At 44.3% G+C, this 72089-nt stretch overlaps 1 protein-coding gene across 1 annotated transcript; it reads right to left on the bottom strand.

Moving 5' to 3' along the window:
- Positions 1–38963: 38963 nt before the first annotated feature.
- Positions 38964–42381, bottom strand: LOC144813001 (potassium voltage-gated channel subfamily A member 3-like). The gene has a single exon (XM_078673982.1). The coding sequence runs from the start codon at positions 42068–42070 to the stop codon at positions 40580–40582; it is 1491 nt and encodes a 496-aa protein (XP_078530108.1). The 5' UTR covers positions 42071–42381; the 3' UTR covers positions 38964–40579.
- Positions 42382–72089: the final 29708 nt, after the last annotated feature.

Genomic DNA, 72089 nt, shown 5'->3' with positions numbered 1-72089 from the left:
GTGCTCTCAACAGCCAGACAACAGTTTGGAACACCACTGGGTGTTTGAAGATGCCGATCACTGCATCTGCATTGTCGCAGATGAGGACACGGAAACTCCAGCATGGACCGTCACAGGATTGAGTGAGGCAGAAACCGAGGAGGTTGGGCTAGTGCGATGCTCCAAACAGTGAGGAGCGATTTTAACTGCATTTAATGAACCTCCAGGTGGAACAACACTAAAGTGAAGCGGGCACTGAAGAAAGCTGCAAGGCTGAAACGTGTCTGCCCATGCGTTTCGCTATTTCAGCAGTATGGCAGCCGCCAAATGCAATGAAGTTTCCTTTGGCCACTGAGCATGTGTCGGACCCGTTCCTGTGGAGTGGGATTGGTTTAAATGTTTAACGGCATGCAAACGCCGGTATTCCGAGACGCCTCTCGGTTTGGAGTGACACGCAAGGTTTGGGAAGAGTGGTGTGGTGTTTCGAAGACACAACGCATCACCTCCCCTGATGGTTTGATGGACTCACCTGACCTTGTAACTATTGGGGGAGATAGCAGGCAGCTGTCAACACTGGGTAGCTGCCTGGAAGTGGCCGGAGGCGAAACCAACATCTTTTGCCTCCTGAACGGACCGCCGGAGTACAAGTGCTCTCAAAAGCCAGAAAACTGTTTGGAACACCACTGGGTGTTTGAAGATGCCAATCACTGCATCTGCATTTTCGCAGATGAGGACACGGAAACTCCAGCATGGACCGTCACAGGATTGAGTGAGGCAGAAACCGAGGAGGTTGGGCTAGTGCAATGCTCCAATCAGTGAGGAGTGATTTTAACTGCATTTAATGAACCTCCAGGTGGAACAACACTAAAGTGAAGCGGGCACCGAGGAAAGCCGCAAGGCTGAAATGCGTCTGCCCATGCGTTCGCTATTCCAGCAGTATGGGAGCCCCTAAATGCAATAAAGTTTCCTTTGGCCACCGAGCATGTGTTGGACCTGTTCCTGTGGAATGGGATTGGTTTTAATATATATATATGTTCCATTTTCTTTCTTTTTTTATATATTTTTATTGAAACAAACAGCAGACCCTATGCCATTGTGCAATTAATCCCAGATTACAAGGCTTATTCAGCAGTACATTGATCAATAGTTACAAGCAATATACACATTTACACATTCGGCGCATTTCCTCTGTTCCTCCGCAATTCCAATTCTACTATCGGGGATACACATATCTCCCCCCTGTACTGGTTCCATTTGAACCACTTCCTGTCCCATTTCTTTGTACAACGTCGTGCAATAAACACCTCTTTCGCTGCTATCATACATTTATCAAGCTCCTTCCCCCATACTGCTACTGCAGGGGGCCGCACTCCCCCCATCCCCTAGCAATTTCTCTCATAAATAATGTGAAGCCCAGCGTTGCAAACTGTCTTTCTGTCTCCCTAAGGTCCGTTGCCTCCCATATATTTAATAGACTGAGTCGGGGCGTCAGGGCAATTGTCTTTTCAAGGGCAGAATGCATGTGTGTTGTAATTCTGTCCCACCCACTTTGTACCATCAGGCATGCCCAAATCATATGATAAAAACTAGCCGACTGCGTACAGCCTTTGAAACACAAATCATCTGGCCGAGACCCAATCTTTGCTAGGGTAATCCCAGTCAGATAGGAGCGGTGTAGAATTCAGAGTTGAATGAGTCGATATCGTAGTGTGATGGCAGCCTCTCTAGGGGACGTTAACGCTTGTATCCAATCCTCCTCATCAACCTCTCCAAGATCTCTTTCCCATTTCTCCTTAAGCGGTGCAAAGGAGTCTGGCATGTTATTGCTAAGCTTCCTAAATGTGAGGGAGATCGCCTTGGTGCACAGCTGTCCATCCAGCAGTCGGTCCTCCAGAGGGGAGGATTCCGGTATATCTGCACAGTTGGGGAACGCTGCCATCAGAGCATGTCTAATTTGCAAATATCTGAAGGCTTCACAGGGTGCCAGCTGATAAGCGTTCTGTAGCTGTTCAAACCGAAGGATTCTACCTCTCTTAATCAGATCCCCCACTACCGATATACCAATCATATCCCATTTGTCGAACCCCGGGTGGTGACAGAGCATACCGAGCTTTTGGGAATGCCACAGTGGCGTCACAGTGGTAAGCTTGTTTTGCCAACCCAGGCGGGAGTTAGCGAGTTTCCATATCTGCAACGTGTGCTGAGTAGGACCTTCATACTCTTTCCTCCACGTGCCCGAGTATAGCGCCCCACGATAGCCAGCCCTGTCCATCTGATATCTATCTAGGGCACATGACGGATCATCCGGTAGAGCATATTTCCATCTATTCACCATCACCAATTGCGAAGCCCAATAATACAGCCGTATGTCGGGCAGTGCTATGCCCACATCATACCATCCCTTCATTAACTTTTGTAGCGCTATTCTCGGAACCCCTCCATTCCATAACAGTATACGCACCTCCCTCTCCACCACAGTAAAATATGCATCTGGGACCCTATTTGGACAATTCTGAAGAACATATAAAAAGCGCAGAAGAGCAAGCATCTTAAAGAGGGCAGCACGGCCAATCAGGGACAAAGGAAGGGATCTCCAGTGTTGGACATCCGCCCGCAGTCGCGTCAGCAATGGCGCCAGATTACATCTGTAGAAAAGAGCCGAGTGAGTCGTAACAAAAATTCCCAAATATTTCAAACCTTCCTCCGCAGTCACCAGGGCAAAGTCTTTTGGGAGGCGCGGGGTCTGTCCGTGAAGCATGTACAATACCGACTTGCCCCAGTTAATGGCATAGCCAGAATACTTCCCAAAGTTAGTAAAAATGTCTAGGACTACGCTGATGGATCTGTATGGGTACGCTAGATATAGCACTATGTCATCAGCATAGAGCGATATTCTGTCTTCATATTCAGTGGACCATCTCAGAACCCTGGTCATCACGTCCTTCCTTACCCACGCCGCCAGGGGCTCTAACATTAGTGCAAATAAGAGCAGAGACAGAGGACAACCCAGTCTAGTGCCTCTGCGTATAGAGAACTGTCGGGACGTGAAGTTATTCACTCTCACTTGGCCAGATATGTCGGTATAAAGCAAACGTATCCACCTCTGAAATTTTGGGCCTATTCCTGCTCTCCCTAAGACCTCGAACATATAGGACCATTCGATTGAGTCAAAGGCCATAGAGGCGTCTAGGGATAATATAGCGGAGTCCTCTTCCAGGTACTTCTGTCTAGCCAATACATTATGAAGGCCCTGGATATTAGGAGCTGTATTCCGTCCTGGCATAAAACCGGACTGGTCCGGGTGTACCATGGATGTTATCACTGTTCCTAAGCACATTGCAAGTACTTTTGCCAGGACCTTCGCCTCCACATTAATGAAAGAAATCGGCCTGTATGAACTGCAATTTTCCACCGGCGTGCCCGTCTTATATATAACAACAATACTTGCTAGCCTTTGATCCGGGGGCAAGGATCCCTTTTCCCAGCTCTCTTGAAACATGCCCCTCATATGTGGGACCACTTGGGCGGCCATTGCTTTTAAAAACTCCACCGGGGTACCATTTGGCCCCATCGCCTTTCCTGATTTAATGTGGCCAATTGCCTTACAGATTTCCTCATCAGAGAGATCTGCCTCTAGGAACTCCTTATCCGTGTCTGAAAGAGTAGGTAACACACACTCCGCCAACAGCTGACGCGACTCCTCTGCTGTATATCTGGCAGAGGGCGAGTACAACCCCTCGAAGTGAGCGGCAAATGCCTCTGCTATTTCATCCGGACAGAATACAGTTTCTCCGCTAGCTGTCCGTAATCTGGGTTCCCACTTCATACCCTGCTCCTTCCTTTCCAACCATGCAAGTGTTTTACCCGCCCTGTCCCCCAGCTCATACAGTCTATGGTGAGCCCCTTCTTGAGTGTCAGGGCGTGGAGTGTCTCATCCGAAGGGTGACGTACATGCATCGCCTCAAGCTCCACGAGCGCCTCTTCTAGCTGTGTCAATATCTCTTGCCGCTTTGCAACATACTGCATTTTTAACGAGAGAGCATACCCCTTCATATCCACTTTGTAAGCTTCCCAGATTGTTTGCGCTGACTCCACGGACCCTACTTTCTCTTCCAGGAAGTAACCAGTTTGCGCATGGAGCTCCTCTTTGATATCTGGGATTTTGAGCAACCATGGATTGATAACGATAGTGTGTCTCTGCTGCCGGGTGCCATGCGTAAAACAAGGCTTTTTAGGCAAGAACTTCAGAATCCTGTAGTTAGGAATCTGAAGTTCTTGCCTAAAAAGCCTTGTTTTGTTTGTTTGTGATTCTTTTCACCATGCCAATTTGTATGTGTTGGGATACAGGCTTGTGCCCCACTACGAAGAATTGCTGAAGGAAATTCTTGTTGATTCCTTTCAAAGAAGTAAAAGATTGAGACCTCTGTCCGGCTGGACATGTCATAACTAATATAGTATCCATTGTGTCTATATTGATTGTTGTCAGAATTTTGTTTATGCATGGGACCACTGTTGCTTTCATAAATATGTTCCCCGAGGTCCTTTGCTGACTCGTATGGGTGCCCTTGTTGACCTTTAAATATGCGTAAAATCTATGCCTACAGGGGAGTGATCTGAGAGGCCCCTAGGATACGTCTTGGGCCGTCGAAAATTACCAACCGAGGCTGCATACGTTAGAAAATAGTCAACCCGGGAGAGACTGCCATGTACACTGGAGAAATAGGTAAAATCTATAGGGTCGCCCTGCAACTCTCTCTCCACATCCAAAAGCCCCAGCGCCGTGGTGAAGTCCCCCATTAATTCAGTCGGTCTTCCACTTTGTCTGATGGGGTGTCTGTCCGTTAAATTGTTTATTGTCATATTATAATCTCCCCCCATTAGTAAAACCCCATCTGGTAGGTCCGTCAATACCCGGCCTAGTTCCACAAGGGCTCCTTTACCTAGTGCTGGCGGAACATAGACTGAGACTATATTTGGGGCTCTACCCTCCTATTGAGCCTCGACTACTGCGAATCTCCCCGCCGAGTCCGCCCAGGTATTAAGAACAATCAAAGGGACATTTTTCCTAACTAGGCTACATGTACCCCTGGAACCAGTCGTGTAGTCTGCGTGTACCAGGACCTTATACCTTATGAGGTTAAACAGGGACCCCCTGAATGGAATAAGTTTCCTGGGTCAGGGCAAAACAGTTTATGACGAAGGTAAATACCCAGGCAAAAACAATGTAAATATCTGGCAAAAATTACAATATAATACAATAAAACATACACAAGAAAGGGAATAAAACAAAAAATGTATTATGATGACATAAAAAATGTAATTATATTGATAAAAGTTGATATTGACATGTTCAATCATATGAAAGAGTTGTGTTTAAAATGCATTAAAAACAAAGTAAGTATTCAATCACAGTTAATGATAAGGGGAAAATTATTTTTTGAACAGCATTGATTACTCCCAGAAATGATTGAAGAATCTGATGTCAACGCGTTTCGACACATACAGTGTGTCTTCATCAGGACAAATTCAGCATAGTTCTGCTGTCACCTTTGGTATGCTTCACAAGTATTTATTTTTTCAAAGGGTGGAGTAGTTGAGCACGATAACCACAGATATAGACCACCTGCTGTCTAACCACCTTTAATTCGGCGAGGACGTATACGTGGTTTTCAAATACAAAGTGCTTTACTGGTGGTAGGCAGCTGTCTCACTTAAAATAATCTTTAAAAAAATATATGTGGTTTGTACATTCAAAGAAGGTTCAACACAACTTTCAAATACAACGGTCACAAGGACGTGGAACGGGCGGCAGTATTCGCTGATTTGTTGTTCTGATAGTAGAGACAAGATTAAATGCGCTGTCCCTTCACGTGTATATATCCAATTAATCCGGAAGAACAGGAAAATTCCATTCGCATCAACGTGCGCTTTTTCAAAATGCACAGAAACTTTATCCAGAGTTCTAAACCGGCGTCGTCAATGGAGTCTCAAGCGTCGTCCGAAAAACAGAAAAGGAGCTTATACCCCCATCTATTTAAAGCCTTACTTTTATTGCCCACCAGGTGGGTTTCCTGCAGGAGAACCAGATCCGGAGACTTTCTTTTAAGGTATTGTTGAACTATCCCTCTCTTAATGTTATGCCCTAGCCCATTAACGTTCCAGGTGAGGACAGAGAGCACCGACTCGCAATCAGCTACCATCGGTTAACAATAGAGACATCTCACTGGAGGTCGTAAACAAGGTCGGTAATATCGGAAGCATTGCACAACTAAAACTGGATCTGCACTGGCTATGAGGCCGTAAACCAAACATGTACCATAAAGTGGAGGCCTATACATCTCTGCGTGTTCACTCCAAAATCTGTACATCAGTATTGTAGCAGCAGGCCATGTATCTTGATCAATAGTGTAACAACAACAACAATTCCACCCCCCCCATTGCCCTCTCAATCCCCCTTAACTTCCCCCACCCTGCTACCCTGCATGTGGATTCAGAACTACCCACCCCCAAACATGGCAGAGTGCCTCTCACCCCTTGAAACAAGCTAAATATGCAGAGGGTACCACCCCCCACCCCATCCACGGCTACCGTAAACTTATCGCAAATCTTCCACAACCGTCCCTGCAATGATTGAAAGCAAGCAACATCATATCACATCAGTCTATTCAACAGATCCTTCATGTCATTTACCCCGAGCATCACTGTAAACAAAAACATTATCTGGTCAACCTGAGTTGGTTCCTCACACTGCGATGGTCGTCTCCGCAGTTTGTCACAGAATGTATGTAGGCCCAGATGCCAGCCACACCTAGGTTTAGCCAGTTACCGACAGTGCCCCCTCAGCTTGTCGCCCTGTACCACGTTGCAAACTCTTTACACCTGCGGCTGTCTTTTGTCCAAACACCACTCCATAGGGGAAGCCAACCCTCCTCGATCCGCTTCACATCACCACAGCTATTGCACCGGTCACCTCAGGCTTTGTCAGAGGGTCCAGAGACCTAGAATTCAATTTTCGCGCCCATCGGCGCCTCCACAATCCCAGCGACCCACCTGTGCAATTGCCGATGCTGTTTTCCGGCCTTCTCCCCTCTCACTGGAGCCCTAGACAGGTCACTACTTCTTCTGGGAGGGGATCAAGATAGGGCTCCCCCCAGATGCCCCGACTAGGCCCCGCAAACCCGGGCCTCAATTGCGGCAGCCTCACATGGCACTGCACCGCTGACTGCCTTGATAGATGGTCCGCCTGAATTCACCTTCGCCGGCCCCTCATCACTTCAGCACCAAGTTGCCGGCCGGCTTTTATTATTGCCAGGGGGGGGATGGGCGGGGCTCCTCAGAGTTACTGCTCCGCACCGCAGCCTCCTCTCATGGCCGGGTGCGGGTGTAGTGTAGTTCCTATATTCCCAATAGGCTCTGCGCATTGGAATAACATAAACGATAGTTTAGACGTAGGACTGAGGTCGACTAGGTCTCTATTGAATATGTTAGACTTAATTGTGAATGCCAGCTAGCTCAGAGGTCACTAGAAACTTTCTCGAGTAAACAAGAAGGTGTTAACTTCCCTGAATAGACAAGAAGGGATTAGTTTCTTACAACCGCATAAACATGACAACTTTGCACCCTCCAGAATAAGGAGTATATCTCCAGAGTCGCGGAAACAATAGATAACTATTTCACTCAGTCAATCGTGCATGCTTAGTTTCACCAGAAACGCAGAGAAATAGAGAGACGGGCGTTTTCAATAAAAGTGGTTATTTATTGAACAGTCTTCTTTCTCATGCAAGAGAAGTGAGTTGCCACAATTGCAATACTTGTCATAAAGTAAAGTGCGTACAGTAAAAGGAGTTTATTTATTTTTATTTATTTTACAGATTTATAGAGCGCATGGCTGCCCATGGGCGTCCCAGCGCTAATAGACAGGAACCTAGTGAGAACCTAGTGATAGCCCAGTGAGAAATGTTTTATGGGAAAAGCCATGTTTTAAGTGCTCTGAAATAATACTGTAAAAGCATGGTACGGTTTCTAAGCCATACCGTGTTTAAAATAGATAAAATATATACATATATAAAATCATTTACTAAACGTACTCAACTGGTGCTTCTAAGATACGCCTACCCCGGTGTACCTAACCTAAGCCTAGTACGTGGGAAGGAGTAAGTGAGCTGCAGTTTAAGTTAAGATAGTTTTTGCCAAGAATCTGAATCAAGAATTCTCTAAGGATCTAGTCAGCTCCGAACCTTGTTTATAGAATGAAGGAAGTCTTGTATCTGGTTCTCAGGACTCGATCTCCCAGCAACCCGCAAGGGTGACTGGAAACAGTGGAGCTGGATTTCTCGGCAGGAGAAAAGACAGCGTCTCTCTCAGTGCGTCAATGGGAGGGTCGGCTTCCTTCGGCACTTGCCATAGCAGGGCGTCGGGCAAGTAGATAGCTGATCTGCTCCAAACCACCGTGTGTTTGCTAGGGCAGCTGTTGGTATATTTATACCTGGAAGGTGCCGAGTTTGACGTAAGGTTGGACATAAGACGTCACTAAGAACTTACAGTTCTTTCAGGACTCCAGGAGTTCTTGGACAAATCAAAACAGAAGCAGGGGGAATTCCCGGGCTGCTGGAGGCTTGGTTTGTTAAAGAACACGTTGTGCTTTCTAGGAGTCTATGGGAGTAGCCTTGCCGTATTTGGACTGCATTGGCTATGACTAAATATGGATATGATTCTTATGCCTTTATAAGGATATGATTTGTTATAACCACATAAGGGCATAAATCGGGAATATTTAAATAGAGTCCTAAATACGTTCACAACACGGGATTATTCACAGGCCCAGAAGCCGGGGCCTCAATTTCGGTGCTCCCCACGCCGCGGCAGAAAGATCTCGTCTCCACGGAGGGGGGGAGGCTCCACGACACATGGCGCTACCACCGCCGACTCCCCCCTCCGTAATTGCTCCAGGGCACCACTGCTCTCCGCGGCCTTCTCACAGGGCCGGGCACGCGAATGCGCACAGGCCCAGAAGCTGGGGCCTCAATTTTGGCGCTCCCTGCGCCGCGGCAAAAGGATCCCGCCTCTATCGAAGGGGGGGGGCACCACACCCGGCACAGCCTCCGCCGGCTCCCCCCTCCTTACTTGTGTCCCGCGCCGGACTCCGCCACACCTCACTGGGAACACAAGGGAGAAGAGCCCAGGCCATGATCTCCAGCGGGCCGGGCTGACGCCATCACTCGACCCCCTTCGCAGGTAGGACTCAGAGCCGCCGCTCAGCTCCGGCTCGATTAACGAATACGCTGAGCCCCAGGTCTATCAGGTGGGGGCACCAGGACAAGGTCCCCAGCAAGTATTTTCGCCCCACTCGGGTCTGGACAGCTGTAAATCAATTATGTGGACGGGCGAGAGCTTCTTTAGGCAGCAGCCACGCCCCCCCATGTCGCAATTTTTGACTTGACAATATCTTTGGCGCCATTCAATGAATCTTCATGACTTTTTTTTAAAAAAATGCCCTCTATGGTCTTGCTGTACATGGAAACTTTCAAGGCGATCTGTCCGGGTGACAATAAAAAGGGGGGGCAAAAGAAGTGTTTTTTCAAGAAGTGTAAATGTTAATTTACAAAGGTATTGACTACTGCCCAAACCGCTGGACGGAATTACACCAACTGTTGGCAGAAAGGTAGCTCTTGGTCCAGAAAGAATGCTTTTTGTTCTTTGGTTTAAATCTGTTCGGTAGTTTTGGACATATTAAAGAAAAGCCAAATGTGTATATCTAGGGTTGCAATTTATCCGTGAATACTCCAGATCTCGTGCATAGATCTGATTGGCTGCCAACACTTCAACCAGGAAGTGTTGGCAACCATTTTGGGACTTGGCCTCAGCTGAGTCCCATAACAAAAGTACAAATAAAAAAAGGGGGCAGGGTAGTTATACCCTGAAGCCCTAGCCCCTAGGTACCCCACCAAGGCAAAAAAAGTATTTTTATTTGTGCCGCAAAAATTGCATATATTTTTGAACTTGCACCAATTTTTTTTTAGACAACAAGCATGGTCTCCCCGCTTGTTTTAATTAAGCTCCCTAGTGAGCCAAGTCTGGGGCATGCATTAAAATAGGGAGGTGCGCATGTACCCTTGTTGGTTCTTTTGAGCTCCAGGGACCAACACCTACCCAAGACTTTATTAATATATTGAGGACAGCCAACCTCCAGTGGCTCATTGGCAGATAAGTCCCCTTGTATGCTGAGGGTCCTTGCGGGCCAAGAACCCCTCATGTTACCACCAGTAAGTCCCACACAGTGAGTTTGCTGAGAGCTCATTGGAGGCCTTGTCCCTTTGCTCAACCGCTCTGCAAACATGCCTCCTGGTGCACTACTTGTTGTGAGATGAACTCACCTTGGATGTTGAGGGTCTTTGGGGTTCAAGAACCCCTCCTGTAACCTCACCAGTAAGTCCCACACAGAGGAATTGCTGAGTGCTCATCGAGGCCCCAAATCCTTTGTCCACCACTATGCAAATGCACTTCCTGATGCACTACTCAGTGGGGTTTGAAGTTGTCCTTGGACGCTGAGAGTACTTGGGAGCAAATAACCCCTCTTGTTATCAACAGTAAGTCCCAAACAGCGGGATTGCTGAGAGCTAGTCAAAGGCCTCACCCTCTATCTCAACCATTATGCAAATAAGCCTCCTGTCACACTAGTCATTGGGGGATGAAGTTCCGATGGATGTTGAGAGTCCTTGAGTGCCAAGAACCCCTCCTATTACTACCAATAGGTGCCATGCAGCAGGATTGCTGAGAGCTCATCAGGGGGCCCTCCCCCTTTGTCCAGCACTCTGAAAACATGGCTGTTGTCGCACTATTTGTTTTGGGATGAAGTCCCTTTGGATGCTTAGGATCCTAGGGGGCCAAGAACCCCTCCTATTAACATCAGTAAGTCGCACACAATGGGACTGCTGAGAGCTCGTTGGAGGCTCAATATTGCTCCAACCAATGTACAGACCCATACAGCCACTCATAAACCCACCCACACAACTACTCACACATCCACTCACACACCAACATAACCTCTCACACACCCAGTCACAGACTTAAATAGCCACTCGAAATTCACTGCAATAAAACAAAGGTTACATGAACATTATAGTTAGGAAATAGAATTAAATTAAACAATCAATCACAGGGTTTAAAGCACGCTACTCACCCGTGAGGGTTTCAAGTTAAAAAAACCTTAGCAATCCACTGAAAAAAAACAAAGGTTACAGGGACGTTAGGCTCACATTTCACTTGTACAAAACCAAAGGAATGCAGCAGTTATATTTTCCTGAGCTAACTATAACTTACACCCCTGCAATGCACTGCTTATCAACTCACAATCACATCACTCATGTCATGGTCAGTGACAAAACTGATGACATCACTGATGGCATCTCAAATGACATCACCGATGACATCATCCACAGAATCAGTCACACATCCACACACCCACTCATATACACACTCACACACCCACACAACCTCTCACAGACCCACACACACACTCACACACCCACTCACAAATCCATACAACCACTGATACAGTGACTCACTCACCCATACAGCTAGTAACAGAGCTTCCCAGTCACCCAAACAGACGCTCACACACCAATTCCCTTACTCACACAATCATTTACATACCCATTCACACATCTATACAAGCACTCAAATGTCCACTCACTCACCTATACAGCCACTCACACAGACACTTAGGGTGAAATGCAAACTCTTACACACCCACTCATAACCCATGCACTCACTCAAACAAGTACTAACTCACCCATACACCCAGTTACACACCGAGTCACTCACCCATAGAGCATTTCACACAGCCACTGTGAGTCATACAGCCACTTGCACACCTAGTCTAACCCTGGGCGGGCGGCTACGTTCCATGCACGGAGTGTGCGTAGTGCCGGCTTCTACGCATTTTGCGTAGCAGGCGTAGAATCCGGCACTATGCACGCTCCGCAGACGGAGCGTAGCTGGCCGCCACCCGCCTCCCTCCCGCCCTCCCTAAATACTTTAAATTGATGGTGTAGAAGAATTAAAAGGCACTTACCTTGCCCGCCGCTGCCCGCCGCGTCCCCGGGGCTCGCTATCTTCATGGCTGCCGTCTTGTGTACTAATGCGCATGCGCGAGCGGCCGCGCATGCGCATTTCTCACGAGAAATGCGCATGCGCGGTCGCCCGCGCATGCGCATTAGTACACAAGACGGCAGCCATGAAGATAGCGAGCCCCGGGGACGCGGCGGGCAGCGGCGGGCAAGGTAAGTGCCTTTTAATTCTTTTACACCATTAATTTAAAGTATTTAGGGAGGGCGGGAGGGAGGCCTGCGGTGCGTAGTGGGGCTACGCGGAGTGCGGAAGTGGGCGGAGTTTCTCGCCCACTTCACGTAGCTCCACGAAGCCCCACTACGCCCAGGGTTAACCTAGTCACCCACTCCTGAATCCACTCACATAGGTCCTCAGTCACCGATACAGCCACTGACAACACACTCACACAGCTACTCACAGAGCCACTCACCCACCCATCCAGCAACTCACACACCCACTCACCCACCTATACAGGCCCTCAGACAGACACTCACCTATCTATACAGTCAATCACACACACATTTAGTCACTCATACACACACCACAAGCTCACCCACGCATAGAGACATTCACATAGTAACTCACTCACCCATACAACTACTCACACAACCACATATTCACCCATACAGCGACTCACAGACAGATTCAGACAGTCTCACAGCCACTCAGATGACATACACTGGAAATAGTATCACCCTACACTTACTGGATGATGTCATAAGTCATGCCATCAGTGATGTCATTTGAGATGTCACCAGTGATGTCACTGACCATGTCATGAGTGATGTAATATGTGAGGTCATATGCAGTACACTGCGGGCGTAAGTTACAGTTAGCTCCGGTAACTATAACTGCTGAATTTCTATGGTTTTGTGCGAGTGAAATGTGAGCCTAACAATAAAGCCCTTGTAACTTTGTTTTTTCAGTGAATTCCTAAGGTTTTGTTAAGTTCTATTTTCTAACTATAACATCCCTGGAAACATCCCAAAGAACCTATCGCTGCCAGATCTAAAACTCTACTATTGCCTATACTAGAATGAGCGTTAATCCCACTTTCTCCTTTGATGTTTTTTTCAGGTTCTGTATTTGGAGAATGGGAGAGGCAGGGAATAAGGAGGATAGGCGACGTTATGGGTCCACAAGGGATAATGCAATTCTCGGAGCTCCAGGCAAGGTTTGGCTTAGAGTCGAGACAATTTTTTAAATATCTACAAGTAAGAAGTTATATTGCCACAAAGAGGGGGGGCCCGGCGGGGTTTGAAAAAAACCAATTATGGAGATTATTCAAGCTGGTCTAGACTGCACAATTAAGAGGTTTTACTCTGAGTTGATAAAGTTAAAGCAGGATGATATGGAAAGGAGTGCGGATAAATGGGCAACTAAGCTAGACATAGGGGGAGAGTGTTTCTATCTGTCATTAGACGTGGGGCAGAGTCTTTTGTGCTCAGCGTCTCTCCAGGCACAACACTACAAAACTTTGTATCATCTATATTATACGCCTGCGAGAATTGCTCAATGGGGAGAGACATCGGGTATTAACTGCCCTAGGTGTGGAGGTGCAGAGGCTGATTTAGTACATATCTTTGTAACATGCACTCACTTGCAACAAACACAAAAAGATATTGAGATGTTTATGCACAGAGTATTAGGAACGGAGATTATTCTGACCCCCTCGATAATACTCCTAGGGGTCAATAATGAGGATAGACAGATGAAAGGTGGCTACTTTATTTTTGTTGCCATGGCAGTCTTGAGGCTATGTATAGCCTCAGCGTGGCTTGATCCTTTACCTCCATCATATCATCAATGGTTAGCCAAAATATTGCCAATTTACAACTTAGAGATTGCAATTTATGCAAGAAAGGGGAAAAAGGGAAGAAAGTTGGGCGAGCAAATCTGGGAACCTATTAAACGATGGAAAGGGAAGCATTGTCTAGTCGGAGATCTTGATCTATTCGTTCTTTGTTTTATTGGTTCTGTTTTCTGTTCTTTCTGTTTTAAAAAAAAAAAAATTCTCCTTTTAATATAAGAGCATTTTAGAATGTAATGAATGTAATCATATTGTGTGAAATTGTAGTATTTGTTTAATATCTTGTGCATCTTTATGTGCCCTGTACATGTAAAAAAAGAGGGAAAAATATTCAATAAAAATATATTTTTTTTAAAAGAACCTATCTCAGTGACTCATAAATGAATAGCAGATGGTTAATAATAATTCTGTGACAACATACCATATCTTACTCATATTTTAAACATTGCTCTATGTTTTTGTTAGACATTTTGTCTTTATGTATCAACTTGGTTGGTTATGTTTACCAATCATATGTACAGCACTCCCTTGGGTCATGTTCGCGCTTTTCAAATCACAAAAAATAAGTAAGTAAAATAACTTTTATAAATTTGTGCCAAAAATCCAAGGGAAACAATAGAGAGTACTTGTGTAGTTTCACATGATTATGTATCCTTTACTTCAGACACATCTTATAGCACATTTTAAAGCGTTTGCAAACTGTCATTGAACTTTTGGGTGTCGCACCACCAGGCATCTCCTCAGCTCTACAACAACTAGCGCTCTTTGAATCTACAACACAGCACTTAATTTTTATCCTGCAAGCACAGGATACTTTCGGAGATCCAGGCTACCCTCTCACAAGTCCATTCTTGTACTGTGGAGGAAAGTGAGGCAGTGGAGACTCAAAGGAGACTTTAAAAGCCCTACTGGCATCACAGCAACACAAAAAACCTGAGCACTGTGTTTTGACTTTTACCTTGCAAATACACACTCCTTTCAGTGCTCCAGGCGCAGAGATGTTTCCTCTACCAGCCACTTTGCAGCTCTCCAGCAGAACTTTAAATTAGTGCCTTATAAAAAAATTCATGGAGGCCTACAATACCTTTATAAAAGCTTGTCTCTAATTTTCTAATTACAGGTGATTTCTGACAACTCTACCCTCCTGTAATAACGAAATGGGGGTAGGAAAACTCGAACTGGCGTTTCCTTCTTCTGATATTATTTTCTTTAAAGAAAAAGTGATCAGCAGAAAGGAGATATTTATGGCAACATATTTTTTTGTTTCTACGCTCTAGGTCATTGCAGCAAAGATACAATCTATGCATGTTTCTACACAATCTGACCCAGAGCAATTTTAACCTGATTTACAGTAAACTCCTTATAACAGGTTTTTTTATAATACGTACTGCTTTCAAGTGTGTTTTATTTCACACTACAAATTCTACTTGTATTCTTCATGTCTTCCACCATGCTCTCTCTTTCAGATAGCAGAGGCAGATACCAAAGTTCCAAGCTGGTTGTGGAAAGTGTGACAGTATGACAATGAATTATAAGCACTGTAATACCCCAGCTGTACCCCATAAAGGCATTGCAAGTCACCCCAGAATTCCATGACCTCATAAATGTCAGCCTTCGGCCTCATTCCTCTATAGGGTCATGGAAATCCCAGAAAACCTCACTAGTCCTGTAATGTTGGGCATGGGGTACTTTATTCCATATATAATCTGCTACATTTTGCATGGATATATACAAACCCTGACAATGATGGATATTACAAAGCATCGTTTTATTTTTTGTTTTCTGGCTCTGCACCAGGCAGTGGGGAGACGCCCCTCTGCCATTGCAGAGAAACCACCACTGAGCACAGGTGCAAAATCAACCTCACAAACGTTCCCCTTCCCAAACTCGAAATGAGCCCATGTCTCTCACCATCCAAACATTGTCACATATAATGCATTTTTAGCACACAGCATTATTACTTCACAGAGTTAACCCTTCCTCGTGATTAGGTGGCATTCTTATCAGTCTCTGTTGCATTTACAGCAGAGAGAAACGTATTAAATAACTGTAATGATTTGGTCTGTAAGGCTAAATGTATCTGAATATGTCACACCTTTATTTAACAAAAATGCAAATCACAATTACATGGGAATGCAATCCATCACGTTAACGGATTGTTGCTGAAAGGTGGTCTGATTTGCAGATGGCAGCTTGGTAGGATCATTAGGTCTTTCATTTTTATGAGGTTGTAACACTGACTACCACTAAATTCGTTAATCATAACACTTGTGATTGAAAAGGCTTTGAAAAGACTATTTGTGCGACCCTAAAAACCAAGCTAATGTTTTACTTGTGTTGCCTATTGTGATGTGTCCTGTATTTGTGAATGTTGTAAATGTCTGTGTGATGCAACGTTGTCAGGCACAGCATTGTATACAGTACTCCATGGAGTCAACTCTTGATCATGATTATTAAATGGCTTTCCTGTAAAGCTATGTTCCCTTCTATTTAATGTTGGATGTCCTCCCTATCCTATTCTGTGTTTGTCCCTCCACTGAAGAATAGCTCTTTGACCCTTGCTTTTGATTATTGATTAACTATAGTGTAGTCTTCTAATGTTGAAGTCATGAAATTACTTTTTTGTGATTTTTTTGTCACTACCTGTTTTGATTTATTCATTATTAAAAGTGCACAGTTAATTAAAACCATTGCACCAGCAAACATCAAAGAATTAGCAATAAAATCACAATCCCGTAAACTATCCATGTCTAAATGAAAGATAGTTTAAATTTGCTCAGATTAAAAAAAAACTAAAAAAGAAATAAAAAGTGTTTTTTTTTATATACTTCGAAAGTCTGACTTGAGCATTAAGTATGTGTCTAAGTTCATAATGTCTGGACCTGACCTAAAAAGGCATTTCAAGAATATGTCCCAGTATATTCTTGTGCTTTATTTTACTGGAAGATTCAAAGTGTCAGTGCATGGTCAAGTGCTTGTCTGGTTGATCAGTATTATAGCAGCCACGACCAATAAAGCATTACAATTTGGGGCATTGCGTACCTGTGCGTTATTCCGGCAATGATCTCTGATGTCATTTGTCATGCTCATCAACTACTAACCCACCTCAGTCTCCATTATGGGTATGGTCTAGCCTCTGTTAATAGGCAGCCTTAATGCTTATGTTTCTCTGTGTCTGGACTACTTACCGCTACTGTGTAAGACTCCTGCTTTTCCCCATAACCTATGTTCTGGCTTGGAAATTTCAATAAACCTTACCGCCATGGTGTTAAGTTGTTTAAATTTTGGGTTGAGTGCCACGATTAGGGCTTGCTTGAATGTACGAACAGCTGTCTGATTGAAGGATCCCTGTAGCATACTTCTGCAGTCTAATAGTGTAGCCAGGCAGAGGCAGAGGATGAGCGTTAAGGTATCTTTTTCCACACCACAATCTGTCTTGGCTGGTTTTAGCTAGTAGGGTAATTGATCCAGTGCTGACCGGACACCTAGGTGCAGGTTCCCAAATTTAAGTTTAAGGGGGTGTGAAAACTCGGTCGAAATATGCTTGTGGCTTTATAGAATCATAAGACTTAATACTTTGCTAGATGTGAGCACGCTTTGCTAAGTTCTTTTTGTCTTCTTGCATAGAAAGACCCAGGACCATCTCACCTTCAGGAAACACCTCAAGACCTGGCTATTCGAGCAGTAGCGGCACCCCCTCCCCCCCTCCCTTCAGTGCCTTGAGACCCTCATGGGTGAGTCGCGCGCTTACAAATTGATTGATTGATTGAAAGAAGTCTGGTGGATCTGTTAAGGATAGTTTTTAACTGAGAAGATGAAGTCCTTATATTCAATAGGTCAGAGTCTTCAGCAACTGCAAAGCTTCACAAAAACTGCTTCTAGAGACTGATTTTGAGTAACCCTCAGTGGGTAACTCTGCTCTGCCAGCGGAGTTTGCAGAGGTTTGCCTACTCCATGCTCCGTTGTGAAGGTGGAGGTAGGCAAAACTCCGACTCTATGTTGGAGCGGAGTTAGCCAGCCCCTCCCAAATTATTTAAATCTTTTAAAAGAGGGCACTTTCCTGCCTGGCCGCTCTCCTTCCTGCTCCTGGTGTCCTTCATCAATGAAAAAATTCTTAAGTTGTAGGTCTTGCATGTGCAAGACGTACAATGTAGGAGTTTTTTCATTAAAGAAGGACGTGAGTAGCAGGAAGGAGAGTGGTCAGGCAGGTGGGGCGGCTGCCACACAGGTAAGTGCCTTCTTTTTTTTAAATTTTAAATAATTAGTGAGGGAGCGGAGCAAAGTGGATCTCCACCGAGTTTTTTTCAAACTCTGTGGAGCTCCGCGTAGAGGCACCACGCTAGCTCTGCCCACCGTTAATTTTTAGTTTCTCAGGTTTATTTAAAGCCAGACGCAGTTACCTACTGGGTTGTCCTCTGCCAATCTAAATCCATGGCACATTTTTAAAAAACAGCACTTTGAGGCGAATGATTATTTTATTAAGTCTAACACTAGTCGTAGTTGGGCCTATGATGTATAAAACATTTAGCAATCAGCAGGTCCAGCAGCCTTGCCACCTTCTTTTCTATTATTATTTCGCAGCCATACGAGACAGATGGGAGCGGCTTTGCGGCCATGGCCTTTTGAAGAGGACCAATAATTGGGCCTTGTAAAGATATCGACAAGGTGTAAAAAACAGATGTTAGGGAGGCAGCTTTGGATTTCATTATATCCATATGCACAGAAAAGGTGTCTCTTGAGTCAAATAGCATCCCTAGTTATTTGTATTTTGGTTCAACTGATAATCTGGCCCATTCTACCAGCCAAGATCCAGGTGTTTTTATTTTCTTGATGAATTACACCACTTTCGTTTTTTTTAGTAAATTTCTAGTTTATGGCACTCAGTGAAGCTTGGAGGAGCATCAAGAAGCCATTGCACATCTACAGAGGTCATGCTCATTGAGAGCAGTGCCTATGTATAGCATGTGAGTGAGGCAACGTCCCCCAAATTTTGGTGGGTGTGCATTTATGGAGTTCAATTTTGTGGACAAGCTTGAAAGATAGTTGTTAAAAGTAAGGGGGCAAGCACACACTGATGTTTCAATCCAGTGGGTGTATACATTTTCTGGGAAAGTTTGTGCCATCGCCCAATTTAACGCGCAACCAGGTTTCAGTATAAAGAAGTTGGATAGCTCTCATGATTTTCACGGGTCGCCAAGGCGGAATGCCTCTGTCACCCCTTTTAAAGATCGGATGGATTACTGATCCATGCCGTCACTTGTTTAGCACTCAATGGAAGTGTTTATTTGTTTTCAGCGTGTGCCAACATGTGGAGTGGTGTGGCTCACTGGTTAGAGGCGGCAGACCCGGAGGCAGAGGTCGGCCCGGGACCAGGGTTTGATTCCCGACGCGGCAGGGTCTTGGGCCATGGTCAGCGGACTCAATAATTCTCGCCTTGGTGCCTACTCCAACCATGGGTCCCACTCAGCAACTCTGGGCAATAGCTTGCTTAATCTCTACTAACGGCCCCATCAGCGCCGGGGATGCTTGTCTTCACATTGTAGATGCCCAGGAGGGATCATCTCACAGGGAAAGCCAGGATGGGTTCCCAGCGGTATACAGCGCCGGGACGCCCCTTTGCTGGGGCAGCTGTGCACTTTACAAGTATACGACATTTTAAGCCCACCCACTCCAATGGCATCGCCCCTCCTTCTTCTTAATGCTCCTGAGCGGAGTTCTTCAGAAAAAAATCTTAAAACTTGAATCATCACCACATCCACGGTTATTATGTAACATTAGGTGGTTTTGTGTGTTAAATATGCCTCTATGCACATCATAAAATTGCCACAATTTCCTATTTGATAGTAAGAAACAAAATATCATGTTAACATTCTGAACGGCCCCCTGCGAGACCCCTTTAAATAATCAAAATGCATCGTTATTGTGAGCAGCTAGCAAATGCATGCCTTTAACTGCAACAGGTAAATGAGCACCACCTTGTGCATGTCTTCAGATCATTATTGCACAATGTATGTTAGCCGCGCAAATGTGTTTTCTTTAATGACTGCAACACATTAAGACCGGTGCATGCGAAGTGATCTTCCCAGAAGAAGGATGACATAATATCTCAATGCTATGCCTTTCAAGAGCCACTGGTGTTTACCGATCCACAGAATAAATACATAATAAATGAAAGGAATGATAAGGTTATAATTAACGGTCCTTAGAATCAAAGTGTTTGACAAGCAGCAGATGAAGTAATGATGCCAACAGAGCAGGAGTCAAACTGGGTTCAAGAAAAAACTCGGTCGACGCGATTTGTCTCCAATACCCAGGGGGGTCTAAATGATTAGTTAACAGTAATATTAGCAGGGGAAAGGTGGTTTTCTGTATTAGAAACGGATGCGTGGAAGATTATTTATTCTACAATATTCATGTGTACCTAAGTTTAAAATGTACATATATATTTCAGCCTTTAGCACAATTAGCAGACATGTTCTAGTCAGCAGCACTGCGGCATCTTCCATGACCTGCTGGGTGAGGGTGTATGAATTTACTGCTGTGTACAGTCGTTTGCAACAATTATTTTTTATACACACCTAATATGATTTATTGGTTTCCTACAAGGTCACCTTTATGAGTACCATCTGTTTTTAGAAAGCAATATTTTCCAGAATTCCACTTAAAGGCATGGTCTGTGGATATAATTTAGAAGGCTATGAAAATATATGATGTACAGGAATGTTTATGTCAAGATAACTTTTAGAAAGTTTTAAGGAAGATCTTCAAAATGAGAAACATCTTCATTTCATGGCATGACATCTAAACTTCCCTTACGCGCAACTTTAAATAGAAAATAGGCTAAATCTATCAGTTTTCCTCAACTCCTATGAGACCCAGGTTTATATGCACACCTTCATGTATTAATTTACAAAGGTATAAATAAGGAACAAATATGACCTGCTGTCTATTGCAAACATGTTTTACACCAAGGTTTAATTACACTTTCAATCTGAACCGATGTCTAAATAGGCCTGCAATGATGATTAGAAAGATATTTATAAACATTTATCCTGCATTACATGCACTTCTAACCTCAACTCCACTCCTAATGCAGGTAATGGATTCACTCTGGCAAGCAGACAGTTACACCAATTAGCAGGCAGCTACTAAATTAGTACGCTCTGGCACTTGCCTTGCACCAGCATTGTGTTCGCATGTCACTAAAGGTTCTTGGCTCATCTATAAATTTCCTATTCTCCCACTATTGGAGCGATGACTCTGTGAGTAAAGCAAATGACGATGAGATATGGGGTGAGCTGCAGGCCGCATGTTTAGGTTCCAGCAAGGTTTTCTCAACATTCCATCCTTCTGAAGTGAGGGAAAGAAATACTATTAAACGGCCTAAAAATAACCCCTGTTATGTAAAGATCAGGTGAAGTGATGAGCTACATGAGAAACAAATAATTATTATTTAAATTCTCACTTGTCACTTTAAATCCCCCTCTTGTTTGATCTCTATCTGTTCTTATCACCTCTACCTTTTCTCCCTTCTCCATCCATACTTGTCTTATGCTTTCTTCTCTCTCTCTCTCCCAGTTACCCTATTACTCCACCTCACCTAATTTCTGCCTCCTGCTCTCTCTTCACCATCTATATTGTTCATTTCACTCATCGCTATTTCCCTCTAGATCTCATGATAAAACGTCATCTCACCCTTTCACTCTTTTGTCAGTTACTATCTTTCCTCCTCTCACCTCTAGAGCTACCAGTCATCTCATCTCTGAGTTTCATTTTCTCAAACCCATCTTTAACTGTCCTTCTATCCCTTTCATTTTTAACTTAGTCCTTTACTCAATTTATCTTTTAAATTCTAGTTATAATTACATTTATGCCTGTACTACGGTTGCCCCATCTCTCATGCCCTTTTTAAACCTTCAATGTATGTCTCACAATGTCAGCCTGATTGTCACCTATCCTCTTTCTTCCATCTATTCTAGTTTCCTTCACTGTCCTATCAACTACTAATTTTTCCACTGCAACTAACACCTTTCATTCTTTTGCCTCAATCTCAATACATCCGCCTCTACCCCTTCGCTCCCAGTTCTCTTTCTCCCGTATCTCAATCTCTTCATTCTACCTTAAACCTCTCAATGTGTCTTCAGCTTCCCCTATCATCATGATGGTCAAATCTCCACCTCTATCCCAATTTCTCTACGTCTGTCTTCCTTTAAACAACCACTCATTAAAACTTCAATTTCTGGTCATTCTCTTTCCTACATATCTTTTATTGTCACACCTACATGGTTTCTCTATTATCGCCAGGTGACCCAGGCTCCTTCTTGTGCATCACTCACATTGTTTTATCTCAATTTCTATCCTTTCCATGATCTCACGTAATATTTGCCCTTTGCAAGTTCAAGTTCAGGAGTTCAAGTTCAGGAATTTATATAGCGCACTACTCACCCAGAGGGTCTCATGGTGCTTGGGGAGGGGTTCATTATTTATCGAATAGCCAGGTTTTAAGTTCTTTTCTGAAGGAGATGTGGTTCTGTGTAAGGCGGAGGTGAGTGGGGAGTGAGTTCCAGGTCTTGGCCGCCAAGTAGGAGAAGGATCTACCTCCCATGGTGGATCTTTGGATGCGCGGAACTGCGGCGAGGCCTTGATTGGAGGATCTTAGTTGGCGGCTGGGTGTGTAGAAGGATAGTCGAGTGTTGAGGCATTCGAGCCCTAGTTTGTAGAGGGCCTTGTGTGCGTGGGTGAGGAGACGGAATGTTATTCTCTTGTTGACGGGAAGCCAGTGGAGGTCTTTCAGGTGGCCGGTGATGTGATCTTGGCGAGGGATGTCCAAAATGAGTCTCGCTGATGCGTTTTGGATGCGTTGGAGTTTTTTCTGTAATTTGGCTGTAATTCCGGCGTAGAGGGTGTTTCCGTAGTCTAGTCGACTCGTAACCAGTGAGTGGGTAACAGTCTTTCTTGTTTCGGCGGGGATCCAATGGAAGATTTTTTTGAGCATACGAAGTACGTTGAAGAAGGAGGATGAGACGGCGTTGACTTGTTTGGTCATCGAGAGTGAGGAGTCTAGGATGAAGCCAAGGTTACGTGTGTGGTCTGTGGGTATGGGTGCTGAGCCCAGATCCGAAGGCCACCAAGACTCGTCCCAGGCAGAGGGGGATGATCCTAGGATGAGCACTTCCGTTTTGTCTGAGTTAAGTTTAAGGCGGCTGTTTTTCATCCATACGGCTACTTCTTTCATGCCTTCGTGAAGATTGGTTTTGGCGGTGTTGGGGTCTTTGGTGAGGGAGAAGATCAGCTGGGTGTCGTCAGCGTAGGAGATGATGTTAAGGTTGTGTTGACGCACGATGGAAGCGAGGGGACTCATGTAAACGTTGAAGAGGGTGGGACTGAGTGATGATCCTTGTGGTACACCGCAGATGACTTCGGTGGCCTCTGATTTGAATGGGGGAAGTCGGACTCTCTGAGTTCTTCCAGCTAGGAACGAGATGATCCAGTCCAAGGCTTTTCCTTTGATGCCGATGTTGCTGAGGCGTTGTATGAGGGTGCTGTTACAGACCGTGTCGAAGGCGGCGGAGAGGTCGAGTAAAATGAGGGCCACTGTTTCTCCGTTGTCCAGTAGTGTTCGGATGTCGTCTGTTGCTGCAATGAGGGCGGTCTCGGTGCTGTGTTTGGCTCGAAAGCCGGACTGTGAGGGATCGAGGGAGTTGTTGGATTCGTGGAAGGCGGCGAGTTGGCTATTGACGGCTTTCTCAATGACTTTGGCCGGGAATGGGAGGAGGGATATGGGGCGGTAGTTTTTAAGTTCAGAGGGGTCTGCTGTGGGTTTCTTCAGGAAGGCGCTGACTTCGGCATGTTTCCAGCTTTCTGGGAAGGTAGCAGAGATGAAGGAGCAGTTGATGACATCACGGAGATGGGGTGCGATGATGGAGTCTGCTTTGTTGAAGATGTGGTGGGGACATGGGTCGGTTGGCGAGCCAGAGTGGATGGAATTCATTAGGCGGATGGTGTCTTCAGTGGTGATTGGGTTCCAGGTGCTGAGGTTGTTAGAGGGCGGTTTAGGTTCTGAGGGGGGTGGAGAGGATTGTTCGTTGGGACTGTTTTCGAAGCTGTTATGTATGTCGGCAATTTTGTTGTAGAAGAAGGAGGATAACAAATCGCAGAGGTCTTGGGAGGGAGTGATGTCGTTTGAGGCTGCGGTGGGGTTGGTGAATACTTTGACGATGTTGAATAGTTCCTTGCTGTTATGGGCGTTGTTGTCGAGTCGATCCTTGAATGCTGATTTCTTGGTGGATCGAATCAGCTGGTGGTGTTTGCGGGTGGCTGCCTTGAAAGTGGTCATGTTGTCGGTGGTTGGGTTTTTTCTCCATTTTTTCTCGAGAGTACGGCATAGCTTTTTGGATTTCTTAAGGTCATCGTTGAACCAGGGGGCCTTTTTGCTGTCTTGTTTGGTGTGATGGTTTTTCAAGGGTGCTAATTCGTTAGCGCTGTGAGTGATCCATTGTATGAATTTGATGGCAGCTTTGTTTGGGTCCGATGGGAGGGCGGGTGGGTTTTGGTTGAGCGATGTGAGGAGTTGGTCGGTGGTGATTTGTTCCATTTTCTTCGGGGGATAGGTGTGGGGATAGGTGTGGGGGGTTGTGGGTCGAGGTGGTTTTGTAGCTGAAGTGAACACAACTGTGGTCCGTCCAATGGAGTGCTGTGGTGCGATCAAAGGAGATGTGTTTGCTGGAGGTGAAGATTGGGTCAAGCGTATGTCCGGCTGCATGGGTGGGGGTGTCAACGAGTTGTTTGAGACCGAGATTGGCCAGGTTGTCAAGAAGGGTGGTGGTTTTGCAGTCGTTTTTCTTTTCCAGGTGGAAGTTGAGGTCTCCTAGTAGAATGTAGTTCTCGGAGGCGAGGGCATGTGGACTGATGAAGTCAGTGATGTCTTCGCTGAATTATTTACGGGTTCCTGGAGGCCTATAGATGAGGGTGCCTCTGAGTGTGGTCCTAGGGTCGGTGTGGATCTGGAAGTGGAGGTGTTCGGCGGTTGTAAGGTTATCGTCGGAGCTGGTCGTGATTTTGATGGTGTTCTTATGGACGATGGCGATGCCTCCTCCTGTTTGGACGGTGCGGTCTTTTTGGATGATCTTGTAATTGTCCGGGATGGCTATGGCGATGTCGGGTGTTGATGATGCGTTCATCCATGTTTCAGTAAGGAAGGCGACGTCCGGTGAAGTAGTGTCAAGTAGATCCCAGAGTTCGGTGGCGTGTCTGTGGACCGAGCGGGTGTTCAGCAGGATGCACTTCAGGTGGTTGGAGTCGGAGCTGTGTTTGGGGTTAATGGAAGTGGTATGGGTCTTGATGCTGGTAAATTTGCAGGAGTGGCAGGCGAAAGGACCGTGGGTACGTCCCAGGGCAGCTTCGTAGCATAGAGGTGTGCGTCTGGGGTTAAGGGCTAGGAGGGTGGCGGCATCATACGTTATGCAGGTGGAGGGGAATTTGCGAGGACCAGGGGGTCTGGCGCTGGGCGCGGTCCAGGCGCGGACGGGCGTAGACGGGCTTGCCTTTGACGCACCTTCGGCGCGACCGCTGCGCGTGGACGCTGCGCGTAGGTCCATCTGTCTAACATGGAGAGTGGAGGGGGGCGGAGCGTGGGAGGGGCAGCTGGGAGGCGGGAGCGAGGTGCAGGGAGGGTCTGGGACGGCCCAACAACAAAACAAAATTGCCGTAATGAAAACAAATACTGCGAAGGGTCCCCGAGAACAAGAGCTATATCAATAATGGAGCGCTTTGGGAGAAATAATATTTCAGGCCAGCAGTGGTAAAGCGCTACACCAAGCAAATACACCAAGTGCTACACCAAGCAAATCTCGAAGCGCACCACGATAAAAGCACAAGCGTAATTAATTGCAAGGCACAGAAGCGTTACAGAGCGCGGCACAGCTTAATATTAAAATATTAACAATTGCGAGGCACAAATCAGCAGTATTGCACGATATCAGGAGAGGAGGTAAGGGGAGCGACCGCTTCTGAAGGGAACAGGACGGTCAAAGCTCTCCACGAGGGCGAGCGCAGCCTGTATCTCTGTGGGTGGGAGGGGCAGCTGGGAGGCGGGAGCGAGGTGCAGGGAGGGTCTGGGACGGCCCAACAACAAAACAAAATGGCCGTAATGAAAACAAATACTGCGAAGATCTCAGCTGCTTCTTAACTCCAAAACTTTCAAAGATCAAGTCAGCCCCCTTATGTAAGTGGTATTTAAAACTGACATCATGTGTGTCCGTGTTGTTATATTAATCATGCAGCTATTAACCTCTTCCATGCTCATGACGAGCCCAGCTCCTCATGAGTCACAGAAGAGCTGTGCTCATGACGAGCTGGGCTCGTCATAACTGCCGCGGTCCGCCCTGGCGCAATTGATTCCCCGCCTATCGGGGTGAATTAATCAGTGGGCGGAGTTATGAAGAGTTCAGCTCATCATGAGCACAGCTCTACTGTGACTCATGACGAGCTGGGCTCATCACGAGCACTGCGCCGCCGCGTCCCTCCCTTCCCCCCTGCACCGTGGGGGAATTACCCCCGCAGCAAAGGGGTTAAGGAATTTTAATTATGTCACTTATAGTGATGTCATCAGGGTTAAGGTCATGTGACATGACCCAGGGTTCTACGTATAATTATGTAAGCACAGTTTAGCAAAAAACATATATGTAAACACAAGCATACTATATCATCAAGAAAAACTAACATTTCATTGTGTCAGCCAACATTTGAATAATACACGTGAATCCAGAGATTTGATATATCAAAAATACATTTATGTTATATATTTATACAAACAATTTTAAAACCATTTTGTTATTAAAAACATAAAAATTATAAACAATTAATATACATTTCATTACAGAACACAGAAGTTGACGCAGCGTTTCGGTGATATTCGATTGATATTTCACCTTCTTCAGGACAGTTTTCTCACTGTGTTCATGGGGATTCTACAGTGTTTCTGTGGAGTACTCCTTTGTAATGGCGGAAACACTCGCATTGAATATCAATTGTAATGTTTTCACTTTCTGAGGACTTTGGATGTAGCCACCGTGTCTTTATCTTTAAAAATGCACCGGGCATATGCTAAAAAGCGATACTATTCAAGAAGCCTCATAGGGTCTGCTTGTCAGTCGCGGCTAGATATCGCCAATCCTCGGGGCGCCTCAAGGATATTTTAAATCTCAGCTTGATTATCTTATATATTTCACCTAGATGAAAACGGGACTTTGGAGGCCGTAAATTCTTTCAAAGGCTTACTCAAGAAAAGAAACTAAAAGGTACAAAGAAGACGAAATATATATCTACACACTGTGGCTGGCTATACAAAACGACCAGATAATCAAGCTGAGATTTAAAAACATTACAATGGATATTCAATGCGAGTGATTCCGCCATTACAAAGGAGTACTCCACAGAAACACTGTAGAATCCCCATGAACACAGTGAGAAAACTGTCCTGAAGAAGGTGAAATATCAATCGAATATCACCGAAACGCTGCGTCGACTTCTGTTTTCTGTAAAGAAATGTATATTAATTGTTTATAATTTTTATGTTTTTAACAACAAAATGGTTTTTAAATTGTTTGTATAAATATATAACATAAATGTATTTTTGATATATCAAATCTCTGGATTCACGTGTATTATTCAAGTGTCGGCTGACACAATGAAATTTTAGTTTTTCTTGATGATATATTATGCTTGTGTTTACATATATGTTTTTTGCTAAACTGTGATTACATAATTATACGTAGAACCCTGGGACATTCTGTTGTTTCTTTAGATCCTACCCAGTCCCTATTGTATTTAGTAGGGTACCTCCCTTCCTTTGTAATCATGTGACATGACCTCCTGGGAAATTTCAGTATCACAAATCATATGCTGTCACTACCAGTGATGTCATTAAGGTCAAAGGGCAGGTGATGTCACTTTCGTTACCCCTGGCATTTTGGCGAATCAATGTCCATGTATGTCCTACTTGTATGCGTGGCTATTCTTCCCAATCACCTGCTTAACTTAATCAGTACCTTTCATTCTCTCCCAGTTTGGATTGTATCTCCATAGATACTTTCCTTTCTCAGGTCACTCATGATGCTTTTTCTTCAACCACTTTTTCCCTTGTTTATGCTTCTCAGCTATCCCACGTTTCTCCCTTAACTTATCATCACTATTAATTCACCCATCCACAATGTTAATGTTGAATAAAAGTATTTAGTTGTATCATTTTCCTTCCCTACCTCTCTCTCCTTCTCTTTCACTAACTGTCATGAACACTCACAGTAACCTTAAATTGTTCTTTCTTGTATTATCTTTCATTTTTAAGTATCCATATATGTTTGTATTGGTATGTATTTGAATAGGGCGAATGAGGTTTGCTGGGAAGCAATGGAGTGATGTGCATTGATGTACATTATACGGATTTTGTGAGAGGATAGAAATCATAAACATCAAGTGCATATTTACATCTTTGAATTACAAAATGATATTCCAGTCGATACATTTACAATTTTGCAAATGTATTGAGAATATTTACAATTTAGGACACAGGGAAATCAAATGATTTGGCATAATTATATGATTTCCAAGCAACAATGGATTTTTTCAACCCAGGATTTACAAATACCAAAGTCAGTTTAACCACTAAACAATAATACTTTCTCACGCTTATTCTGTTAAGATAGTTTACACCTCTTTTCTTCCTTGCTTGTTACATCCCTTGCTCCTTGTCGCTCGCCCTTCTCCCTTTCTGGCATAATTCCTTCCTTATTTACCTCTTTCCTTTCTTCCTTCCTTTTTATTACTCCACTTTCTTTTTACGGTTTTACATTCCATCCATTAATCTTTCTTTCACTTGCTCTCTCATTTTCTTTCATTTCTTCCCTATTCCTTTATCTTCTTTCATGTTAAACCTGAAGGGAAATATCTATCATACCAAACACACCTAGGACCAAATTAAGAATTAGAATGATATATCTGCTAAGGACCCTGGTGGCCGGAGCTAATGAGTATTACTGCTATCTCTGCACGTATATCTTCCTATTACGAGTTAAACTCCACAGAATGGGGAATAACAGTGCAGACAAGATTTTTCCTGCTTTGATTCCTCATGGAATTCCCTGGGAATTAATACACACATGTACCATATGGTCTGAGAAGGTGCTAACCGTTCCACGGGGCATATAGGGCGAAGGGTGACATAAAAAAGGTTGGGAGGGTGGGATAAGATGTTGCCTAGGGTGCATTACATGCTCACCCATACATTAGAAGTTGGTCAGCTGGGATCAAGGGACCAGGGCTGGGCTACCCTGCAGCCCATTACCAAGGCAATTTTACTGGCCTGATTTTACAGTCAGTACAATAGTCTCTCAGTCTATCAGGGAACCCAAATTGCTCTTGTCAGATCCAAAAACCCTGCAACATTTCAGCTGGTCAATGAACCAAACTGTAGTGAGTCCCAATCCAATCATACCCTCTAGAAAGAGCCAATCATTAATATATAAACTTGTTACTTAGGAGTTTATTTAGGAATGGTCAGCACCAATGACAGTGAAAGAACATCCATCCATGCTGCAAAGGGAGGAGCCTACAAGCCCCTGAACAATTTAAGAAGACCTGGAAAAGTCATTTAGAGACCCTTCTGTAAACACTAGCACTAGATGACCTAACCACAGAAGAGTATACAGGAGACCGCAACGTACCAAATCTGACATAAATTCAGAAATTGTACTACTAAACCAATTCAGGAAGGAGCCATCCCCAATCTTGAATGAAAACCTTGAATGTTTTAGACTATGATGTGAATGGGAATACTGAGGTAGGCCACAGAAGCTCGTAGAATCGAGCAGATCCTACAGGATCCTGTACAATCAAGGAGCTCAACCAAAATTAATGAACATTTATTTGCCAGTGTTTTCACATGTATAATCCAAATTGAATGTAGAATAAATCCATGTGAGAAATACTGTACAGAAGTATAATGGTGAGTAACCGTAATCCATCAAGGGACTGGCTACAGACATTCCCAGATTCCAACATTACTGCATGTCCTTTATTGACAATATGTCATATAACATATCAGAACAAGTCCTGTTCAGTGAAAATTGAAACCAGCACTACGTAACAGGAGCACTCGCATTGCCTATCCTTCAAACTGAACGCCAAGAAAACAAGTAAATCCTTTGAAAGCACTACAGACCTTAAAGTAAGTAGGTTCACGCTAAACTTAAACATACTATGCACACTTGGATACAGATATTCGTCATAGTGCCTTTGGCACCATTGCCTGGGTTCATAATTTCAAAAACAGTGAGCACAAACCAAGTACATGGTGTGCTCTTGAAAGTGTGCTTAGAGTTATTCAATTCCATTGAACTAGTAAAATGTAAATATGCCGGCAAAATTCCGGAGGTTGACTTCCAAGCATTTAAATATTATAAACACAGTGTTGATCAGTACCTTTGGGAAGTGGTTGCCTATGCGTATTTTAACCTTATGTTGGCTATTTCACACCTAACTTGCTCAGATTCTTTTAAAATTAGACTTCCAACATTTGCTTCAGATGTACTTTAAATGTACCCTTCTGAAGTCTATCGATCATGTTCAGGTAGTGAACAAATAAAGAACAACATAAGTAGCTGAGCTCCATACACATAAAAACAAATCCATAAAAATGGAAAATTAGTTTCGTCACACAGAACCAGGCAAATAAGACACCACAAAGATATTCCATGATCAAACTCATTTTAACTTCACTCCAATTGACACAAACCACTTCTAAACTAAACTTTGAAATTATTCTCCACTAAACTCACATATACACCACCAGAGAAAATTGTTTGATGCTGTTGCCAGACTGATGCTCTATGATCCAGTTGAAATAGTGGTAAGTAATAGAAAATGTCCACAACAAAAGATAACATGTAAAGTGTTTGCTGGCTGGTCCATTACAGAGGAATAACGTTGGGGATATAGAGGGTAGAAGGAGGAGAAGAAGAAGAAGATTTGCATGGAGAATCCTTAAATAAACTCAGGGACGTAATCAAATCAGTGATGGAAAATCCAGATGTGGACCTCTGACAAATACAAAGAAAAAATCGGTACAAGGATGAGGGGAATGATAGTCTGGGGAAAGGATGTAGCCTAACAGCTAGGGTAGTCGACCTCAAATCTGGGGAACCGGGTTCGAGTCTCAGCAACAACGCTCAACATCCTGTGATTCTGAGCAAATTACTTAATCTCCCTGTGCCTAACAAAAATGTATATGTTCATCTGTGGCAAATCTCGTGCTCGTGTAAAGAGCTCTTATACCTGATACCTTCGGGTCAAGTTCCCAATATATAAAACTACAAAAAAAAGGAGAACTGGGAAATTGGGACATGGTGCCAGGTAGAACCCCTGTCATAATTTGGGATCCAAAATAAACCAGACAAAGCAGTTAGTCCCATATCTTAGTAAATGATTACAGTATTCTACTAATATTTCAGGTCAAGGCTGAGCTACAGAGTTAGTCCGCAAGGGCAAACAGCAACATGCACCAGCACGATCAGCCGCCAACACATAGAATAGGCAGTAATAAGCCCAAACACTATAGAGTCTAGTGGGAGCCGAGGGAATGGATTACACATCCACAGCTCAAACAAGTTAGGACGACAGTCAGAAGGCAGGCAACCCCACTACTATGCACCCCACAAAGATAATCCTAATGTATACCAAATCGTTATAGGTTGGGTACCATGTCATGAGGTTCATCCCCATAAATATCCGTCTGCAGGAAAACCATGCACTTAGTTTACACTCAAAGGGCCAGTTCATGCCTGCAGACATACCCACATTACGCCGATGCATTATAGGCAAACAAACAACTGTAGACAAGCACAGCATCAAAGCGCCAGTAGCCAAGTAATTAGTGAACATGTGCTGTACAAAAATTGTGAAACATAAAAAATGCACCAGGATTTCTACTGAGAGAAGAACATGAACATCACTGTAAAGGTGAGCTCCCACTGTTGTGGAAACACCTGACGCTGTCAATGTACCGTATGATGAGGCAGGAACGCATGAAAATGTCCTCATTCTTTCAGCCCTTACAGACAATTATATTGAAACTAGTGAGCAATAAATATGGAAATAAATCACAGTAAGCAGGTGTCCAAGAGGCTACCTGATTTCTCATTTGATAGCAACATGAAGCGTTACATTATGCATGAACCAAAGAGCAAGATTTAAAGTGTGGCTGTCATATACTTTCTGCACCCCCCCCCTTCCTCAACTCTTTCCTTACATCATAACTCTTCAGATTCTAACTCAGATTGCTTCAAAGTACACCGAAACACAACACAGCTCCACTAAACCCTTGTGCATCCTCAAAACCATGCACGCAATTATCACAAACTGGAGGTAACAATAATGCACATTTATTGAGTGCTGCTCCTACCTTTGTGTATTTCTCTGCCATCACAAGAAGCACGGCCTCAACAGCAAACACATGGAAGAGAAGTGGAAATTGCATTTTGCTGAAATCCCCTTTGGGCATAATGCAGCTAATAAAGGGTATCAGCACCATGTGATTAATGCCATGACAGTAGCAACAAAGTTCAGAATATATCAACCACAAAGTTTAACTCTTGAACGAAAATTAAAAGAGACTTTGAACATCAACAGTAATTTCCAGAAATGAGATCCTATTGGCGTGTTTGTTATGGAGGGAAGAGCCTATGTAAAAGTTGGGGTGTTGGATGTCTGAGTCCATAATGTTGCCTTTTTGCAACCTAACACTGACGACCAGAGAAGCCACCACAAGACTCAGTCACAAAGTATCTGCCAACAGTGCGTGTCCAATCGATACAGATCTCTCTGACATTGCAGAGGGAGATAATTGACTGATGACAGCTCCGACACTTCCCCTAAAGTGGGTCCACCCAAACACTCCAGCACCAAGGATATTAGGCACAGGAATTCATGATTGTGAGGCTGTCTAGGTCCAGAAGCACCATTGTCCAAAGTGGAAACTGGGCTTGCTTCTTTGGGTTTCAGCGGGTAGCCTGAGCATGCCTCTAAAACTGCGCCCTGCCCCTGAGTCCAGCAGAAAGTGATGACAGCAAGCAAAAACCTTTTGATGGCGCACCTCATTTTTTTTTTTCGCTACTAAGCCATATCTGCCCCTGTGCCCTTTACGAGGAGGTTTGTATGGAAACACGGAAATCCTCACACCGTGGTATTAGATTGTATCCAAATTAAGACTGATGGCCTGCAAGTGTTTACAGAAAGCTGAAAGAAAAACCAAAAGTACACTAAAACAATACTTTGTATCTGAAAGAGAAAGGTGGTGGAACTGGGATTCATCAGGCAACACGTTGTTGTGGCAAAACTTAGAAAAATCGTCTGGCATCAGTGTATGCAAACGATCAAGCACTGAAATAGTTAACCAGTATTACTGGAGTGGTTATTTGGATCTATTTGCAGCTCTTTCTTTTGCCTTTCTTTTGCATACTATTGCATGCATTGCCCATGGATATCGTTTCAAAACATAGCTGCATAAATGAGAACTGAAAACGATATCTGTGATACGTGTCATTCTGAGCTTTAGAATTCTGGGGTTACTTGATGTAGTATGCTAACCTTGTATTTTATATGGCCCAGCTAATGTTCTATGGCAGTGTATGCCTTATTAACAAGACTGTTTTTCCCATTTCTGGATCAAGTTTTATTTTAAGGTCGTGTTATCATTTGATGTATAAAAGCTGCTTAATTGTAATAACACGCTGGGCAAATTTATGTCGAATGTATTCACTTAAACTGGAGAAACGCTGTTTTGGAAATGCAACTGACACTGTGAAGAATGCACAATAATTATGAATTGTATGGAGAACTGGACTTGTTTGTGTTTCCATGAAGCTGATTATATCACATTTGAAAGTATATGTTTAAGTCCTCATATACTCACCCAAAATATATAAATGTAGGAAAAATGGATTACAGCATATTTTCACACCGACTGATTTAGATGCATTTAAGCGGTAATACCGCATCATAGCCTGGACGCCATTTACCTTTTACCCCGACCAAGAACCTATTGGAGAGACGGCATGAATTAATGTGAGAACTCACTTACACAGCATTTCGGAATGTTATTGGTGCTGGGGCAATACCGAGATTCTTACCTTATTAAAACAAAATACCAGTGGTAAGCAAACATAAGAAGTGGATAAATTCTGAGTAATCTTCGACAAGTAATCTCCCAGCAATTCTTTTTTTCATAAAATGTATATGCTCGACCTTAAAAACTCCTTCACCTGCAACATTGCATGGTGCATCACGGTCTTACGCTTCGCCATTTTTACTTTGCGACTTGTATCGTCACAGAATAAGCCGTTTGGATACGCTTGAAATCAGGATGTATTTGCTATGAAGTGAGCTTTGTTTCTGAGGTTAGGAAGAGAATGCTCCTCATTCCAAAGCCTTTTACTCGGGTCATTTTCAAAAGGCTGTGATGAGAAAGCGGCTGCATATTGGTTAGCCTGTTTACTTGCATGTAGACAAAGTCAGAGCAGCTAGCAGGTTGCTATGGAAACCAGAGTCCCTGGAGATGCTTCAGACAGATTGGCTCGGACTTGAAATTAAATCATTGCAATGTGTTTTTCAGAAGCATGACCGTACAACGGCCATCTGACTGCTACATTCAATTTACATGTTTGTGTCTTTGGAGGCACTTGTCTCCAGTGACGAAATGCACGCACCCCCTTACCGTTTGCTGAAGTTATGACGTTACAGGAGTCAATCTCCGAGAAGCGGGTCTACGTGCTTAACTGTGAGACATGAATCCAAGAGCATAATTTCAAGATCTTCATCTTTCTGCAACATTTGATAAATCCACGACCACCTTCCAGAAACATCGTGTCAACATTTTACATAATATTTTCCTGAAATGCGCAATCCTAAATGATTGATTCAAAGTTTCCATGTCTTTGGAATGCACTATTTCATGGGATGCATGTTAATGAAAGGTATACACTAGCCATTCACCAGCCGGATACAGGGTTGTGGATAAGAAATGTTCAAAGGCAGCCTGACTCTTGGGAAAACTAGACGCTGCCTTCTAAAACTGTCAGAGAAAAAAATAAAGCAGCTCACATTGACCAAATGGCTGAAATAGAACGGCGATTTATGACTGGTGGTTTGGAAACTAGCATGAAAACGATTGCCACAAGTAGCAATGCAAATGTCTCTCATCCTTTGAAGCATGCCTTCTAAATGTTTCCAAGGACTGCACTATATCAGCTAAAAAAAAGAACGTGAAACGGGGTCTTGGTGTTTTATGCATGAACTGCCAGTGTTGTCTTTATTTGGCGTTATTACTATCAATACACAGAAGACCGTAACCAGTGACATTAAAAAACTAGACCAGACAGACATAGAGAGAAACAAAACTAACAGCTGTGCGTTTTCCTGGGGAATTCGAGCTTCAACCAAAATTTGCGGGTTGACTGCTGTCAATATACCACATATTTCTGGGTTGGGAATACAAATGGGTTACTTTCAATTCGGAGCAGACTGTGTTGGGGACCTGAACGAACCTGTGTGCATGTTTCTAATAAGTATCAGATGTGACAAATTTGGCCTGCTTACGGTGCAAAAAAACAGCCCCTGTGACAATTTAAAGATGAAACTAACCCTGCACTGCTGCAGCCAGCTATGGGGATTTATGGAAACCCTCAGAGGAGTCTAGCTCTGCATATGCAGTCGTAGTTCCACGTCTACCTACCTATTTCTATTTCAGTACCTCACATATGGTAGTGAGTACAAAGTGTAACCCAGGGTCGCCTGCCCCCCTCCAGACACCTGCCAGAGGAAGTTCTCAAATTGGAAATTGACAGCTCTTAACAGAGGAGATGCCTATATTTCTATCATAGCGCATCCATGTACTGCTGGCCTGTTCACTTTCTCTACTAGTGCCATTACACAATACTTTGTCCAGTCTAAAAGGGTGTACAATATTTATTTCATCTCGACACTTTGCATACTGTCATACCCGTAGCACTTCTGATGTTTCTTTTATATGGTCACTATGAGATCAGAATATAATATTGGTCAGCACTGCGAAGAAATGTTTTCTGCAACAACAATATTGAAACTATCTTACCCCATACCAATTTTAATTCTTCCCTTGCACAGCTCCTTCGCAGTGCAAACTGTGGGCGTTCCATAAGTTGTTTCTATGGGTGGGCCTAACGAGTTAGGAAATAGTAAGTACCAGTTGGTTTTTCAAACTTGCCAACAGATATGCAAACAAGCTTCTCTCAAAAGATTTTTGGGGAAATGCTGCTCATGCATATCCACCTTGACCCTAAAAATCCGTCTTTTTCCCTATTTGGTGAGCTTAAAATCATAGCCACTTTTTTTCTTGGAATAAAATGCTGCTGTTACTAGGCATACTATGTTTCGCGGAATGGCGGTGGAACAAGTATCAGGTTCATGGGAATTGTACACACATCCAAAACTAGATATACTTTTAGAACGTTAGAAACACTCGCACTTAAACATTTTACACTTTAATGTCCTACTTTGATCACAAGTTAATTGCTTCTGAATCAGCTGTAACTGGGAGCTGCAGCACCTGTTTTTGCCGTGCATGCGCACAGTTCACAGAGCAAGGAACATAAAGCAAGGTGAGAAGGAATGGCGGTTCCAGACTAATTTGTCTGTAGGGCTAACACGCAATAGAATTTCTAAAAATAGATGAGTCACACGAAGGTGTGCGCAGCTGAGAGGCGTTTTTAACATCATGTGCATGTGGGGAATGGGCCTGAAGCAAAATATCAGACCTTATGAGCTGCACCCGCGAGCACTTAAACAGAGGCCCTGCACAGTGGAGACAGTGTGACAATGTCAGGAGAGTGCACAGTGCACGCAGTGTGCCAATGTCTGGAGACTGCGCAGTGCACGCAGCGTACCAATGTCTGGAGACTGCACAGTGCACGCAGCGTACCAATGTCTGGAGAGTGCACAGTGCACGCAGTGTGCTAATGTCAGGAGAGTGCACAGTGCACGCAGTGTGCCAATGTCAGGAGAGTGCACAGTGCACGCATCGTGCCAATGTCTGGAAACAGCAACAGTGCAGTTCGTGTGCCAAAGTCTGGAGACAGCACAGTGCACACCATGTGCCAATGTCTGGAGACAACACAGTGCACGCAGCATGCCAGTGTCTGGCAAAAGCATAGTGCAGGTCGCAAGCCAAAGTCTTGAACCTATACAGGGTGCATGCTTCAAAGCCTGCAGACAGCACACTGCAGACAGTGTACCAATGTCTGGAAACTGTACAGTGCAAGTACATGCCAGTATCTGGAGATCCCACAGTGAAACCCGTGTGCCAATGTCTGGAGACAGCCCAGTGCAGCCAGTGTGCCAAAGTCTGGAAACTGTACAGTGCAGGCATATTAAATGTCTGGAGATTGCACAGTGCATACAGTGCACAAATGTCTGGTGACCACACAGTCCAAACCATGTGCCAATATCTGAAGACAGGGCATCGAAGGCAGGAATACTTGCACTGGCTTGTTTCGTCCTGAAATACTTTTTATCCCTGTTAGACAGATTACTAATAGAAAGAAAAATGCCTCCCCCTGGCTTATTGAGCGCCTGATCATGGCAAAAAGAACTGCAAGGACCTAGACCGTTCCGGGAGGAAAACCTATGACTCTGTAAAACAGCCATTACAAGGCAGCCACTAAATCCTATCACAAGTTGATTCAGACAGCCAGAGTTGATTATTTTGCCAATAAAATCAGGAACAATAAGAACCCTGCCAAGGACATTTTTAATTTAATGAATATCTCACCTACTCATAGCTTCCACCTTCATTCTCTACCTCATGGTGTCCCCCACAGCTCTTTGCTGAGCCCCACCCTCTTTAATTTCTACATCCAGCCTTTGGCACAGATTATCAAATCTATTTGGGATTGCTATGATAGCCTATGCCAATGACACGCAGTTGGTGTTTCTCCTTTACAGATAACCCGATGCTGGACAGGTCTAATTTTCAATGAGGACTGTTAGCGGTTGCAGAATGGATGAATGACAACTGCCTCCACCTGAATGCTAATACAACAGAAGTATTTCTTCTGGGAAAAGACACCCTTTCTTGGGACAACCATTGGTGGCCCTCTTCTCTTGGGTCTCTCCCATACCCAAGCCCACCATAAAAAATAGGAGTTGTCATGGACATCACCCTGGCCTTTAAGGCAAAAGTTAAATCAGTTGTTGCCACCTGTTTCGGACTTATGAGAAGGTTCACACTGATCCTTGGGCTCTTTGATACCAGTACCCACCAAACTATTATTCAAACAGTAATTCTATCCCAACTTGACTATTGCAACAACTTGTACCTTGGCACTAACAGGTCAGTCATCAGAAGACTCCAGCTTGCCCAGAATGCAGCAGCTCGGCTACTTTTTGCCCTTCCACAGTTTTTACCTGTTTCTGCCCTTCTTCACCAATTGCACTGGCTTCCAGTAGAGAAGTGCATACATTTTAAGACCTTGTGTACAGCCCATAAGATCATATTCTGCCAAAGAGCTTCTATTTTGTCCAATCTCTTATTTTCTTACAAAACCTTCCGCCACCTACACTCAGCTAACTTCAACTTGGCCACTCTTCCCCGAGTTCAGATGGCTTGAGCTGGTGAACGTTCTTTCCACGCCAAGGCTCCCCCCCTTAAGAATGCACTTCCGCTCTTCATTAGAAATACTGAAAACCTTCTGTTATTCAGGAAATCTCTGAAGACATGGTTGTTGCCTACCTAAATCCCTTTGTTTTCCTTTTTGAGAGGCCGTTAGCATCTGCTTCCTATTTCTAAGGTGCAGCGCTGGGAAGCTCCGTTGTTGCGGCAGCCACCCATGCTATAAAATCCCTTAACATAACATTCCTTCAGGTACACTGGGGTGGAGGGAGGCAGCGGAGACATAAGGAAGCCCAATTTTAGAACACTTCTCTTATTTTGCACCATTTCCCATTAAAGTTTCGCGCATTACATAAAAACAGAACAATTACGTCCATATAAAAATATATAATTTTAGAAAGTAACCCCACAACTCTCCCGCTGGACATACACAACACAACATGTAAACTAACGTCTAAAATGACTCAATACTGTTCAGAAGTCTGTTAATCACTTCCACCTTGGGAATGGCCGGCATATGACCCAAATAAGTCCCCAGTTGTTATTCACAACATAACAGAATGTCCTTAGAACCAATGCTAAATGAAAATGTAGATGTCCCTGAATTGACCTTGCATAGGAAGGCATGTCCATGCGTGAGCATTTGGTTAACAGAGTAAACCATAATTAAAGCCATGGCATGGGTGTAAACAAAACAATATGTGCAAAAACGCATTCATTATGCATTAAATTAAGGAAATACCACATTGGTATGAGCTACACCTGATGAAGGGGTGGGAGGAGAAAGGGAGTGGGCAACATTTGACTTGATTGATTGTAAAGTGCTTCTACATAAATCGCTGCAGCTGGTCCGATGAATGCACAGCGTACTATGAAGAACAGGGTAGTCAGCCCCCCCAAGTAGATCTGTGTTACCCAGCTGTCATTAAAACACCATCAAGGAGGTACCTGTGTTGTCTGAAACTGGTATCCAGCCCCAAACAAATTAATCATCGCCCATTTGTTCACTCTCCTTTTCTACAAAATAATCAACAAGGTGGAACGTGTTTGAGTTGATGGCATCGGAGATGGGGAGACTCTAGGATACATCCCTGTCTTTCCACAGAAGATTTTGGTCCTTTAATTTCCTTAGTAATGCTATTGTACTTTTAAGTGTGAAGGATATAAAGTGGGAGATGTTTCCAGGATGTTTTTAATTATCCATAAGCAGAGGTCCACCCCATCGTTGCAGTCTCAACTCTGCTGTAAAATATCCTCAATGCTGGAGACTGTTTATGAGCACCCTGCAGGTACACCCATCTGGAAAGAGGGTGCTCCACCATGTTGGTATCTATGTGAAGAGGTTACGCTAGTATTCCCATTCTCACCTCTCGAGCCCTCATTCCCAGGCAGATTTGCTCATTCATTTCTGAATAATGGGCACGTGTCCTTGATTGTATGATTTCCCCAAATTTCAGAAAGGGATGTTTTCGAGTGTGGAGTTCAACCCGAGTCCCTTTACTTACACCTCAGTAGTCCTAATTTTCCTGATGTTATCATCGCTTATATTTCCTTTATGTGAACCACAGGCCCTTGGCTGTACAATGGCCAGGCCCTCTTGTTGAGCTGTCACACCACTGTAGGCTTCATTTCCCATTTCACCTTAGGCTGGATCAAGGGTATCCATAAGGAGATTTCACCCCATACCTCATTGTCCCACCTTTGCAGTCTTAATTTCTATTATGTCTCCCCAGGTTTGTTCCTATGTAATGAAGCACAGGTCCTTGTCTGTACAATCTACCATACTTGAGCAAAGCATTTCTCTTTGCAGGATCCATCTCAAAAACTTGCTGTGGTCCTTATTTTCCTGATCTCTCCCACAGACATATTTTCTCTGTGCCTCATGGAGAATCACTGGCGTTACTTAGACAGTGCCCTACAGGCTGGAATGATGCCTACCATGTGCAGAGTTCATTCTGCCTACCATGTGCAGAGTTCATTCTAGGAAATCATACCTCTGTGTAAAGCTTTCCATCTGTGTAGTCCTGGTTGGTTGAGCAATACTGTGAATACTTGAGTTCCTCTAGGTCTTCAGTGAAGTCGGACCTGTGGAGAGAGAGTCTGCTGCCTGTACCCATGTGCTCGCGGTAAGGGCTGGACTGCCGCCCACAGGGCACATGCGTGTACTGGGCCTGCTCTTCCTGCTCCTTCTCCCGGTGATAGAAGTAATTGAAGTTGGACACAATGACAGGCACAGGTAAAGCAATGGTCAGCACACCGGCGATGGCACATAGAGAGCCCACAATCTTGCCCCCTATGGTCGTGGGGTACATGTCCCCATAACCTACTGTAGTCATGGACACCACCGCCCACCAGAAGGCATCCGGGATGCTGGTGAAAAGTGATTCAGGGTCGTCAGTCTCTGCAAAGTACACAGCACTGGAGAAGAGGATGACCCCAATAAAAAGAAAGAAGATGAGCAGCCCCAACTCCCGCATGCTGGCCTGCAGGGTCTTGCCCAGGATCTGCAGCCCCTTGGAGTGCCGAGAGAGCTTGAATATCCTGAAGACCCGCACCAGCCGGATAACCCGTAGAATGGCCAAGGACATGGCCTGCTGCCCGTTGTTGCCTCCACCCTGCTGCTCTGCCAGCTCCGTGCCCAGGGTGATGAAGTAAGGGATGATGGCCACAATATCAATCACATTCATCATGTTCCTAAAGAAGGCTGGCTTGCTGGGGCAGGCTGCAAAGCGCACCAGCAGCTCGAATGAAAACCAGACAATACATAGGGTCTCGGTGAGGAAAAATGGGTCGGTGAACGGGCTGCTCCGGGTGAGGCTCGCTCGGGTGTCGTTAAAAGCCAGGAATGGGTCGCCAGACAGTCTCGCTGCCTCCTCGCGGAACTCGGGCAGAGTCTCTAAGCAGAAGATGACAATGGAGATGAGGATGATCATGACGGAGACGATGGCAATGCCCCGCGCCGGGCCGGAGCTCTCGGGGTACTCGAAGAGCAGCCAGAGCTGGCGCTGCAGGGCCCCGGCGGGCAGCGGCCGCTCCTCCTCGCGGATGAAGCCTTCATCCTCGCGGAAGAGCTCCAGCACGCGCTCGCCCAGCTCGTAGAACTTCACCTCCTCCAGGAAGATGTCCACGGGCACGTTGACGGGCCGCCGCAGCCGGCCCCCGGACTGGTAGTAGTAGAGGATGGCGTCGAAGCTGGGCCGGTTGCGGTCGAAGAAGTACTCGTTGCGCAGGGGGTCGAAGAAGCGCACGCGGCGCCGCGGGTCCCCCAGCAGCGTGCGCGGGAAGCGCGCCAGGGTGCGCAGCTGCGTCTCGAAGCGCAGCCCGGAGATGTTGATCACCACACGCTCGCAGCAGTCCGGGCTGGGCGGCTCGCCGGGCTCCGGCTCCTCGTGGGCCACGCAGCCGCCCTCTTCGTGCTCTCTGGGCGCTCTTAGGGCCACCTCCCTCGGCTCGTCCTCTCCTCCGGCCACCACGGTCATGTCGGGGCAGCGGTGGGGCGGGGTGGTTCTTCCGCTCTGCTAAGACGGCGCCCGTCAGGGCTCCTTTACCCCCGGTGCCACGGTTCTCTGGCGCGCCCACCCCGCTGCATGCCGCCACTGGAGCCTTCAGTTGGGCCCCCTGCAGCCCCGCGCTGGAGCAGGCGGAGGCGCCTTTCATGCCCTGGTGTCTGCTGAATGACCCTCCGCCCGCGGCTCGCTGACTGGCTCCACGCCTCCTCCCTCGGTCGCAGCCTTCAAGGTGTGTTCCCACTCTGCCAGCTCCTCAACCGGTGTCACAGTCACGGCGCTTCGTGAGATGTGCCGGGTGCGAGTCCCGCCTCTGTGCCGCCTATTCGACCGTGTTTGACAGGTCTCCGCCTCTCCGCTTCAGGGACGCTTCAGGGCTCATTCGAGGCGCCGAGACATGGCCGTGACAGTCCGCTCACGTCATGTATCTTCACATGCATTGCAAAGAGCTGTCAGTCGCCTGGCAGAGAAGCAGGGAGACCCCCACTCCCAACCAAAAGACCATCATCTAGCTATGTATGTAAAAGCTCCAACGCGTTTCGTGGAAGTTGGATGTGACCAGCATCTTAATGCACACCAAACGTCACCTCAGTTGCCAGAAGTTTCAGTTTATATATCATTAACCTTGCAGAGCATATCTGCCAAGTCCTAGCATCTCGACCTGAGATTATAAAATAAAATCACGTCCAGTTCAATAGCGTCTCTTCTAGGTTTTCGAATCTCTCTTAATAAAGGAGGGGCTAATTGCCTTGCAGCTGATTTCATGCACATTACTTTTTACTATTTTAAAAAATGTTCACCCTGCGCGAAGAAAAATGCCATAATTTGTCAAGGACATTCATAAATAGTACACCATCGTTCTCTTTTAACTCCCAGTAAACGCGCACAAGAACGTCGCTGTCAGTGCTGTTTGCTCGTTCTGAATTACACGAGAACCTATTAAGTTTTTATATGCATTAATAGCGATACACTACACTGACAATCCTAGAAGGGCACGTTGCATGTGTATAGGTGAGAGTGGCCCAGAGATTAAAGATTCTTGTTTTCGTAACAAATGGTATGTGTTATTGAAGACACCGTGTGAAGCCATCTTTATCTGGATAATAATTGTGACCTTCCGATTGGATTAAAAGACACATCAAAGTCTCTTTTCCCTCTTACGTCAATTCCGTAGGCTCAATCTCTGTCTGCAAATAGTGGCGAAAATACTGGAGCTGCACATTTTTTGTGGTCTGTTTTCTGAAGCTAGATTTGCCTGGTGGTTAAATTGGAGAAATACATCTCAGACGTTTACCTTTATCTGACACTTCATCTGAGACTGTTGATCCAATTTAAAAAGGTATTTTTGGCTCTCAGCGTACGTTTATCAAGTATCACGTATTACAGGTCAGACTAACGTATTTTAATGTAATCCGGATTCCCACAGGGTCTAAAATATGTTACACATATCAGCTGATCTCTGCCAATTGTCTATTGGCTCAGACTCCCAATAATGTGCACCTGTATATTGCCCACATGTCACGCATTTTCTTTGCAAAGCATTCTTCACTCACTGACCTGCACCCCACCTACTCAACATATCATGCCCAATTTTTTTTTCTAAATAGGAAATCCTTCAGCCTTAGGCAGCATTTAGGGTGGCACAGAGAGGATCACTTACTCTCACGCAGACACATGAGGAATTTGTATATTTAGGGTCATGCACACATTTTGGAAGGAATCATTACTATCAGTGTTACTACTTTTGTGTTGTTTTTCTTGATAATTATTTGTGTGAGGCAATGCCCCTTTTTGTGCAATCACCCTTTTTTGCTGAGTTTTATTGCTGATTTTTAGTGTCTCCACATTGGGGCACTGCTGTCCAGTGTCCAGTGTATGTGCTCTGTATCTGCCCTAAAACATGTAAAAATGGACTAATCCCAGATAAGAATATTTAATTCTCATCTAAAGCCATAGTATATGGTGTAGAAACTACACCCATGGCCGCTAAATTTAAATGTTGCCTGTAGACTGCAGCATTTATTTTGCCATCCACTTGTGTGGCACAGAAAAACAAGGCTTAATGCCTACCATTGTAGCCCAACTGCTGCTGTTTAAACCTGCAACTTGACCTGTCAAAATAACTTTTAAGAGGGTAAAAAACTTCCTTTTAATTAGTAATAAGTCACCTCTATGTAGGCCTTGAAGCTCACAAGGCAGAAAGCATAATGTTTAAAAGTGAGATATATGGACTTTTTCGTTATCAAGATATCCACAAGCCCCCAAAAAGCTATTCTAACTGTTGAAGGCTCTAACTGTCCAATGAGAAAACTAGAATAGAGGGAAAAATAATATTTCTGCTATCTCATGTTTGGAATTAGCTCTAAAAATAATCCAGCCACTATTTTTTATATTTATAAAAAATCCCGCTCAATGACGACTTTAGATTTTTAATAAACATTTAGGAAAAATATGCCATAGAAAGTTACCTTTTTCCTGCCTGAAGCTCCAAGAAGATAAATTGCACCTTAATGAGGTGTGAAAACAGCTTCAAAAGCAGAAACAATGGCTTGGGCATGGGAGGTGCTTTTCTTCCCCTTGCATGAAGGCAAATTATGGTGGACCCACAAACTCCATTAACTTGTAAAGGGCCAGCCCTTTCACAGGGAAGTGTAAGGTGAGATTTAGGGAAGGCAAACATTTGTACCCTCAGACAGGCTGGCTCCAAACCAAGTGGGAGGGGCGCTACCCTCAGAATCATCTACCTTTGAAATACGTCTGGGCAGGCTCATAGGCTATGCACAAAGGAAAACATTGTTTCTGATTTTACCAGTAAGGTGCTCTGTGGAATAGTTTGTAGTGGGGAAAACACAAAACTGCTTCAAAAATAGATAAGGTTACTCCTGGGAACTCCTACCCCATTTGTTAGAGAGGAGCCAGGGGTCACCCCCACCCACAAGCTAGTGCCAACCATAAATGTGGCACACCAAGGCACCTTCCTCAGAACCATTTCTGGACCTGTAGAAGAACAACTGCACCTGCTGTTTGAGACCTGAAGGGGTGGACCTGCTCCCGCTTGTACAGTGGACAAAGAAGTGGACTCCAAGCATTAGTTGGCTGACCTCCTGTATGGCTACAGGGACACAATAAGCTTCAAAATACCTTTTTTCCTGAAGTGACCACCTGACCATTTGTAACTGGACCTGGACTAGATCCTGCCGGAGCGAGTTCTGTCCTCCAATGTCCTGGGACACAAGGCTGTATCTAACTGGACTTCTGAAATCTCAGAAAATCTGTGCAGCTGGCTGAAGAAACAGGGTTCTTTTCCTTGGTGTTTCTCCTCTGCAGCATATCCATTTTAGCAGGTCCTCGGCGAGAAGTTATCGGGTCACCTGGCACTCATCAACAGATACAGCCTAAAGTCTTGCACCGCTAGAGGATTCTGAGTTCCGTAAAAGAGATTACTCACTACTTAAAATATTTCATTGGGACAAACGTAGTTGGCTTATCTGATCCACGTTTCATTGTGGTTGGCCTGAAATCATACATAGATCCCAGTCACCAGTCACCCACAGACCCATAGACAATGATTACTAATTGGTACTTTACTTTTTCTTGGTGCTTTTTAGGTCTCGCCTACGCAGCGCATGCGTTGCATAGGAAAGAGACCTTTTGAAATCGCTCCAGGTTTGCAGGCAAAAACGTGCACACGTTGCATTGCTTTAAATGGCAACATGTGCACGTTTAGCGATTCCCTTGCAGGAGCGAGCGGCACCATGTGTTAGCAATTATCATGCTCGCTCATTCAAGGGAAACGCTGCCTGCGCTCGGCTGCACTCCCCCACCCCCTACTTGCGCGATGGCTCTCGTCCGCACTCTTCCCCCACCGCTATTTAATGTCACTCTATAGCGCCACATTGACACCATGAGGATACTTTGGAGCGCTAGAAAGAAGTTAGGTCAGTACAGAAATGGCTGGGACACTGGTGTAAAGTTATAACTTTGTAGGTATCAAGGACCCCCTGATAGGGATAGGACTCCTGGGTCAGGGAAAACAATTTTTATGTAAGGGTATATACCCAGGCAGACTTACAGTACAAGAAAAAGGCTATTTAGAAAAGCATATTATATAAATTGTATAAATATTAATAATACAAATAGTGCAATGGACTGAAATGATATCAACAAAGATGATTTTAATTCCAATAAAAACATATAGATTTGTATACACAATATAAGCGATAAAAACTATTGATTCCTTGTGTGACCTCTCTTTTAACACATCTTATGAAATCATAGCAATTTAATTTAAAAAGTTTTGTTCCTTATTTTTAAGTCTCTGGTTATGAAGAATAGGGCTGTGTGTGTCAACGCGTTTCGACAAGGTCTTTTGTCTTCATCAGGACAGATGAATATTCAGCCACTTTTTCTAGACAAAATAAAACAATATTTTTAAATGACATAAAATTTACAGTGCATTGCCTCTTTTTTATACTTCAAAAAAATCTTTCATTTGATGAAAACATATTTTTCTCTTAGCCAAACTTGTATTCTCACACGAATCTTTTCGAATAAAAAGAGTTGGAAAACGTACATATCTTATAACTCTTGATGTATATAGTAATGATGTAAATAGTTCACAATCCATCTTCATGTTCAAGATAACAAAACATTACTGAACATACATACATGTAGATGTCAAAATAAATAGTTGGCGTAACATTTTGGCGTTTTTGTATGAACAGGATATCTGTATCCGTATTCATAAAGTTTATACTGCATTAAAAGAAAGCATTTTATTTTTAGTTCCTCTTGGATTCATCCAGAATTTTATAGATTATTTTTGTGTTGACCGGCCTATAAAATAAGATTTCACTAACAAGCTATGTTTCGACTGTGAAATGCTTATTTTCCAGAAAAAAAAGTTTTAGCAAGACATTTTATGCAAGAGACAGGGATTATTTCAAGTAAATACAACTTGAATTTTTTACTATTTATTCTTTCTGGATCTAGGGGTCAGGGGAAGGTATCTTGTATCTTCCCCTGACCCCTAGATCCAGAAAGAATAAATAGTAAAAAATTCAAGTTGTATTTACTTTAAATAATCCCTGTCTCTTGCATAAAATGTCTTGCTAAAACTTTTTTTTCTGGAAAATAAGCATTTCACAGTCGAAACATAGCTTGTTAGTGAAATCTTATTTTATAGGCCGGTCAACACAAAAAGAATCTATAAAATTCTGGATGAATCCAAGAGGAACTAAAAATAAAATGCTTTCTTTTAATGCAGTATAAACTTTATGAATACGGATACAGATATCCTGTTCATACAAAAACGCCAAAATGTTACGCCAACTATTTATTTTGACATCTACATGTATGTATGTTCAGTAATGTTTTGTTATCTTGAACATGAAGATAGATTGTGAACTATTTACATCATTACTATATACATCAAGAGTTATAAGATATGTACGTTTTCCAACTCTTTTTATTCGAAAAGATTCGTGTGAGAATACAAGTTTGGCTAAGAGAAAAATATGTTTTCATCAAATGAAAGATTTTTTTGAAGTATAAAAAAGAGGCAATGCACTGTTAATTTTATGTCATTTAAAAATATTGTTTTATTTTGTCTAGAAAAAGTGGCTGAATATTCATCTGTCCTGATGAAGACAAAAGACCTTGTCGAAACGCGTTGACACACACAGCCCTATTCTTCATAACCAGAGACTTAAAAATAAGGAACAAAACTTTTAAAATTAAATTGCTATGATTTCATAAGATGTGTTAAAAGAGAGGTCACACAAGGAATCAATAGTTTTTATCGCTTATATTGTGTATACAAATCTATATGTTTTTATTGGAATTAAAATCATCTTTGTTGATATCATTTCAGTCCATTGCACTATTTGTATTATTAATATTTATACAATTTATATAATATGCTTTTCTAAATAGCCTTTTTCTTGTACTGTAAGTCTGCCTGGGTATATACCCTTACATAAAAAAAGTAAAGTTATAACGTTATTGTTACGAACTATGCAGCGTACGTCACTTTAGCATTTTCGGACAAGGAAAAATACGTCAAGCCAACTTTTAACTGTATAATCTATTCTATCCTTTGCGTGAATAATAATTGTATGTGGCAGGGAATCCGATTTTCAACGCTCTATCGAACTGTCCGCAGTGCCAGGCGTCCTGGATGTGAAGGCTCTGTGAGTTGAACTTGGAGGCTGGCTCATCCCAGACTAGAGGGCGCAAATATTCATCCCGACTGCAGAAGTCCTCACAAAGGGCGCAAAACTCTCTCTGAGAGAACACTGCTAATCACAGAAAACTGGAAACCGCCAAGTGAGCTGAGGAATACTGCTCAAAATCACAGTTTTGTAAACAGACGCTCCAAAACCCCTCTCACTCTTTATTAAAAAAACAAACAGGAAAAATACAAAACAGACGCTTCTAAACCCCTCTTGCTCTTTATTAAAAAACAAAGGAGAAAAATAAAAAAAATGAGGGTGTGCTGATGGAAGAGGGCATTGAGAGGGGCCCGGGACCGAAGTGCAAATGTATTTTTAAAGCATTTTAGGAAAGATAGCAAGAGAGGCCGTGCTTTCTGCAGACACATTCCCTCTGCGCTATCACTGTCACATTCCAGGCTTGGCCGGCCGTGCACTTTTCAGTCGAGGAACTTGCAGTGCGAATGTCTTCTACACCGGCAAAACCTCTTCCTGCCCCTGGCCCGAGGTCACTGCAAGCGAGTTATGAATGGCCTTCGCATATTTTCGGTGCTATACGCACACACCTGTACGTGCAATATAAATCTGTATCTTATGCATGAGTCCCTATGCCCCGCTAACTACAATGACGTCACTGTACACATATCCCTTGGTTGCTGTGCTCTGGGACTCCTTCACTGGCACGTCTGACAGTTGCTTGCGCTGTGCATTACACGGCATCCCTTTGTATCTAGGATGTATACAGATGTTACTTTCACGAGAAATTCTAAATTAACCTCAAAAATTCAAAACAGGGACACTTTCTGGAGAGTACTCCAAAGCAAACAAGTGCATTTTGTGGCGCGATCCAACATGGGGACCTAGGTGCAACCTAGTGTGCTCTGGCGAAGTTGTATCTGCACATATCTAACGTAAGGGCACACCTCGTATTTTTTTTAGAGTATACAAGCAGCATACAATATAACTATTATTGGAGCATATGGCCGGCCATTCCAAAGTGTGTAGTTCCTGAGTTGTAATGCGGAGTGGAAACAGGGCAAGCCCAGATCCGCAGGGCACTTCCCCACAGCCGAGAAGCTGTACCCACGGCCCCGCCGGAGGGGCCTCTCCTCCTGCTCCTTGCTGTCCCGGGATCAGGGACCCGCAAAGGTGCTTCTTGGCCGCCAATAGACTGGAGGCAGGTCCCGGTGCGGCTGTACTGCATGCCGTCCTGTGCAGAGTGCTGAGCAGAGCTGCACTGTCAAAGACTGGGGGAGTAGGGCGGACATCCAGACTGGTAGAGGGGGAGGAAAGCCATCCACCCCGGGACAGGGAGGGGAGGAGGGCTGCTGATCCCGGGACAGACAGAGAGACTGGAGAGCAGGGCACAAGTCCTAAACAAGAATTGGCATAGCCAATAGGTCTCGCTTTTGGGACCTTATGAGTATAGTTATGCAGCACAATATCCTTGGTGCAACAATATCAACTGTTGCATGGCTAAACATGTATAGGGCCCCAAAGGCGAGACCTATTGGCTATGCCAATGCTTGTTCTCTTAAGTCTTCAAAACTTCATATCTCTGGTTCCCCTTCTTGTATTTTGTTGTTTTAGCATACTTTTGTTTATTCATTTTTACTCTATTTTTAGAAATTGAAGTGAAATGTGTATTGTGTGTTGTTTCCACCTTTTTGAACTGTTTTGGTACTTTTACATGCTTTGCACATATTCCTTTAGTTAAGCCTGTCTGCTCTTTCCCATAGCATAGTTTGTGTTCAGGATTACATTATTGAAACCTTTGTCTGGACCTAACAAGCTCGTGACTTTAATACTTCTGATGGACTATCATCAAATCCAATACATAATTGACTTTCTTGCAATGTCTATGCTTTCTGTTTGCTAATCTTGATCAGTTTGATCTCCACTGAACGGGCGATATTAATGTATAAAACTGGGCCTGCCATTGTGAACTTAGAATAGGATGGATTCTGCGCAGAGCCTTCCCTTTATTCCAATGTTGTTCTTCCTGCCTGTAAGGTAATCCCGGACCAAGGTTGAAACAGCAGCCCTCATCCTGTTTGACCTCTCCGTGCCCTTTGACACTGTTTACCATAACACCCTCATCAGAAGATTCCACAAGATTGATATACAGAATCTGCTCTCAAATAGATCTGCTCCTTCCTCACAGGAAGAACCCAAAGGGTCAGGCTGTCACCCTTCACATCAGAGACCAAGAGATTGATATGCAGAGTCCCACAGGAATCACCCCTCAGCCCCACCCTTTTCAACATATACATGACATTGCTCGCCAACATCATCCGATCACAACACATCACCATCATCTCCTACGCTGATGACACCCAACTGATCATCTCCCTAGCTAACAAGACAATCACCACCAGGACCAACTTTATGAACTGCATGACCATGGTAGCAGACTGGATGAGAACCAACTGCCTGCAGCTCAGCTCCAACAAGAGAGAAGTACTGGTCTTTGGCAACAAGACCTCCCCATGGGACCCCACCTGGTAGTCTTCGGAGCTAGGACCAAGACTCACACCCACAGAACATGCAAGACATCTAGGGATCATCCTATATGGCAAGTTCACTATGATGGCTCAAGTCAAAGCAGTGTGCTCCACATGCTTGCACATCCTATGCATGCTACGAAAGATGTTCAAGTGTTTGCCTCAGAACACCAGAAGGACCGTCACACAAGCACTCATCACCAGCATGCTGGACTACGGGAACACTCTTTATGCTGGACTCTCCAAACAACTCCTGTACAGACTTCACACAATCCAGAACATCGCTGCAAGACTCATACTCAACCTCCCATTAAGCAATCGCATCACACTGCACCTCAAGAAGCTTCACTGGCTTCCCATTCTCAAGAGCAGCCAATTCATACTTCTCACACACACATACACAGCCCTAGACAACACATGACTAGAATACCTGAACAGCAGCATACACTTTTACCAACCCACCAGACACCTACGCTCTGCCTCACTGTCACTCGCACACATTCCCCACATCCGCGAAAGCAAAACTGAAGGTCGTTCATTCTTCTACATTGCATCTAAGACATGGAACAACCTCCCTCAACACATCAGAGGTTCCTCCTCACTTCCTGAGTTCTGCAATCCTGAAGACCTGGCTCTTTGTATAAGCCCTTTGAGGACCTCAAATCTACACAGCTGGCCAAGCGCCTTGTTACCCTCTTGGGTAATTAGTGCACCATACAAATCAATATAACATAACAATACAAATAAGCCTCCAGGAACTTCAGGGAAAAGGTCATTTTCTAAAAGTTAGTTTTCCTTAACATTTATTACAAATCCAAATTCACAAATTAATTGAATTTTGACACTGTTTACCATAACACCCTAATCAGAACATTCCACAAGATTGGTATACAGAATCTGCTCTCAAATAGATCTGCTCCTTCCTCACAGGAAGAACCTAAAGGGTCAGGCTGTCACCCTTCACATCAGAGACCAAGAGATTGATATGCAGAGTCCCACAGGAATCACCCCTCAGCCCCACCCTTTTCAACACATACATGACATTGCTCGCCAACATCATCCGATCACAAGACATCACCATCATCTCCAACACTGATGACACCCAACTGATCATCTCCCTAGCTAACCAGACAATCACCAGCAGGATCAACTTTATGAACTGCTTGACCATGGTAGCAGACTGGATGAGAACCAACTGCCTGCAGCTCAGCTCCGACAAGAGAGAAGTACTGGTCCTTGGCAACAAGACCTCCCCATGGGATCCCACCTGGTAGTCTTCGGATCTAGGACCAAGACTCACACCCACAGAACATGCAGGATGATCTAGGGATCATCCTATACGGCAAGTTCACTATGATGGCTCAAGTCAAAGCAGTGTGCTCCACATGCTTGCACATCCTACGCATGCTACGAAAGATGTTCAAGTGTTTGCTTCAGAACACCAGAAGGACCGTCACACAAGCACTCATCACCAGCAGGCTGGACTACGGGAACACTCATTATGCTGGACTTTCCAAACAACTCCTGTACAGATTTCACTCAATGACAACATTCCGTGGGGGAGCATGTATAAATGACCGTCCCCATAAAGTTGCGATTCACCAGAACTAAGAGGAATTGCCCCAACATGAAATATCTATAAAGACTTCATGCACATTGATGAAATATGGACTTAAAAGACTCGATTTTCCTATCAATATCACCCTAGAGCAAGCTCGGGCCTTTGGGCTGCTCCTTCATACATTTTGTATATTTTGCCCATCAAATACGCAGTATGTACATAGTCAAAAGCAAGCTGGCCGATAGTTCCATCTTCATGTACACATATTCAAGAACATATGGAACAACGAACATAGGATTGAGTAACTCCGTTCGAGTTATTATTTTATTAAATCGGGAGTAATAATTTCACTAATATCTTTGGTACACTTATACCTTCTCATTTATGAGGATAATAAACTACAGAAATCAGACTTAGACCGCCCGGGTACAGTCTTTTTACAGTGGTCACTCTGTCTTCAGAAATAGCACACGAACCCGGAACGGAATTCGTCTTCCCGGGCCCAGGTGGCAGAGTCAGCACAAGTGGTGCTATACGAGACCGCAGGTAGCGTGGAGGAAGAGAACCCCGACGACAAAACCGCAATGTATCATGATCTTCCTATACATTTTGAATCATGTGTCGTTATTTCAGAAGGCCTCCCTGACCCACCGGGATCCGGATGAGGTATTAAAAACCGCTAATACAGGTATGTGAGAATGCACATTACGCCGCTTGTTTGACAGCACCATCGGAATGATACTATATCATAAATAATATAGGGCGAGAGTATAGTGAGGATGGTGACAAGGCTATGAGCTTTTTACGCTGTATTGGGCTAAAAGCCGATTTTGATCACAGGTTTAAAACACAGCTGGAATAATAACAAAGGTATTGAAAATTGCACGTATTCTGAAAATTAGTGGTATGAAAAAACGCACAAGTGTATGATGGGATAAGAGGCATGAAGTAAAGGCTACGAATAATGTCGCATAATTGGCCAACAAGCCGTTAATGTCTACAGTTGAAAGACGCATACATGGGTATGATAAGGAATACTGAGTCTAATAACAACGGAGTGCATGTTGATAAAACGCGCACATGAACAACTTAAGGGGCATGATTTAAGAACCATATGTATAAATGAAGACAAATCCATCTCTATCAAAAAAAAGATACCTATTTACACTATGAGCTAGATACATCTGCCATTTAGACAAAAACGCCAATGAAGAGAGAGAGTTGACCCTGACCAGAAGCCGGGGACGGTCAAATGAAGTATTGCTATTTTTTAGTTGCTACGCTACAATTAGCATTTTATATGTTCCTGGTAATTCAATACCAGTATACTAGTTTTATGTGAACCCACCTCCCCTACCCTATCGTCTAGTTTATCTATATCTCTTATTTACAGGTACCGAGCGACCTTAAGGAGCCTAACTAAAAATCTCCTTTGAAAAGAATGCCATTTTAGGAAATACCCAGATTGCCAACCACACTAAGAGACGCCTGTGGTCTCTTCACATCCTACACCTTGGTCCTGAAGAAAGCCCCATTGACCTACCGGCTACAGAGGGCTGAAACATGTCGACCTATTTCACTTATCACAATGTGAGAGAGTCACAATCACTCTCAGTCACTTAACCTATTTTTATTATCTCTGAACCCAGAACAATAAACACATGAATCTGGAGAGAAGGGATTTTTAACTTATTCACATCACTTATTCACAACCACATCACTGCTCACTACTGCTCTTAACTAAGGGTAAAACCTCCTGGTGGAGGGTGCAAAACAACTAAACCCAATGATTATGCACACACGTGAGAGGGAAAGTTGAGAACCAAGATATACCGCTTAAGTTACCATCTAGAACATGTGCATGAGGGTTTTTTATTGGGACTAGTAAGAACGAACCCTGCATACCCTGGTTATGCAGGACAAGTGATCCTTCTCTTATGATTATATGACATTGAACCTAAGGAAACCTAAAGGATCACATATTCCTTCTCCCCCCTCTTTTGATTATTGATGATTAGCAGCGCACAGCTGTGGGAGCGCAGATTGTAACTCAAATCCCCATTGAACAACAAGGGGACCAACAATGGCAGAAAAATGCCATTTCATCCCTTTAACCCCCATTTCCAAGGGTGGGTAGATCCCTACTTCCAAGGACCTCCACCCATGAATCATCAGATGCAGCAACCCATGGGAGGGAACTACCAACAAAGGCCGCCTTTTTTAGGGAGAGGCCAAACCAATCAAAGGACAAGACTAAAAGGAGTTACATGGCAGGACCAACCACGACAAGTACAAACCAGGAGCGTGACCGGGGGGAAAGCAGGGATAAGCACAACACCCTTGTAGTTAATCTAACAAACAAAGTGCTGACAAAAGACCAGGAACGCATCCTAAACAGGGGTCTGAGGTATGTTCCAACACCCAACTTAGACATTTTCAGAATAAAATGTGAGATTGCAGAATTCTGCAGAAAACTGAAATTAAAAGCCTTTTTCAGTAACCAACAACCCCCGACACCAGATGGAGATACCACACTACGGAAAAAATCAACTTTTTGTCCGCTAAACTCACAGGTACCCATAGAGATACTAACCTTTGAGCAGGCGATTATGAAGGAAATCGATGGCATAAAAGACAACACAAAAAAACCTTTTCAGAACCTATCCCGAGTGGAACAACAAGCACTGGATGAACTAAAGAATGATGGGGAAATCATCATAAAACAAGCAGATAAGGGGGGAGGGGTAGTTCTCCTCTCCAAGGAAGGATACAACCAGCAGTGTCTGGATTTACTCTCTGACCAGAAATTCTACACAGTCATCAGCATAGACCCGACACCTAGATTACAGAGAACCATCTCATTAATGGTCACAGAAGCAGAAACAAACGATTGGATCTCAAAGAAGGAGGCTGACTTTCTAGAGGCAACTAATCCCAGGATACCATACTTCTACTCACTGCCGAAAACTCATAAGGCACGCCATCCACCACCAGTAAGACCAATTGTCTCGGGAATTGGTTCGGTATTGGAACCACTATCGCAATTTGCCGACCAATACCTTAAGCCACTAGTACAAAAGACCCCTACTTACCTAAAAGATACGAGGGACCTCCTCAATCTCCTGAAGGACTTCAACTACTTAGAGGAAAACATGATCCTGGTAGGGCTCGATGTAGAGAGTCTCTACACGAGTCTCCCCCAACAAAAGACTCTTGACACATTGGAAACCATAATCTTCAACTGTGACTGGGACTATAAAACACCAAGACACTTTGTTCTAGAATGCTGTAGGATGGCCCTCACTGAAAATTACTTCCAGTACAATGACACTATGTACCAGCAGTGCCATGGAACTTCCATGGGAAGCACATTTGCTCCAAGTGTGGTGGGGCTTTACGTAAGCAATTTCGAATCTGAATACATTAACAACCCCACCAACCCTATCACGAACAGATTCAATTCTGGCATCGTTATATTGACGACATTATTATGATCTGGGAGGGAGATATGGAGAGCTTCAATAACTTCCACGCCTGGCTTAATACCAAGGACGAATGGCTAAAGCTCACCTATACGGCAGACAACCACCAACTGGATTTCCTGGACATTACAATCTATGCTGAGAATCAAACATTACAGACCAAGAGTTATAAGAAACCCACCTCTAAAAACAGTCTACTTTCATATCAAAGTTTCCATCCGAGGCCCCTAAGGGAAAATCTCCCCTACAGTCAATTTCTGAGGCTGCGCAGAAATTGTAGTAAAACCTCAGAGTACAAGATACAGGCAACTGAATTATGTGGGAAACTAAAAGAGAGAGATTACCCTCATGGAATCATTGAAAAATACAGAAAGAGGGCAAGAAATCAAAATAGGGAAAGCCTTCTAGAACCAACACTCAGAACTACTGAACCTGACTTAATGACCTGTGTTACCACCTATGGCCCGGCCAGTAACAACATCAAAAAGATTGTCAATAAAAATTGGGGAATCCTGACTTCTGCAAACATAAATTGGCCAAAACCTAGATTTGCAAACAAAAGGACATGGAATCTGAAGGACATGTTGGTCCATACAAGACCACCCCCAAAAAATCGACAACAGGAACTAACTTACTTTGGAATGCCACCCCAGTCATGGGCCATTACCCATGTGGATCGTGTTCAGTGTGCCCACTAACAAAAGCAACTAAAGAAATACAGCTTTTACCAGACTTCAAGTGGAAACTGCTGAATCACACGAATTGTAACACCAGCCATGTGATCTATATGATCACATGTCCATGTGAAAAGCGCTACATAGGCATGACATGTAGGAAAATCAAGCAGCGCCTATGTGAACATCGGAGTAATGTAAAGTATAAAAAATTACTACCAAGATGTCGAGTCACTATTTGGAAGCAGGACACACAGTTAATGACCTGAACTGGGTAATCCTAGAAACACTAGGCAACAGAGATCATAATGCAGAAAGAATCCTATTTGAAAAAGAGCAGAGGTGGTTACACAGACTTAAAACAGATTCAGAAGGACTCAACGACAACATTCCGTGGGGGAGCATGTATAAATGACCGTCCCCATAAAGTTGTGATTCACCAGAACTAAGAGGAATAGCCCCAACATGAAATATCTATAAAGACTTGATGCACATTGATGAAATATGGACTTAAAAGACTCGATTTTCCTATCAATATGACCCTAGAGCAAGCTGCTCCTTCATACATTTTGCATATTTTGCCCATCAAATACACAGAGTGTACATAGTCAAAAGCAAGCTGGCCGATAGTTCCATCTTCACGTACACATATTCAAGAACATATGGAACAACGAACATAGGATTGAGTAACTCAGTTCGAGTTATTATTTTATTAAATCGGGAGTAATAATTTCACTAATATCTTTGGTACACTTATACCTTCTCATTTATGAGGATAATAAACTACAGAAATCAGACTTAGACCGCCCGGGTACAGTCTTTTTACAGTGGCCACTCTGTCTTAAGAAATAACACACAAACCCGGAACGGAATTCGTCTTCCCGGGCCCAGGTGGCAGAGTCAGCACAAGTGGTGCTATACGAGACCGCAGGTAGCGTGGAGGAAGAGAACCCCACCGACAAAACCGTAATGTATCATGATCTTCCTATACATTTTGAATCATGTGTCGTTATTTCAGAAGGCCTCCCTGACCCACCGGGATCCGGATGAGGTGTTAAAAACCGCTAATACAGGTATGTGAGAATGCACATTACGCCGCTTGTTTGACAGCACCACCGGAATGATACTATATCATAAATAATATAGGGCGAGAGTATAGTGAGGATGGTGACAAGGCTATGAGCTTTTTACGCTGTATTGGGCTAAAAGCCGATATTGATCGCAGGTTTAAAACACAGCTGGAATAATAACAAAGGTATTGCAAAGGGCACGTATTCTGAAAATTAGCAGTATGAAAAAACGCACAAGTGTATGATGGGATAAGAGGCATGAAGTAAAGGCTACGAATAATGTCGCATAATTGGCCAGCAAGCCGTTAATGTCTACAGTTGAAAGACACATACATGGGTATGATAAGGAATACTGAGTCTAATAACAACGGAGTGCATGTTGATAAAACGCGCACATGAACAACTTAAGGGGCATGATTTAAGAACCATATGTATAAATGAAGACAAATCCATCTCTATCAAAAAAAATATACCTATTTACACTATGAGCTAGATACATCTGCCATTTAGACAAAAACGCCAATGAAGAGAGAGAGTTGACCTGACCAGAAGCCAGGGACGATCGAATGAAGTATTGCTATTGTTTAGTTGCTACGCTACAATTAGCGTTTTATATGTTCCTGGTAATTCAATACCAGTATACTAGTTTTATGTGAACCCACCTCCCCTACCCTATCGTCTAGTTTGTCTATATCTCTTACTTACAGGTACCGATCGACCTCAAGGAGCCTAACTAAAAATCTCCTTTGAAAAGAATGGCATTTTAGGAAATACCCAGATTGCCAACCACACTAAGAGACGCCAGTGGTCTCTTCACATCCTACACCTTGGTCCTGAAGAAAGCCCCATTGACCTACCGGCTACAGAGGGCTGAAACATGTCGACCTATTTCACTTATCACAATGTGAGAGAGTCATAATCACTCTCAGTCACTTAACCTATTTTTATTATCTCTGAACCCAGAACAATAAACACATGAATCTGGAGAGAAGGGATTTTTAACTTATTCACATCACTTATTCACAACCACATCACTGGTCACTACTGCTCTTAACTAAGGGTAAAACCTCCTGGTGGAGGGTGCAAAACAACTAAACCCAATGATTATGCACACACATGAGAGGAAAAGCGGAAAACCAAGATATACCGCTTAAGTTACCATCTAGAACACGTGCATGAGGGTTTTTTATTGGGCCTAGTAAGAACGAACCCTGCATACCCTGGTTATGCAGGACAAGTGATCCTTCTCTTATGATTATATGACATTGAACCTAAGGAAACCTAAAGGATCACATATTTCTTCTCCCCCCTCTTTTGATTATTGCAGATTTCACACAATCCAGAACATCGCTGCAAGACTCATACTCAACCTCCCATTAAGTACTCACATCACACTGCACCTCAAGAAGCTTCACTGGCTCCCCATTCCCAAGAGCAGCCAATTCATACTTCTCACACACACATACACATCCCTATACAACACATGACTAGAATACCTGAACAGCAGCATAGACTTTCACCAACCCACCAGACACCTGCGCTCTGCTTCACTGTCACTCGCACACATTCCCCACATCCGCGAAAGCAAAACTGAAAGTCGTTCATTCTTCTACATTGCATCTAAGACATGGAACAACCTCCCTCAACACATCAGAGGCTCCTCCTCACTTCCTGAGTTCTGCAAATCCTGAAGACCTGGCTATTTGTATAAGCCCTTTGAGGACCTCAAATCTACACCACTGGCCAAGCGCCTTGTTACCCTCTTGGGTAATTAGGGCGCCATACAGATTAATATAACATAACAATACAAATAAGCCTCCAGGAACTTCAGGGAAAAGGTAATTTTCTAAAAGTGACTTTTCCTTAACATTTATTACAAACCCAAATTCACAAATTAATTGAATTTTGAATGTCTATTAAAAATTGTTATTTTTATTATTTTGCTAGTTGGCCCCATTCCCCAGATACAGTATTAGTATTTCAATCTGTAATATGTCTGTCTGCATAAGACAGTTGAGCCTGTCACAGTGAAAATAGCTTTTTGGTGTTAGTCACTGTGGGGATGTTAGCATTAAATTTTTACATGTCCTACTTGTAAATAGTATGCACTCTGCCCTGTATGCTAAAAGGCCTACATAGAGTTGAATATTTAAAAGGAAGGTATTGAGCTTTCAAAAGGGTTTATTTTGGCAGGTAAAATCACAGTTTTTACACTGCTAAGGTCAGCCTACAATTGTAGGCCTGAAGCCATGTTGCACTTTCACTGTAGTGAATAACACAATTGGTGCTGTTGTCCTATAACCGCTCCGCTGTGGCACACATCCCCCTGCGGTGCGGGCGAATTCCACGCGCGCGCAGATCGGACGACGCACGGCCGTCCGACGCACACACCCACCATGATGTCGGACAGCCGGGTGCCGTCCGACACATGGAAGAGGATAAATTGCTAGCCCTGGGTACACCTACCATATACTAGAGACTTACAAGTAAGCTTACTATGCCAATTAGGGATAAGTAAATTTAACGACATTTAGAAGGGTAAGCACAGGCACTTTACTACTGGCTACGAGGGCTAAAGTTCACAAAGTTATACAGCCAGAAAAAAAGCAAATAGGACAAAAATCTGAGGGTACACCACACAAAAGATGGCACATTTCTACACTGGCCAATTCTTTTTTTCCAAGGATAGACTAGAGATAGGTCCCCACATTCTAAATTACATTCAACACCATGAGATGCTGCTTACCAGTAAAGTCTCAGAGACTGCATGAGCAAAAGTGAGAACACAAGGAGGGACTGCTCTCTAGGACAGCCTAGGAAACAGCAAAACCAAGTGAGATCAGACCTTAAGGCAATACTATTCCCCCTGAGAGGCTGCTCCCCATGATAGACCATGATGTACCTTGCCATACCCTGAGGTTCTTTAAAGGAATACCTAAGAGGCTCCTCTACAGTCCAGTTAAGGAAACATCCCAATAAAGTATGAGATCAGGAGAGTCTGCACAATGTAAAGTGACTTCACAGTACATTAAGGAACCGTTTCCCTGGACAACCTCAAACACTACACAAAACAAACTGAGATCACACCAGGCAGAGAGGCTACTTTCATGAACACGTGGAGGCATGGTGTGAAACAGAGTAAAATCACAACTGATGAGGAGATGGCTCAGGGCTGGCACGACAGAGGATGAGATCACAATATGGAGACTGCTCACTGGGTCATTGTAGAAAACATGCACAGTAGAGAGTGATATGAAAGAGAAATTGCTGCCCAGGACACTCTAAGAGGGCATAATAATCCCAATACCTTTTTGGCTGGTCTTTGCTTTTTAGCTAAGATTACTTTATGGTCTCAGCTGGTCTTTGACTGTTAGACCATAACATTGCACACACGGGCTAGATTCTGATCTTTAACTCATTACATGCATACAAGAGCTTTGTTGTACTTGCAATAGTGTCACTCAAAATGTCACACATGAGGCATTAAATGTCACACATAAGCACACTGAACACATGGAAATGTCACACATAATGACAATTAAAACTTAGCATCTAAAGTTGTTTATGCCTGAAAATACCAATATTTACACCTACCAGGAATTCACAAAAGGATTCCTGGTGTAAATGGATTTACTACTCTAGGTTTTTCTCCAGAACTAAAACTGATGTAAGAGGTGGAAAGTGATGTTTCAAGGAGTGGTTCACCATATAAGTTTGGCAATACCTACAAATGTGCCCATTTGTGGACACATCCAAATTCTAGGACGGCTCTTTGGCACCCTGGAAATGGTTTGAAATTTCCTTTCCAGGATTGAAAGAGTTTTTTATTTTGTATTTATTTATTTCTTTAATTTGTATTGATCATTTTCTGTCATTTTACAAACATTGCATAAAAATGTTACCATCCTTACAAATCAAGACAGCAAATGCAGCTTATACAGATATTTCGTGCATAGTCACATATCGCACATTCGAGTAGGGTAGTGTCTACAAAATAGATTATAACATGCCCTTGGTCAAACCTTGTTGTGCAGCCATTTTCTATGTACAACTTTAGCGCCCACCACAATTCTAAGAATATCTATATCGCAGCTGGATTGAGTGGATACAGATCAGCCCACCCCAGTCAGGACTATACCTGCCTGTGATTGTGTGGAGGAGGGTGATCCCATACCAAGTAGATATTCTTTAATCAGCCCCCAAATATTCTTTGGCCTGGAGGTTAGGGGTTGCATCGTGGCATAGATGTCGCTATTTGTGTTACAAAAAGTAAGACTGGACAGCCATGCAATCTACTGAAAATAAATTGGAACATAAATGTCGCTTCTCTGAACTTCCCCCCTTCTGTACTGGTGAAAACATGTCCCTCAGGAAATAGGTCCCCAAACCTGACTATGGAATAAGAAGCTAGCGTCCCCTGGACCAACCTCTCTTCAGTAATAGGAAGCCATGGATTATTAGCGATGGGGATTTCAGAGGAGTAGAGAGTACGGCCCACTGTGACCCGCAACAGCTTGCGCCAGGCCCAGCTCTTTGTTGACACTTGTTAGAAATGTGGGTCTCTAGTTGACAAGGGCTTGCACCTTTGTCCAAATAAGGACCCTTCTTCCTAGTCAGGATAAGGGAGTTACACTCCTAAAATAACCCTTGCTCACCCACTTTGGTAGCTTGGCATGAGCAGTCAGGATGATCTTAGAGGTAGTGTGTAAAGCATTTGCACCTAACCAACAGTAATACAGTGTAAGCACTACAAAAGGACACAACCCCAGTTTAGAAAAATATCCAATATTTATTTACAAGACAAAAAACGACAAAAATCCACAATACAGTAGTTCAAAATCTTCACTTATCAAAATTTGCTTTAAAAGTAGTTCCCTGATGTCAATAGCTCCATCCAGGGCTATCACGGCGTCGTGAGAAAAAAAATCTAAACAGTTCTGGTTGACCGCGGTGTCGCGGGCCAGTTACGGTGTCGGGAAGACCCACAAACAGTACCTTTTAGGAATGCAGGGAGGCGATGACCTCTCATTGAGCTTCCAAAAATACGGCGTCCGCAGGTGTCGGTTCTGGAGGTCGGTGCAGGAGTCGCCGGGGCCCTCGAAGTCACACGCGTTGTAGGATGGAGTCAGGAGCGCAGGCATCGGCAAGCGTTGTGTGCTGCGGTGCGAAGTGCAGTGGTGCGGCGTGCACTGCCCTCAGGTTGCGGTGTGTGCAGTGGCTCGGTGGGGGCGTCAGATGGCGTCGTCGGTGAGACCAGGGTCACGGTGCGAGAGGAAGGCCGTGCTCATCACGGTGCTGGCAGGTCACGGTGCAAGAATCGGCGTCTTCATTGCTGAATCGCTGTCGTCGGCTGATGAACTGGGGTCGATGGTGCCGGCATAGGGAGGCCAAGGCTGCGGCGCGGGATGAGGGCGGTGCATCGTGTAACTTTACAAGCGGTGCCCGCGAACCACGGTGCAAGCAGCGGCGTCGATTTTGGGGTGGAGCGGCATCGTCGTGAAGCGAGGCGGTGCAGAGTGCGTTGCCCACAGGTCACGGTGTGAGCAGCCGCTCGGGGGCATCGTCGCCGGTGAGACCAGGTGCGGCATTGCGGCGGTGCTCTCTGCGGTGCTCAGGCTTCAGCGTTAAGCGAGGGGCTGCGGAATGCATTGCCCACAGGTCGCGGTGCAAGCAGCGGCTCGGTGGCGGCATCAGCAGGCATCTTCGGTGAGACCAGGGTTGCGTTGCGGCGGTGCCCTCTGCGGTGCCGTCAGGACACGGAGTCAGCAGCAGTGTCGTAGATGTCGTAAAGTTACTTTCCCTCTGCGACAGCACAAAACACACAGTACCCAGTGCTGCGGGCAGGAGAGCTTGAAGTCTTTGCAGTTCCTGAGACTTTGTGAACAGGGGGCAAGCTCTACCTCAAGCCCTTGGATAGACTCACAAATTAGGCTGCAGAAAGTCCAGTCCAGGCCTTTCACTGCCCAAGACAGAACCAGCCTCTGAGGATGAGCCCAGTAAAGACTCAGCAAAGCAGTCTTTCCTCCTTACAGCTTCTCCGGCTCTTCTTCTTGCCAGTCTTCTTGATCCAGATGAGTTATGAAGTTCAGGGGTCTGGGCCCCATTATCTGTTTCCAAAACCCTTTAATCCTCTGGTCAGAGGGTGTCTGTGCCCAGCCAGAACCAGTTCTGCCGTCTCTGGTGTGATTTCCCGGCAGGGGGTGGAGACTGCATTGTCAGAGGCAGACCAGGGTTCTTTGAGGTGCAAGGAAATCTCCTCCCTCTTCCCCCAGCGCAGCCCAGGTCTATTCAGCCCTTTCCTGACCTACCTAGACTATCTGGAACCACCCTGGCCTCCTAGCCATCTGTCTTCCAAAACCCAAACAGGCAATCCACATTCCAGCAGAGGCACACGGGATGACTGAGCAAGAAAATACCTACTTTCTGAAAGTGGTATTTTCAAACACAGAATGTAAAAAGCACCTTCACTAAAAGATGTATTTTAACATTCTGAGTCAGGCAAACAAAACTTGAATTTCTCCCTTGTTCCCTGGGTCAATTTAGGATTATAAGATGTTATAATCAAACTGCCCATTCTGGCCTATGAGAACAGGTAGCCTTGCAATAGTGAAAAACGAAATGGGCTGTAATTCACTATCAGGACATGCCACACACACCAGGGCGTGTCCTACCTTTCACCTACACTGCACCCTGCCCACAGGGGTACTTTGGGCCTACCTTAGGGGTGCCTGATATATAAGAAAAGGCAAAGTTAGGGACTGGCCAGTGTGTGCACGGGCTAAGTCAGCAAGACAGTTACAAACTGCGCGCAGACTCTGCAATGACAGGTCTGAGGTACCTTTTCCGGGGTACTCACGTGGGTGGCACGATCCGTGATGCAGGCCCATGCGTAGCATTTGATTCCCACGTCCTGGCACACTCAGTGAACTTTACTAGGGGCTGACAAGAAAACCAAACAGCCAATCATGGAAACACCAATCCATAACATACTTTACCACAGGAGTACTTGAACTTTACCACTGATCAGAAGTGCAAAAAGTGCGCAGAAACACTACACCAGCAAAAACAGAGTCAAAACCGGGAGGGCAGATAGCAAAAACTCAGGGGAAACACGCTAAAAGATGGCAAGTCTAACAACACTGTTTGAATATCCTAGGGGTCCCGTGGAAATCCCTGCGGCAGCACCGTACTCAGAAGGGCTGAAGCACCAAAACAGCCTCCGGCCTCCGTTAGGGGATTCGTGCATCTGGGTGATACCAGGAGTGTGCAAAGCTGCAATGTGCCACAAGATAATAAAGTAATACATTTGGGGCCCCAAACCCCATCTCATATGGCAAAGTCATAGTATCCCAGCTAACTCTGGCTCTCCCGCTCCCCCAGGCCAGTCTGATGAGATGCGTTCTGAGAGTGGCAAAAAAACTGCTAGGAAGTGGAATGGGGATATTATGGAACACATTCAAGAATTTTGGGAGCACAATCATTTTTGTTAGCGCAATTCTGCCAGCCAATGAGAGTGGAAGCTTCAGCCAACGTTCAACCTGCTGTTCTAAATCATGCATGCTGGGCTGTAATTTCGCAAATAATCTGTTCGGTGTCCCTGTGAATCTGGATCCCCAGATATCTGGCTGACTCCTCGCACCACGCTAGAGGGAACTCACAGTCCCATAGCGCTGTGCCTGTCGTCAGAGGGAAAATTTCAGATGTGTTCCAGTTGATGCCCAACCCAGAGAACCCCCCAAATTGTGGTATCTCCCTGATGAGCAGATCCAAGTGACCTGGGGGGTTTCGAATATACAGTATAATATCGTCTGCATATAGCGATATTAGAAGCGGGCCTATTTTACACTGGAGGCCCATGCATGTGTTTCTCTTGAAAGTGTCGAACCAGAGGGTCAAGAGCCAATAAAAAAATCAGCGGAGATAGAGGGCACCCCTGTCTGGTGCCTTGCGTGAGAGCAAACGAGGAGGACAATGAGCCATTTAGGCAGAGCTTAGCAGAGGGAGCAGTGTAAAGCAAAGCAGTGAGGTAAATAAAGCCCCTGGGGATTCCAAACTTCCTCATCACCGCCAGGGAGTCAAAGGCCTTTTCAGTGTCTAGTAGAACCGCAGCGGTAGGCACCTCCGGCAAAATCCTGTGTATTACTGCTAAAGAGGTACACAGATTAAGCGCTGTTGATCTGTGGGGCGGTACAAAAGGGGTTGGTGATGGACGGAGCATCTGAACCAATCAAACACTCACACCCAGTCAACAGATCTGAGTTTAATCCATCACCGTTCTTTAGCCCACTCTGCCACCCCAGTTCAGACATGGCCATATGCAAATCAGTCTGGCCCTGTTGCATATGGCCATGTCTGAACTGGGGTGGCAGAGTGGGCTAAAGAACGGTGATGGATTAAACCCAGATCTGTTGACTAGGTTTGAGTGTTTGATTGGTTCAGAGGCTCCGTCCATCACCACCCCCTTTTGTACCGCGTTGATCTGTGGGGGACAAAGCCCGACTGGGCCGGAGATATAATGCGGTTGAACAATAGTGCAAGCCTCAGTGCAATCATTTTAGCCAGGATTTTATAATCTAAGTTTAAAAGTGGTAATGTCCGGTAAGATCCGCATAATAATGGGTCTTTTCCAGGTTTCAGAAGAAGGATAATTAGTGCTTCACGCAGTATCTTATTTTCGAGTGCTTCATTATACATCTCGAGAAGGTATGAGGCGGGCAGCTCCTTGTATATTTTATAGAAGATGCCTGTAAATCCATCCAGACCAGGGGCAGATGAACCAATCATGGCGTCTATGGCATTGATTACATCCTCCTTGGAAAAGCGGACGGCCAGAAACTGTTGAATACATTTTTTAATCCACACCATAGCTATCTTGTCGAGAAATGCTCTGCGATCCTCATCGCTATGCGTCACACTTGTGGAATATAATACTGAATAATAACACGAATATCAGAGGTGTCAGTAAGTGTACGACCGGTATCGTACGGATGCATGTGGTGTAAGATCTTCCAGTTCGGGGTCTTAACAATTGGGGTAGTGTGCGACCAGATGTGTCACCCTCCCCAAAGCATCTCGCAATAGCATATTTGTCAAGGAAATGAGTTTCACACTCCTCTGCTTCCCTGAATTCCGTCAATAAAGTAAGTCTTTGACCAAGCCTAGACAGATCAGGCCGCTCAATTTGCTCCCTGTCTAGAATACTCAATTGTTGTTCAATATGAGATATGGTGCCCCTCAAGGCTTTCAACACCCCAGCGTGTTTGGAGATGCAGACCCCACACGTATAGGCCTTGAAGGTCTCCAACACAGTTGTGCACATGCTGACAGAGCCTTTATTGAGTTCAAAGTACGTCTCAATTGCCTCTCGCAGAGCCGTGTTGAACATTGGATCATTCAGTGCCTGCCCGGGAAATCTCCATTGCCTCTCACGGCACTCAGGCCTAGGGACGCATATTTGCAATACTACTGGAGAATGGTCCGGGTACGTCCTAGGGAGGTGAAAGGTCGACATATACCAAGTCACCATTTTAGGTGAAACAAGCCAATATTCCAACCATGTCCAGGTATCATACTGGGCTGAGTAGTGTGTTAATGTGTGGTAATGTGTTCCGGTTTGCCCTGGCGCCATACATCTACCAGACGTACCGAATCATAGACATTCCAGCAGCGCCCGACGTGCGCTGGGTTTGGTATCCGGCGACTCAGCTGTGCTGTCTCGGCCAGGATCAAGGAAGAGATTAAAATGTCTGCCAATACATATGTACTCTACGCCTACTTGCAAGAGCTGCACATGTAAATCATGGAAAAAAAATCAGTATTGTCAATATTTGGTGCATATACGCAAACCACAGCCATGTCATACCCCATTCATTTCCCAACCACCAACATATATCGTCCCTCTCTGTCGCTAAGCACTTTAGAAAGTTGGAAAGGCAAGCGTTTGTGTATCATTATGACTGTCCCCCTAGTATATGTGCTGTAGTTCGCAAAATAGCGGAGCGGGCCCCAGCTAGAGCCAAATGTGGCAGTAGAAAATTGGGATAAATGTGTTTCTTGCAGAAACGCATTGTCAACCTTGTGCCGCTGCAGGTAATGTAATACATGTTTCTCTTGCCTGGCGCTGTTAAGGCCCGAACATTCCAGGTGACCAGATGAACATCCGAAATAGTAGCTAACCTACCCAAAATCGACATTCAGATCATAATGCAAAGTCTGTGAGCCAGGAATGGAAGAATTCACTTCCAGATTTGCTGGGGGTGTGGGGAAAGTACTTTCCCCAATGGGGTGACATTGTTTTTCCTTTACTGGGAAAACAATGTCTGCATTTGCAAAGTGGGTTTATTACTGTGAGGATTTAGAAAAAGTTGAACAAGTAAGAGTTTTATTAGAGCCATGCAAACAGTAAACTCACCAGTCCCAACTCTAGTAGCAAATGACCCCTAATACAAGTCATGCAGATTCTCAAACCTATTGTGAACATTCTAATACGGAAATGCCCACAGTACAAACAAACACCGGCATGAACATTCTACTAGGGACCAAAATGTTATTCAAGTACCAAATCCAATAATCTATCTGTGTCTCCCACAGGAGGCATAAATATGTCCCGCCTAACCAACTGCCCCCTTAGGTTGACAACTCTACTCCCACTTTCTGAAATTTATGTAGAAATTCTGTCAAACCACTTACTCTGGTCCAGTATTTTGTTTATCAGTTAGAATACCTGCTTCAAGTCATTATCTTTATCAAAGCTTGTTTCCATTCTTGCGAAAACACACACTTAACCTCCGTCCAGATAATACTTGCTACTACAAGCTCAATGTCCTCAAAAGGTTCCCTATCAAAAGCTCCACATTCACACATTGACAATCTCAACGAAACAGTCTGGCCTCTTTTAAGGTCACACCCCATGTTTCTACCTGAAAAATAAAATTAAATAACCTTTAGTGAAGTCTGACTAACCTCAGAGTGGCTCCTGTAGAAAACACATCGGTATAGTTGAGGATGGCTATCAAAGGCTTATGATATGACCGAATTGGAAATTTGGAACTCCGCAAAAGTCTACCGGCACACAAACGAAAATCTCCTCAGTAACGAAGTATGATCACTTCATTGGCTGCAATGATCATGATATAAACGCTATGGTGTGCTGTTTTTCTCCAACCCTCTGTGACAGCACTGCCCCAAAACCCATGTTCATTGGCATCCACATTGATGATCGCATCCATGCCAGACACAAAAAGACTCCACAAGTGAGCTGGACTAAAGCATCTTTGATCTCTTTGGATCCTCTTTGCTGCTCATGTCATCATGTGAACTTTACACTCTTACCAACAACTCTATAAAAGGTTCCATTAGCATGCAAATTATAATGCATTCTTGGAGTAGAACACCATCATTTTATAAACTACATCAATTGTACTTTACCTCTTGGAGCAGGTGCTTCTAAAATTGCCTTCAGCATATCCAACTTAGAGGAAACATTTTCTACTGTAACAACATACCCAAGACATTCAACCTCCCTCACACTAATAACACACGTTTCCTTTCTCAAACTCAATCTTCACTCTTTCAACATCCTTAGCACACCTTCCAGCCTCTAGCCATGTTACTGCTCACTCCTCCCAAATGACCAGCACATCACCTTGTTAGGGCCAAAATAGCTTCTTACACCCTTGCTTATCTCACCCATCAACCTCTGAAATACAGCCAAAGCTGATGCCAATCAAAAAGGCACCCTACAAAATTGGAACACATCATTTGGTGTAATGAACACCGGAAGACGTCTTGGCTCTGGGGTTAAAATTACTTGGTCCTATGAAGAACATAAATCCAGCTTGAAAAAACACAAGAAACATTCAACATTCTTATCATTTCGTCAATGCATGGCTGTGAGTGATTGTCCACCCATCTCTGTTTATATTGTGCAAATCTATACACATCCTCAACTCAATGTCCTGTTTTCGTGCCATGACAATTTGTAATAACCATTAGAAATTGCATTTGGTTTCATCGCCCCCTGCTTACACAACTTATCAGTAATGCCTTTTAATGCATTGCGCACACCCTAGGATACAGGATGTTATTTGTGCTTTACCAGGAAAACCTTGTATTTCACTCTTTTCGTCAATTCATATCCAGTCAGTTTCCTTATTTTTTCTCAAACATTTCCTGATCCCTAGCCACTATATCTTAAATGAGCACTTTATTCTCCATATATCTTGATTCGGGTATCTGTGAAATTTGCTTCTGAGACCCAAGCCTCAGTATATTTCCAGACATCCCTGATGATGACTTCTGAGAATGTCTTCTTCAAAACATTAATCTTCCCCTACAAATTATGCTCCTTGTACTCAATCTCACTTTCAAAATATTCCAACAACTCAATTTTGAAACATATAGTACATTTTAATAAACTAAATGACGACAAAACTACAATCAATAGAGACGGAATTCTGAATTTTAAAAATTTAGGTGAAATTAGCCCTAAAAATCCTAAAGCGACACTCGCGGTTATCTGGTTGCACGGGACCAAGTCAAAGTCACAAGTTCAGGTTGACTGCAATCAAACGCAAGTCTGATATAGGATCCAGGTTCATTTTGATGAAGAGTTCCCCTTCTCAAAGTCAAACTCCACACGAGGAGTCTCACCTGGTGCTTCGTGTTGGGAGGGGCCATAAGGAAATTGTTGTTAACGCAAGGAGAAAGTCACTACTGGAGCTTTGCATTGGTGGGATATGCAGGCAGTCTCTGTTTGGTGCAAAGAGCAGATGGCCGTCAGAACTTCACATTGGTGGTAGATGCGGCGATCATTGCTGATGCGAGAAGCCAGCATGTGGTCACGAAGAGCTTCAAACTGCAGAATTTTCACCTGGAGCTCAGATTTGAAGCAGAAAGAGTACACTCTGATGCCAGCCAAGGATCCAGGACCTGGGAGGCACCTCTTAGGAATCAGTACTCAAGAAGAGGCTAGCAGCAGGGTTCAGGAAGGTCCAGATGGTGCTGGGCAGTTGCAGGCGAGGCCTCTGCAAATGTGTTATGTCCCAATAGCTCAAACAAGAAGTCAGCCCCTGGAACTCAAACAGGAGGGCAGACAATTCTGGGGATTCGGTGTTCAAGGCAAGCAGGGCAGGTCTTCCTTCTTCAGACAGTAGTCCTTATTCTAAATCTTCCACAGATCCATGAGTGTTTTGATGAGAGGTTCTAGGGCCATTCTTATGTCCAGTGTCAGCCTGTGGATGGTGAATGCCCCCGTTGTCTAACCTTGCCCCTTTCCTGGGTCTGGCTCAACCTGGCTAGGGTGAGATGCATTTTTCAGTGGTAGGGCAGACAGCCTTAAACATCAGGAAGGGGGTGGGCACACCTCTCAGGATATCCTTTCAAGCTCAGGATGGGCTGAGCACAATCCCCAAGACTTCCTGCTCAGCAGAGGATTACCCTGCCTCACCCCAAAGTCATTTTATTCCCTGGCTGGAAAACAAATCACACCACAGGAGAACTGTTACGTGACTGTGGACCCTCGCCGAAAGGCAGATTTAGTTTAAGCAGGAAAATGCCAACTTTCCAAAGGTGGCAATTTCAGAATAGTAACTTAAAATCCAACTTACCAACAAAGAAGACTTTGAATTACAATTCAAATGAATGGAAGAAGAATTTCTGTGGCCCCAAGCTGAAGTTATCACTTAAGCATAATAAGCTAACCCAGTATTAGTATAGGAGTAGGAGAGAGATAGCCTTGCTACTGTAAAAAAACTCCTTTAGGAGTTTTTCAATGTCAGGACATGTTAAACTTCAATACACACATCCTACTTTTTAATTATCATGCACCATCCCCTATGACCCTTGAGAGGGTCCGTGCATCACCACCCCCTTTTGTACCGCGTTGTTCGCCATAAGTTGGCAGGGTATGCTCAGACGTGAGTCCCTTGCTCACTTTGCCACTGGATTCAAGCAAGCCTGGCTGAAGACGGCTGTAATGCCAGAAACCGGTCCTAGGAAGCTTGAGTCCAGTCCAGGGAAGGCATGGCTTGGCAGTTCGGGCTGGACAGTTCTCATGAGGCACAGGGTCAGACTGATTTGAATATGGCCATGTCTGAACTGGGGTGGCAGAGTGGGCTAAAGAATCGTGATGGATTAAACCCAGATCTGTTGACTGGGTGTGAGTGTTTGATTGGTTCAGATGCTCTGTCCATCACCACCCCCTTTTGTACAACTTTCTAAAGGTGGCAATGTCAGAATAGTAACTTAAAATCCAACTTACCAACAGTTTTTCAATGTCAGGACATGTTAAACTTCAATACACACATCCTACTTTTTAATTATTCTGCACCATCCCCTATGTCCCTTGAGAGGCTACCTGTAGGTTGACTTATAAATATTAAAAAAGAAGGCTTAAGCCTGGCAGAAGGTTTTCTTTTGTCAGGTTCAAATGGCAGTTCAACACTTGCACTACAGTCTGCAGTGCGGAGACATGTTGTAAAGTGCTACAC

The sequence above is a fragment of the Lissotriton helveticus genome, chromosome 1_1 (assembly GCF_964261635.1).
Source record: "Lissotriton helveticus chromosome 1_1, aLisHel1.1, whole genome shotgun sequence".
Taxonomy (NCBI): domain Eukaryota; kingdom Metazoa; phylum Chordata; class Amphibia; order Caudata; family Salamandridae; genus Lissotriton; species Lissotriton helveticus.
Note: the sequence above shows the minus strand (reverse complement) of the source record. Positions and strands in the feature narration are given on the sequence as shown.

Excerpts from the sequence above, each read along its gene's own strand:
- LOC144813001 (XM_078673982.1), bottom strand. The coding sequence starts at position 42,070 with ATGACCGTGGTGGCCGGAGGAGAGGACGAGCCGAGGGAGGTGGCCCTA.